Genomic DNA, 72089 nt, shown 5'->3' with positions numbered 1-72089 from the left:
ATTCCTAATTTGGACGAAGAAGTTACAGACAAAACAGACGGGACGAAAAACGACGATCTATAACGCAACTTTCGGCATTGCTAAAGAAATATAGAAAGTGACCATATTTCGGGCATAAAAGGTGTATTTCCGACACCAACTTTCGTCGTTGCTTTGGGGTATTTGACAATGCCGACTGAGACAAACCTATGGGGTCCCTTTTGACGTATTTTAACTTCCAAATCAAGGAAACGCGGTCCGGGATGGATTCTAATACCTAGATCTCATGAAAACTATATAAGAGGACTTCCAAAACATTTAGAGGACATCAAATCTCATATTATACTTTTGTTATTCATAAAATATTCTAGGGTTTACCCCTTTATGGGAAAACCGGGTAATTGTGTAATTATGAGTTGCTAAACCTTTAAGGATGAATTCAATGTTCTAGACGTGAAGCTTTATTATTATACAAGTTTGTTCGGAGTTTTTATCATCATCGTTTGTCTTTTATATATTTAGGATTTATGAATGATTCTTAGATTGATTTTGGAGACCTACTAGATTAGTATATTGATTGTTCTAAAGCTATTAGAAGTTGTAAGATAAGTAATCGTCGACTGACTCTCTACACAAGTAAACATCGCGAGACCTTGCAGAGGGATTCTGTGGAGCTATTACGAGTGAAGATAATATCAGCAAGTGAACCTTGATCTAAGAGTTCAACTACTGGAATCAACCTAAATTCACAACGCTTAAAGCATTCGATTGGATTACACCTTGAGTGATCTACTACTTGGTGGTTCGTTGAATAAAATCTGATACTCGAGAACTTTCGTATCCAGTGATAGAAAGAGTTTTGGGGATAACACTCATATAGTTGTTTTCCTACGGTTGGTGATGAACGGTTCTAACGAAAGATAGATAAGCATTCTAATCCAGTTATCGCTTAGTTACGGTAAAGGATTCCTTTATCATCCCTTTCTTTTATTATTTGTTTCTTTTTATTTATCTTATTACCAATCCCTCTTTATATTTTTTGCTTTGTTTTTCTAATTCAAATAACCTATCAATTACACGGCTCTCTGTGGGAACAATCTCTTACTATCGTTATATTACCAGTTAATTAGTGGGAAATATCTTAATTAATTTGTCGTGGTTACGACAAACATCAAATTTTGGCGTCGTTTCCGGCGAGCAGTTACTAATTGATTTTTTATTTGTTTAATTTGTTTTTATTTTTATTTTGTTTTGATTTTCTCTATCTTGTGAGTCGTCATGTTTTCTTACGGAAATAACGTGTACGGAGCACAAGATCAGACATATGATAGTGGTAATCAGTATGGTTTTCGATCTCATTCATATGACAACTACCAACCATCCTATGGGTATAATCAAAACCAATCTTTTGGCTATGATAAATATCCCACAGAACCTTATGAATATTCTCATACATGTCAACAACCTTATGACAGGCATGTAACTGGACAATCACGAGGGTAGAAGGATAGTTATGCTTATGATCAATTGTTTTCTAGTAATGTGCAGATCACAGAGAGTTTGGAACTAAAAGGTTATGATACTGAATCAAGACCTACTCCTCTTCATCGTGTTTTTCCTTCACTCTTTTCAAAAGAGGAGATTGTGCATAATGGTGGAAAACGTATTAATGTCAGAAAACCTTTGAGCAACACGAGCAACTAGAAGAAGTCGATGCATCGCAACAGACTCTGGATGAAATTAAGAAGGTCATAGATTTGGAACTTGAACGTCGCTTTGATTTTGACGATTTTGTGGTTGACGAAAACTCCGATGAAGATGAGCAACCTTTGGAAAATCCTTGCAATAGTGGTAATGTTATTTCAACTCCGAATCATAATAACGTACACTCGCCTATTCAAAAGGAGGAAGATGAATATGACATAACCGTTGTTATAAATGGTGTAACATACTCAAGCGAAGATTTTAGGAGTTGCACCGAAGAAATTTTTCTTGAAGAGGATTTTGATGACGAAAGTGTTGAAAAGATTGAGATTCAGAATGAAACCAAAATGATTAAAATCGTGGAAGACCCAATTGAGCTTGCCAAGGATTATAATGATGCTACGATTTCGGTTGAAGCAATCGAAGAATGGCTAAATAGTTTGATACAGGACCACGATATAAATGAGGTAAATAATTCATTGTAATTCTTTAAGAATGATGAGGATCCGGTAATAAAAGAGATTGTGGAAGGTTTGTCTATTCCTTTGCATATTTCTAAATCTTTTGATCCACATCACTTAGGATTGGAGTTGTGTGCTTCCAATGTTTTAACGGATTATGTTGTTTCTAAGTATCCACCGCTTGATGTGTTTGATTCTAGTATTGTGCAGGTTCACCAAGCCGAGGAACCCACAGAAGTTCCTGAATTCTATGTTCTTTATCCACTTCCGAGTGTAGAAATGACTAAGTGTGGGGGGAACTTCAATAAAGTGATAGCTTCAATATTTATATCTTTCACTAATGTTTTCATGAAGCTGTTATTAGAATTGCAAATTGTTGTCTGGACGGACTACCAGATTTTCAGATGTTGGTGTATGGCCGATAACAAGACGGTCAGGCTGAGGACGTTAAAATAAGCGTCGTATGGGAGGCAACCCATATGTTTTGTATTTTATATCCTTTTGTTTTTAGTTTTCTTCTTTTGCATATCATATTAGGATTTACCATCTTGATTTTATTTAGGACGAGTCAATTACATTGAGGACTATGTAGAGTTTAAGTGTGGGGGAGTGTTTGGATATTTTGCATACAGAGTTTCTCAAAAAAATTGCATAAAAAAACCTACAACTTGTAGAGATTTTAGAGTCACTAGCATACTTCTAGGTATGTTTACATAGAGAATTCTGACCAACATAACTGAACTTGGAAGTGTTAGGGAACTACATTTGGATTTCTTATTTGTTAAAGTGTTAAATAATGGATTTAATCATGTCGGTGATGCAAATGAGGAGCAGGTAAAAATGCGTTATTAGAGTTGCTGATCAATCATTAGTGGAGACTACCTATTTTCATATCAACTGAGGCACCAGACCAGATTTCTTTGTATATGACTAAAGAGCTTTCTTTTAAGTGTGTGTCACCGTACGTTAATTCCGGGTAGAATGGTGAGCTACCCAACCTCCCACCAATGGAAGCACTACTCTTTGATCTCTTTAGTGCTAATTTTGTCAATCACGAGGGTGACGTCTATAGATGAAAGCCACCTTCTTGTAGTTTGATTTGAAGTTAGCACCATACTCTCTCTCGCCAACAACAGGTCCATAGAAACACCATCATCATCAAACAAGGGAGCGACATCAAAATCTACAAGGAAAGTTGAAGACGTTTGAGGTTTATAAGCAACATTACAAGGAAGAGAAAATTTAATATCCGAGTAAAGCAACATACAATGAGCAGATTTTTAAATACATGTTGAAGACTTACAATATAAGGGACGGAATTCTATATCAAAATTGAAGATTTAAGTAAAAGAACGAAAAAAAATCAAAAGGTGAGAATTATTGAAGTTTATGATACCAGACAATACAAGTGGTGAAGAATCAAGCGGTAAAGTACTTCACCCGTGGCTATTTTCATTGTTATTTGTATTATTTTTCTTGTCTCAGTAAAAGAAAATATTAAAAAAAAATCAATTATTATATAAAGAGGGGTAGATTAGGTGTAGCTATTCAAAGAGGTGTTGGAGTCCATCTTGTTGCTAGGCTACCGACCAAAAGTTCTGCTTGATTTTTTAATTAGTTGACAAATATTAAAGGTATTAATCAAGGTTAAATGTTGTTTAAAAAAAACGAAAGAAAAAAAAAAGAAAAGAAAAATGAAAATGAGATAAGAAAAATTTGTTATTTTGATAATAAGATCATGGGGAAGGAAGAAAAATCTATAAGGAAGTTTCAAGCAACAAGGAATTTTGAAGAAAAAGAGTTACAAATTGTCAAAGTTTTATGAAGTTCAAGAGTTTATCATCAATAGTTGAAGACCGAATACGAAAACCAAGAAGATAAAGAAGACGAGCTAAAGACTGCGTTTCTATTGAATGTTGTGAGAGTGGTGTTATCATCATTTCAACCTATGTGAAGGTGGTAAGAACTCTCATCCTCTATTTTTAATAATAATGATTGATTTCCTTTCTTAGAGATCATCAGAAAAAAGTATTTATTTTCAACAATTTTGTGGAGTCTCCAGAAATTATTCGGAAGGTTTCCTTCCCACCATTCAGCGTGTGTAGGATTCTCTCTTTATTACTACCTACACACATGTGAGACCCATAAAAAAGTCATCTTCTTGAGTGCAATTATCATAAAATTCTTTTAAGTGAGGAATAAGTCGAGGCGAAATTCTTATTGATCGCTCTCAAACACGCGTTTTATCATTATGGTGTGGTTATTTCTCACTCAACATTTAAGAATGGGAATATGTTCTTTGGAATTTCTAACTTCTTATTACTAGCATGCAAAAACTCTATGTCCTCATATCTCTTTGGATGCTTGGGACGCTGGAACGCTTTGAAGTTGGAGTAGTTTTTGTGGGTATATCTCTTGTAAGCCCTCACGAGACTATAACTCGTCTACTAGGGACGCCTAGGGGTCTAAAGGCATGTTGTATTTGCTAAGTGCATCCATATCCTCGACGACATGGAGTTGTTGTACTTTTGGTAGTTTGCTCGAGGACTAGCAAAAGCTAAGTGTGGGGGAATTTGATAAGTACTTAATTTACATGTTTAGAATATCAATTCCATACTTGTTTTAGCTATAATTCTTGCATATTACAGTACTTGTTATTATGATTATTTTCTAGTTTACATGTCATATCAGGTGAATCATCCTAATAAGAGAGAAAAGAGTTGCAAAAGATCTATAAAGTGAAGTTCTCAAAGATCCAAGTGTCTAAATCCGAAAGAAGTGGAAGAAGTGCGACGAAAAAGAGCAAAGAAGGTCGAAAACATGAGAAGGACTAGAATACCAAGTTCAACTTATCCAAATTCAGGATTTCTTATCTCCGTGTTGAAGAAAATTCAATTATAATATAATAGCGAAAGAATGAGGTCATTCCGAGTTTGGACGAAGAAGTTACGGCCAAAACAGTCGGGATGAAAAACGGCGATCTATAACGCAACTTTCAGCATTGCTAAAGCAATATAGAAAGTGGCCATATTTCGGGAAGAAAAGGTGTATTTTCGACACCAACTTTCGGCATTGCTTTGGGGTATTTGAAAATGCCGACTGAGACAAACCTATGGGGTCCCTTTTGATGTATTTTAACTTCTAAATCAAGGAAACGCGGTCCGGGATGGATTCTAATACCTAGATTTCATGAAAACTATGTAAGAGGACTTCCACAACATTTAGAGGACATCAAATCTCATATTATACTTTTTTAATCATAAAATATTCTAGGGTTTACCCCTTTAGTGGGAAACCGGGTAATTGTGTAATTATGAGTTGCTAAACCTTTGATTGATTAAGGATGAATTCAATGTTCTAGACGTGAAGCTTTATTATTATACAAGTTTGTTCGGAGTTTTTATCATCATCGTTTGTCTTTTATATATTTAGGGTTTATGAATGATTCTTAGATTGATTTGGGAGCCCTCTAGATTAGTCTATTGATTGTTCTAAAGCTAGTAGAAGTTACGAGATAAGTAATCGTCGATTGACTCTCTACACAAGTAGACATCGCGAGACCTTGTAGAGGGATTCTGTGGAGCTATTGCGAGTGAAGATAATATCAGCAAGTGAACCTTGATCTAAGATTTCAACTACTGGGATCAACCTAAATTCACAAATCTTAAAACATTCGATTGGATTACACCTTGAGTGATCTACTACTTGGTGTTTCGTTGAATAGAATCTGGTAGTCGAGAACTTCCGTATCCAGTGATAGAAGGAGTTTTGGGGATAACGATGATCTACCTGTTTTCCTACGGTTGGTGATGAATGGTTCTAACGAAATACAGATAAGTATTCTAATCCAGTTATCGCTTGGTAACGGCGAAGGATTCCTTGATCATCCCTTTCTTTTCATATTTGTTTCTTTTTATTTATATTACAACCAATCCCCCATTTTCTTTTACTTTATTTTGCTAATTCAAATAACCTATCAATTACACAGCTCTCTGTAGGAACGATCTCTTAATACAACTATATTTCCAATTAATTAGTGGGATATATCTTAATTAATTTTTTGTGGTTACGACACGCATCACCCGAGGTTTTTATGCATTTGCAGTTTCCTCGTTAACAAAACTTCTGGTGTCTGTGTTATTTATTTTTCGCATTATATTTTGTTATTATATAATATAAATATCACAGGTTTTGCGATGACTCGATCAATTGGTAAATCCAACCTTTGATTGTTGATTGATCCTTGTACATTGGTCTTTGGTACCGTTCGGATTATTTCCCTTATATTCGATCAGGCTCGCAAAATCCTATTTGTTTGATTGCGGATTGAATTGAGAAATTGAAGAAACAAAATCTTTTATATACTTTTCTTAAAATTGATTCTGACTGTCTAGTTGATTGTATTGAAAGTATATTGGAGTTAGTTTATACATATTGCTAGCGCAATATTCGGTGAGGTTGCTAGACCCCCGCCTTTTCACTTAGATATGTTGTGTTGTATGTTACCAAAAGTATGTTTATTCTAATTTTTATTTGATATATAGATTTCATGCGTCTGAAAAATTGATGGGACCTTTCAACTCCACTATTGTAGATATCAATCTTGTTAAATGGGTGTTCTTCTTTAGGTGTAATATCTTTTAATAGGCTGGATTCAGTTAACTTATTATTTTTTCTGTAAGTGGTGGAACTGTCTGTAAGTGATGGAAAAAGAGTTTGAGCCATTGCTGATATTGGACAGATCTTGTTTGTGATGCGGCGGTGTTTAATCTATTTTGTACCAGAAAGATGTGACATTTAATCGGTTTCAATATTGTTGATTTCATCGGAGTGAGGATTTCATACTTGGGAGATTGAACAAAAAGAAGGTGGTGCGGCGGCGTAGGCTAGGGTTTCATTGTTTGGAACCGTGGTATCAAAGTTTTAGGACAACAACGGGTGCATTTGTATGTGTAATAACTTAAATCTCCAAAGAACCGTTAAATACCCGGAACCGGTGGGTAATTAGCTGTTTTAACGGTTCCGGTTTCGGGGCCAATAAATTTAGAACCGGACCCGGAACCGAGTAAAATAAACAGTTCCGGTTCCGGGTAGTATACTACCCGGATCCGATAGGACCCGTTGGCACCCCTAGTTCTATCTAGAAATAGAATATTTAACATTCTTTAGATTTTTAGCAAAAGAGAAACTCACGGAGCCCTGTTGAGAATTTCTCCAGGATTCCATAATAATTCTCTTGTAATCTGGATGGTATTTCCATCCTCCACAATATTTGAAGGGGTAGGCACACCATCCTTCTACTCAGGATTGGTTTTGAGAATGATATGGCCATGATGAGACACCCTTGCAATGAGGTGGTGGACTGTAGATTTTGGGAACAATTCAATCCATTTTTTATTGCTTAGGTCTCTATTTAATCTTTGTTTCACTTTATAGTTATTAGTTCTTTGATTGCTCCAAGTGAAAGGATAACCCTTGAATCCCAATTCTTGAAGATTCATGTCTGTAATTTTGTTTCTTAAAATGCATACTTGTCCATTTTTCTCTTCTCTATTGGGAACTACATTTGGATCCTCCATTACAAGCCAAGGTATGTTAATAGTGTCAGCTATGCTAACTAGGATTTCCCAAGAAAGCTGGCTTTCCACAGGATATGGACTACCATAGAAAGCAGATATCATGTATAAGTTGTTGGAACAACTTTCTGGGGCGATAACATTAATATGGTTATGAATAGAGCTTTCTATGTTACTAGACATGTTATGTTTCCATATCATGGCTATACCCCCTGCTTGACCTCTAGGTGGGACCAACCAATAATTGTGAATGTTCACATACTTTAGGATTTTATGCATATTTCTGTTTTGTTGTTTTGTTTCAATTAAGCACAAGATGTTCGGGTTTTCTTTGTTTAGGATGTCCAATTGGTAATTTTGTGTATTCTTTTTCCCTAAGCCTTGGAAGTTCCATGTTATTACCACAATGAATTCCTAAAAATAAGAAATTATATGGTACTTCTTTCCTATAGTTTCATGGATTAGCAGGCACTGCATAGAGGGAAAGTAATTCTTAACACAAAGTATGATGTAGTTTAGGAATACCTTTTGAGATTTTTCAGACTATCCTGCTACTTTCTATGTCATTCCATTCTTCATGCCTTCACTCATTCTTTGAGTTTCCAAACAGTTACATACCTTTGTTGAGCTGTTGGTTGCATTTTCCTTAGCCTTCTCAAAGACCCTTTTTTTCTTGGGTTATCCTGGATTTTGAACTCTTTCCTTCTGGTGATCATCTTTAAACTTTTTGAGAAGATTTGCTTGTATTCGGAGACGCGTACAAGAGACGGGCTATCTTGACCAGTTGGTTGTGGTATTATTAGTTCAAAACCTGGCGGAATGTTAGGTGGGGATTTTGTGTTGCTTCTTACCAACTTAGATCTAGTAGCATTTTTGATAGAATGGGATCTTGTGGACTTCCTACTTGGTAATTCATTTTTGTAATCTTCGATGCCTCCATCTCCAAGGGAAAAAACAGGATCAACGTCTCATTCCATCATATTTCCTTTGGATGGTTTGTTGGCAGATAGATATGAGAGGTCCGCAGGTTTCAGATTGTAGATAAATTCTTCCTCATATAGAGCATTATTGTGAACCTCTGCTTCTTCCTATCCCACTTTTACAATTTCCTTACCATAGAAACCTACTATCATTTGGCATTTGCAATGTCATTATGAAATGGGAGTACAAAGATTCAGTGTTGTCATCTTCACTTCTCTGTGTCGATTGATATTTGAAGTCAGATGGTCCTCCAGTGTTTATTTTTGATCGCTCCATCTCCAACAATACTTTCTGTTATCTAAGGGATTGCAAGCTCTTGCTAAGTGATCCGGGATTCTGCATACATGACAGAACTTCGTAGAGATATAATAAGCATATTCATTCCTTTTTTTATCACCCACCTTTTCCCACATTCATGTTGGCATTTTCTCTTTTAGACTGATCAGGACAATGACATCTACATTCTTTTTGTCATCGTTTTTGCCATAAGGTATTTTTGATTTTTTTAGGACCCCTGCAGGTCTGAAGATTTCATTCAAAGCTTCTCATGAAATCATTTTTGTTGGAACACTTTTTAGGTGGATCTTCATAAGAATAGAGTCAAACCATTTTGGTTTGAAGTCGACAAAACCATATTTTGGTACTTCTAAGAGCACCATGAAGTTTTCCATAGAAATCCATGGTCCCCTAGTAGCCAGATTATGCGATCTTATTCACATTTCACTTTGGTGATAAAGAAGTTGAAAACCTTATTAAAGGCGGAGATGTTTGTTGATGGTGGATTTTCAACAAAGGCTAAAATCGTAAAATCATGATCTTGCATGTTTCTGACACGACTTCAGAAATGTATATGAAACTCATATTTTAGGATTCGTGAAAGCTCGTTTCACAATCTCTGACTGAGCATACACCCTCTCCGAGCTTTGTATGAATATGTTATTCGTAAAGCCTCCCAGCCGAGCTTTTCGACACTTCATACATTTTCATCAACACCTCTACGTAGAATCGAAATGATTAGACGGCTCATTGACATATTGCATGCTATTATAGAGCGTCAACGTCTTCAGGATGCAACATTGTTCCCTGACTATATAGAGCGCATGTGTATAAAATCTTTTGATGATTGGACGACTCCAAGATAAATTGCGTGCTAGTATAAGACGCTAACATATCCAGGATGCCACACTGTTCCCTGACTATACAAAATCAATATTCACAACGAGTATGATGCTTATATCATCTCACACCTCGATTCTCGAATAAACTTGCTCCTAGACATATGCATGCTAGTATAGAGCAATTCATAGATTAAATTCTAGCGCAACATTCATCGATCAAATTGCTAGAACAATCTATTTTATCTCATTACTCTGTTTCATGGCTTATTCCCGGCTGAATTCCATGAATTAGTAATAAATAATGAAACTATCTCATTGCTCCGTTTCATAGCTTATTCCCGACTGAATTCCATGAATTAGTAATAGACAATCAATCTATTTTATTACTTCGTTTCAAGGATTATTCTCAGCTGAATTCCATGAATTAGTAATAAATATCCACTGTTCGGGTATCTGGGCCACCATCGAGTAAGCCCCAAAGAAAATGGTGCGAGTGTACTTAACAATACGTGAAAGATACTTTAACCCCCTTACTATATGGTTTAAATATATAGGAGCCCTACAAAATGGATCTTCTCTATCAACTCCATTCTTTCACATTTTGATATTTTGATAGACACATTTTTGTGTCTAAGTTGTCCTCAATTTTCTGTATTGTTGGTACTCGATTTTGTACTTATTATGGTGTTTTACGTGTGTAGGTATTTTTGGAAAATAAACATTTTTGGAAAAATCGGCTCGAAAAATTGTCTAAAGCACCCGGCGGAATTGTTATTGGCACCCATAATTTGGATAAGGGGAACCCCAAAGGCACCTCTTATTCACATCCCTACTCTAGATAGGGAGCAACCTTTCTTCCCCACTGTTTAAATGTTTTTGGCGGGAAAATGGTGTGTGAAGTTGGCAGAATTAAGGTTAGAGTTATTACGCAATTCACTGAGACTCAACGACTGCAATTGATTGGGAAGACTTGTCTTGGCTTCATAGGCGTGGTATGCTTATTAATTTTGATCATAATTGGCTGAACCATCAAGTTTGAGTGAAACAGGGGTTTACGGGTTTTGCTTGAGAAAACCCGAGAGTTGCTGGTTTTGATTTTGGAGATTTCTGGAGTGATTCAATCACTCCAATTGATTGGTCTGGGCCTGTTTCGCTTGTACATAGTTGGTATAGTCGTTTAATTCATCTAAGTTGGGCTGGATAATTGTTGGGAAGAAAACAGGGGAGTACGCATGTAGTTGAGATAATCACGGGATGACAACGAGTTTGGACGTGTATCGCACGTGTTTGGTTGTTGCAGAGACGTGAAGGAGTTAAAGGATATTATGCACATAATTAACAGTTGCAGATGCGTGTGAGAGACAAAAAGGAAAGAAAAATATTCCGAGTTAATGCCGAGCAATGGAGAAGATTTTGAAGTAATGGGGTGTTATTCTTGGACCTGTGGAGTATAAAAGAGTTGCCGGGGTGTCAAATAAGGAGAAGGGAGTGTTAGGAGTTAGAATGGAGCAGAAAATCGGGAGTTGCAGAGCTTGTCTCTGCTGCTGTTGTGAAGAGGAATAAGGTTGCAGACGACCCAGACAGACAATCACAAAAGAAAAGAACGCATAACAGCAAATATAAGCAGTCGCAGAAACCGTTACCTTTACTTGCAAACTCAATATCTTTGTAACAATTTCTGTAACAATTATTTCAATTCGCAATAGTCTGTTAGTGTTTCTTGTAACATTGGGTTCTGTAAATATTATATTTGTTACAAACACACTTCTTTATACCTGCTCCTCTTGAAAACACCTTTTTGAGCAATGAAAACCCATTTTGAGCGTGTTTCCAACATGAGAAGCTAAACCCAATCTCCAGGGCGATGGAGGAAGTTATTTCGTCAACAAAAAAGTGGTATATTCTAATCATTTAATTTGTGTAATACTTTTTTTATGATTAATTGCCTAGATTGAGAATAGAGTTGATGATTTTTGTTAAACAATTGTGTTTTCTATTAATGGAACATGCTTAGCATAGGGTTTTGATGTCTCATGCTTTGGATTAGTTGTTTCTAAAAAATCTACTTTTGCAATAACTTAAAATCAAATTGAACGTGTTAAATTGTATGATTATAATTAGTATCACTTTGAATTTGATGAATAGTGGAATCCTAGCCTCAGTCTCTCCATAATTTCACAACACATCAACTTTTATTTTATTTTTGTTTTAAAATTAAGTCTGAAAATCTGCTTTCACAAGTCTTGTCGAACCACATTACTTATCACTTCTACAACCATTGTAAAAATATCATCAATTTTTAGCGCTGCCGACGCGGACTTGTCTTCAGGCTAGAGTTTTTAGATTTATTTTTTTAGGTTTTTGTTTTCATTTTATTTGTTCTTCTTTACGTTTTTGGGTTTTTGTCTCTGCATTAGATATTTTGGAATTTGGAGCAAAATAAAAATTTGTCAAAGCTTTTGGTGAATACTTAAAGATTTGGAGTCAAAGACAAAGCGAAAAGAGCGAAAGAAAAGAAAAAAAAAGTTTATTTTATTTTTGTAGATTGTATCAGGATATCTTATATTCTTGTAATTATATTTTTCTTTTGCACTTTATTTTTGGACTTTGGACTTTAAACTTTGGGATATTTTTTTTTAAACCCTACGGAAGGGTACTTTTAAATATAAAATGTTTGCAGAGAAGGACGGCGATTATGATATCGCATCGGCCCCTCGGGTTCGTACACTAACATTGAAGTCGGTGGACCGATTCGACTTCAACGGTTCATCCCCCATCTGGAATGGGAGGTAAGAATTCTAAACACCCGTGAATCCCCTGTCAACGGGTTTACTGGATGATTATGTATGCATATATGTTGAGGACCTGAAATCGGATTTAATTTTCTAGTGAAGGGCAAGGCCTGGCCAAATCAAGATAAGGACTCGGATTTCAACACAGTTTCCTTCTTGCCCACCTTAGGAAAACGTAACCTATGCGAACCTAGCCTTACGATTTGGACTAAAACGATACCGATAGGGTAAAGAGCTTTATAGGAAAGTCGTTCGAAAAATATTGGTTGCTATATTGAGCATACTTCGAAGTTCATGATGGTTTCTGTAAATTGAATACGCCGCCTTGTAATGCCGGTGAGGCCTTGGGTATCAAATCTCCATTGAGCTTCCCTCGTCTATATTCAACTTACTTTAACTCGGATTGATTCCAGAGAGGTTTTCTCAGATTGTAACGAATTCCTTTTCTAAATAATAGAAGATGGTCTAGAAACAATCTAAGGGAGCCATCATGCTTTTTGTTTGCTAGATAAAATAGGCTTGTTGTGGCCGAGTCAGCCTTCTTTGTGCTTGTTTAGAATTCCCTTGCAGTTAGGATGTCGAACTGGTATAACCAATACAATGATTATTCGAATGAGCAACATGAACATTATTCTTTTTATGACCATAATGTGAATAGTAGTTGGGAATGCCAAACTTTTGAAGGTTATGGGTCATACCATGGTGAGCCAAATTACTATCCACATGCCCACCGGTCATACGAGTGAGATTCTTATAATTCCTCTCCTCTAGATGAAGCATGTAAGATACTTGAGCCAACGCGTAAGTTACTTGAGTCGACACATACGTTAACAGACACAAATGACTTAGTTATTGACGAAAGAACGGTAAAAATGAGTGAAACTTCTTTAGAAGATAACCACAGAAAGTTAGATGAGTCAACATGTAAGTTAACTGAGTCAACACGTGAGTATACTGAGTCAACACGTAGGCTTGAATTAGAGATGGAAGAAAGAGCTGCTCGAATTACTCTTGATTGCCAATACATTATTTCCCATATCACCCGTGGAAATAAGGATAATTTATATAATAATCAAGATGAAGAGGTTAGAGATGGTAACACTACATGTTTAGATGAGGTTCAATCAATTTTATGTTATTATAATGATGATTAAGATGAGGACAGTATTGATGAAGAACATGAAATATATAGGCATAGTGATCAGAAATTTGTTACTCCGATTGAGCTTTATAATGATAGTGTTGTTTCTAGTACAAATCCAAATAATTTTAATGATTATTCACCCCTTCAAAAGGATGTGGATTTGACTAGAGATACCACCGTTTTAGACGATGTAGTTCATGATCCTTTAGCCTGCAGTGTGTTAGATAATCCATTACTTGATGTGCCTATCAGTGAATCGGAGGAAGTAACTATGATTAACACCTTACTTAATGAGCCTTTACTAGAAACTTTCGTTGATAATCCCTTATATGATTGTGATGATGGTTTAGAGGAAAGAGTTTACCCTCAGAATACTGTTTTAGAGTCTAACGATTTAGAAACACTAGTCTTAGAAGACCATAAACTCGTAGAGATGACTAAGGATGCATTACCTGATAATAACTTAGAAGAATCAATTGACCATTTTCAGGAATCTGATGATCTAAAAATTAGGAAGATTGTGACTAGTCTATCTAGAGACACTGAAATCTCTAAGTTTGGGGGTGATTATCACTTTCCATGTGTCTTACCTTTAATTCTCAGAAAGTTCCCTCGTGTAGGACTTGAAATTTGTGCCTCAACCATCTTACAAGATTATCTTCATACACTTTTTTCTGAACCTAGTTGTGTCAATAAGAGAGCTCAGTTGTTAGAAACCCATCATCTGGTTGATGTGGTTAACCCAGGCTATGATACCAAGATTGACTTTGTTTTCCCACCAAAAACTTTTCTTCCAATTGTGGGAACTTATGTTTTTCAGATGTGTCGATTATCAAGTTTTGAGACTAAACCTAATTACTTTAGGAGAATATTGTCGACATATTTTCTTAAGGAAGACCACCTATTTCATTGTGGTCAGTTGTGTGAGTCAAATCTAATTGACTTAGAGGATCCCCAATTATTCAGGTTATTGTTACGCACTTCTAAGTTCTTAGTTGAGTATTCCAAGACTCTTCAAATGTCCTTGAGGAAGTCCAGCCTATGAAAACATTTTATTTAGACCCTTTTATAGAGCCTGAACCTGAGCTAAAGCTAGATGTAGGTTTCTTAGACAGGAAACTAGACAAGGATGTGCCTTATTTGTTAATTTTCTTGGCATGTTGCAGATTCCAGCCTATGACAGTTATTCCGGCTATTACTTTATGATTATATGAGGTGACTAATTTCTTCCGACGTCTGGCTGAAAAATTTAAACTTAGCACTTCTTGGGAGGTAACCCCTGCTCATGCAACACGGTAATATTCTTCTTTTTTCCTTTCCTAAAAGTGGTAACAGTTTCTCCTTGTTCATGATTTTAATTTCATCTTTAGAACATTGAGGACAATGTTAGATTTAATTTTGGGGGTATGGAAGAAACTTACAGTTGCATAATAAACTCCAGAGCCTAAAAATTTATGTCTATTAAGGATGGCACTAACCAATCTAAGTGGATGGAAGCATCTTGGTTGTAGGAGTTGAGGAACCAATCTGAGTTGGATGGAAACATCTAAATAGAGTCTATTCATAAAAGCACGGAGCTCAGGTGTTAGAAAGAAAGAAAAAACATGGTAGTTTCGCCATATCTCGTTGAATCCTTTTCACTTCTATTTTTATTTTCTTTTCTTTTAAATATGTTTCTAAGTGATTTGGTGGGGCACACGATTCAAGTTGTTACCATTGCTAGGGTGAAATCGAGTGACTGAGATAAAAAAAAATGTAAGAAAAAAACAGAGAGAGAGAGACCAGACCATCAGACAAACCAGAATAAATTCAACGACCACTGGTGCCCTTGTATATGCTAGTTGTGTTGACCTAGAGTTAGGATTATCACTCGCTAGTCCCCTTGTTTATGCCAGCTGTGTTGATATTAGTCATACTGTGATTATTTATTTTCTGGGGTTGTACTAATGAGGTTCAAACTCTCGGACTTGTGAAGATTAAATTTAAAGATTTAATAAAATTATATACAAAATTATTAACAATGGGTGCGAGAGGTAACCAAGACACTAGATTCCACTATTATGCAAAATTGAATGATAAATATTTCAAAACTCTATTCAATTCTTAAGTCCTCTTTTATCTTTAATTCACTATCAATCATACAGATTCTCAAACATTATTTGTAAACCTTAAGCATAGATTATCAAGAGATTAAACCAAGCATAACCTATCAAACTGAATAACAAATAATTAAGACAATCATTCAAACAATTTAAAGCTCTGCAAAAGCAGCGATTAGGTGAATTATATAATTAAATGAAATAGTTACCCATTTATGTTGCGTGAATAGCTTCCTCCATTGCGTTGGTTACGAGGGAATTAGCTCATCATAGTATAAATGCTCTCAAAATAATTTATTATGGCTCAAAAATGGTTTACAAATGATGAGAAGAGGAGAAAATGGTGTAAACAGCTAATGTGCGACCCACAGGAAGCGTCACACAAGAACGATACATATGAATGCTGTAGTCTTTGGGAAACTACGACCCACACTTCATTGTCGCTGTCACTGTTGAAGAACGACAGTATGTTACAGTCTATTGTTCTTCGTGTTCATTTTCATGCAGCATCAGAAACAGAGTTTTGTTAAACTCTGATTTCGTCTTCTCTAGCTCTCCCTAGCTCCAAAAACTCTCGACACCCTCTCTAGTAGACCCAAAGAGCCTATTTATACCCAACAACAGCTCCAAATATCGCCAATAGCATTCTTCATTATGCGGGAAGTGAATAACAATATTTTCCGAATATTTTCTTACCAAACTTGGAATTTCTTGCGTAAACTTCCTCCCTCCACGCTCCAAATCGATTCTTCACGACCCAAAGTGATGCTCGAGCCATTCCACATCATCAGAACACGTCCATAACTCTCCATGACGCGTGATTATCATCCTCCAGTGCATGCTTGCCCTGTTTTGAACTCGAGAATCAAAACACGTATTCCAGCCAAATTTGATCGAAACCACCACCCAAACTTTGTTCCTTATGCCAAATCATATCTTTCTGCCAATTTTCAGCGATTGAATCGCACTCTAACCCATTCATTTTGACAATCAAAATTCTGCCAGTTGAAAACTTCATTTCTCGCCAAAAACACAAATTCAAATTGTTGAAGAAGGTGCCCCTTATCCAGATTGCTGGGGTGCGAATATCAATTGGGGTGGAAATAGTAATTTTTCTGGGTTCCTCCGGGACATTTCTGGGACGCTTCCGGTGCATTTCTGGGGTGCCTACGGTACATTTCTCCGGGGTGTAAAACACTGTTTTTTGAGCCCATTTCGCCGCAAGGGCTTATTTCTCTAAAATTTCCTACAAGAACACAAAATAACACAATAAGTACTTAATCAAGTCTAACAATACAGAACATTGAGAACAAAATAGACACATAAATGCGTCTATCAAATACCCCCAAACTTATTATTTGCTAGTCCCGAGAAAATAAAAATTACAAAATAAAATCCTAACTCACTTTCACAGGCATCGTCGATTGCATTTAACATATGCAATAAGCCTTTAAACCCCTAGGTGTCCCTAGTGGCCGAGTTATAGTCTCGGGAGGGCTTACTAGAGATATACCCACAAAACCTTAATACTCCAGACCCTAGCTATCTACAACGAACCTTGGAAGGCACTAAAGAATCTCCTTGGTTGGCATACTTATTGACTACAAGAGGAAGTATCCTGATGCGAAATTCCAATTGATGTACACGAGTTTGCACTCAAGCATACTAAAATTCATATATAAGTGACAGAGCTCTACTCAGATAGTTTCACGATGGACATCATACTCGGAGTCAGACTAATCATATGGATAGATTAAGAGATGGATATAGAAAAAATATAGATGGTTTTGATGTTACCTAGGTGAACGATGTTTCTCATATCTGTCTGAAGGCCACTGCCAAAATAAACCTATCCTAAATGACTGAGATAGTCTGACTAATATCAAATCACTGGCATATACAAGGGAACCAGTGTTCGATAATCCTAACTCTAGGTCAACACAACTGGCATATACAAGGGTTCCAGTGGTCGACTTTATTGAATTTTATTCTGTTTGGTCAAATGGTCTGGTCTAAAACTTTTTTTTTTTTTTTTTTTTTCATTTTTTCATTTTTTTTTCAATACTCAGTCACTCTATTTTACCCTAGCAGTGGTAACAACTTGAATCGTGAGCCCCACATAATCACCTAGAGAAACATCGTTTAAAAATAAAAATAGAAACAGAAATGAAAAGGACTCAACGAGATATGGCGAAACTATCATGTTATTTCTAACACCTGAGCTCTGTGCTTTTATGAATAGACTCTTTAGATGTTTCCATCTAGTCAGATTGATCCCTCAACTCCTAAAACCAAAATGCTTCCATACACTTAGATTGGTTAGTGCCATCCTAAATAAGCATAAATTTCTAGGCTCTGGAGTTTAATAATTGCAACTAAAAAGTTTCTCCCATACCCCCAAACTTAAATCTAACATTGTCCTCAATGTTCTAAAGATGAAACTAAAAGCATGAACAAGGAGAAACTGTTACCATTTGAAGCGAAAGAGTTAAGGAAAGATATTACCGTGTTGCATGAGCATGTGATACCTCCCAAGAAGTGCTAAGTTTAAAGTCTTCAGCCAGACTTAGGAAAGGATTAGTCAACTCGAACCATAAAGTAACATTCGAAATAACTGTGGGTCTTCAAAACTAAATAGAGCTGACCAAAAGAAACTGCAATGAACCAAGAAAGTGAACAAGACTAGCATGCCCTTACTTAGTTTCCTGATTAAGAAATTTATATCTAATTGTGGTTCAGGTTCAGGTTCTATGAAAGGTTCTAAATAGAAAATTTTCATTGGCTGCGTTTCTTCGTAGGTGGGATCCGAATCATTAGGTCCTAGAGTCTGGAAAAACTCAAATATGATCTTAGAAGCGCACAATAATAACCTAAATAACTGAGGATCCTTTAAGTCAATAATATTCGACTTACATAATTGACCACAATGAGAGTAGTGGTCATTCTTAAGCAAATGTGTCGATTCTAATTTCCTAAAGCATTTAGGTTTAGTCTCACAACTTAATATTTGACACATTTGGAATATAAACGTTCCCACAGTTGGAAGAAAACTATTTGGTGGGAAAACAAATTCAATCTGGGGATCATAGCCTGGGCAAACCACATCAACCAGAGGATGGGTTTCTAACAACTGAGCTTCTTTCTGGACATCATTAGGTTCAGGAAAACGTGTATGAATATAATCTTGTAAGATGGTTGAGGCACAAATGTCAAGTCCTACAGGAGGGTACTTTCTAAGAGTTAAAGCACACGGAGAATGATAATCACCCCCAAACTTAGAGTTTTCTGTGTCTCTAGAAAGACTAGTCACAACTTCCCTAATTTCTAGGTCATCAGATTCCTGGAAATGGTCAATAGATTCTTCTAAGTTGGGTTCATCCTCAGTCATTTCTACGAGTTTATCATCTTCTAAGACTAGTATTTTTAAATCGCTATATTCTAAAACAATATTCTCAGGGTAAACTCTTTCCTCTAAACCATCATCACAATCATATAAAGGATTATCATAGAAAGGCTCATAAACTAAGGTTTTAATCATAGTTACCTCCTCCGCTTCACTGATAGGCACATAAAATAATGGATTATCCAACATACTGCAGGCTAAAGGATCATGAACTACATCGTCTAAAACGGTGGTATCTCTAGTCAAATCCACATCCTTTTGAATAGGTGAATAATTATTAAAATTATTTGGATTTGTATTAGAAACAACACTATCATTATAAAGCTCAATCGGAGTAACAAATTCCTGATCACTATGCCTACATATTTCATGTTCTTCATCAATAATATCCTCATCATAATCATCACTATAATAACATGAAAATGATTGAACCTTATCAAAACAAGTAGTGTTACCAATTCTAACCTCGTCCTCTAAATTAGGAAAATATTCACTATTGATATCAAGGGTAGAATTAGAAACCCTATTTTGGAAATTTAGATTATTTCGAGCAGCATTAGCCAACTGTTCATTTTCTGCCTCTAGACGTGCCTGAATTTCACTGAGCATAACACTTATACGTTCACCACTCTCGTTTATCATCTCAGAATATCGTGTACACTCTTCTTTTGAATTATTCATTGCAACTAAATGTTTATACGTCCTTTCAGTCCGTTGTTGGGTCTCCTCTAGAGATGGAACAGGTTCAGAAATATCATAATCAGGACTAGTTTCCAAAAACGAGTAACCAGTACTACAGTGTTCCTGATTTTCTTGCTCGTAAGACCAATTCGCGTGTGGATAGTAATTGGGCTCACCATGGTATGAACCATAACCTTGAAAAGGTTGGCGTTCCCAACTACTATTCCCACCATGGTCATAAAAAGGATGATGTCCATATTCAAATTTAGGTCGATACTCATTGTATTGGCTTCTATCATACCAGTTCGACATTCTTAATTGCAAGGGAATTCTACACAACCACAAACAAGGCCGACTCGACTCTACCAAAACAAACCTAAATATTTCTAGCAAACAAAAAGCATGATGGCTTCACTTAGATTGTTTTCTAGACCAGCTTCTATTCCTTCGAAAAGGAATTCGTTACAATTTGAGCACACCCCTCTGGAATCAATCCGAGCTAATGTAAGTTGAATCGAGGCGAGGGAATCTTAGTAGAGCTTTGATACCCAAGGCCTCACCGCATTAGAAGGCGGCGCAGTCATGCATTAAACTCACATAAACCATCATGAACTTTGAAGTGTGCTTAAAGAGCAACCAATATTTTTCGAACGAGTTTCCTATTAAGCTTAAGCTCGTTACCCTATCGGTCTCGTTCTATTCCAAATTTTAAAGCTTGGGTTCGCGTTAGGTTTCGTTTTCCTAAGGCGGGCAAGAAGGGAGCGGTGATGAAATCCGAACCCTTATCTTGTATTGGCCAGGCCTTGCTCTTTACTAGGAATTTAAAAACAGTCCAAAATCGTCCTCAATCAATGAATCACCTTAAGGAATACAGTAAACCCGCTGACAGGAGATTCGCGAGTGTTTCGATGGACTTACCTCCCGTACCAGACGGGGGATGAACCGTTGAAGTCGACTCGGGCCACGACTCATATGTCATGTACGAATTCGAGGGGCCGAGACGATATTGTAATCGTCGTCCTTCCCTGCAAACAGTTTATATTTAATTTTTTTTATTAATAATAAGACCCTTCCGTAGGGTTAAAAAAAATGTCCAAAAGTCAAGAATATAGTCCAAATAAAAAGTCCAAAAATTACAAAAATTATGAAAAATAAAGCCTATTTACAAATTATAAAAATAAATAAATAAAAGCTATATACAAAAAAATAATAATAATAAAAATTAAATTCTAAAAAAAATATTATGTCTTTTTTTTCTTCTCTTTTAGCTTTTAGCTTTTAGCTTTAAGCTTTTTGTTCCCAAGTCCTTAGTATTCCACTTCGAACCTGTAAATCAAAGACACAAAAAGAAACGTAAAAAGGAACAAATAATAGTAAAAAAAAATAAAAAAAAATAAAAAAAATAAACCGAAAAACAAATCTATAAACAAGTCCGCGTCAGCGGCGCCAAAATGATTATTTATTTTCTGGGGTTGTAGTAATGAGGTTCAAACTCTCGGACTTGTGAAGATTAAATTTAAAGATTTAATAAAATTATATACAAAATTATTAACAATGGGTGCGAGAGGTAACCAAGACACTAGATTCCACTATTATGCAAAATTGAATGATAAATATTTCAAAACTCTATTCAATTCTTAAGTCCTCTTTTATCTTTAATTCACTATCAATCATACAGATTCTCAAACATTATTTGTAAACCTTAAGCATAGATTATCAAGAGATTAAACCAAGCATAACCTATCAAACTGAATAACAAATAATTAAGACAATCATTCAAACAATTTAAAACTCTGCAAAAGCAGCGATTAGGTGAATTATATAATTAAATGAAATAGTTACCCATTTATGTTGTGTGAATAGCTTCCTCCATTGCCTTGGTTACGAGGGAATTAGCTCATCATAGTATAAATGCTCTCAAAATAATTTATTATGGCTCAAAAATGGTTTACAAATGATGAGAAGAGGAGAAAATGGTGTAAACAGCTAATGTGCGACCCACAGGAAGCGTCACACAAGAACGATACATATGAAATGCTGTAGTCTTTGGGAAACTACGACCCACACTTCATTGTCGCTGTCACTGTTGAAGAACGACAGTATGTTACAGTCTATTGTTATTCGTGTTCATTTTCATGCAGCAGCAGAAACAGAGTTTTGTTAAACTCTGATTTCGTCTTCTCTAGCTCTCCCTAGCTCCAAAAACTCTCGACACCCTCTCTAGTAGACCCAAAGAGCCTATTTATACCCAACAACAGCTCCAAATCTCGCCAATAGCATTCTTCATTATGCGGGAAGTGAATAACAATATTTTCCGAATATTTTCTTACCAAACTTGGAATTTCTTGCGTAAACTTCCTCCCTCCACGCTCCAAATCGATTCTTCACGACCCAAAGTGATGCTCGAGCCATTCCACATCATCAGAACACGTCCATAACTCTCCATGACGCGTGATTATCATCCTCCAGTGCATGCTTGCCCTGTTTTGAACTCGAGAATCAAAACACGTATTCCAGCCAAATTTGATCGAAACCACCACCCAAACTTTGTTCCTTATGCCAAATCACATCTTTCTGCCAATTTTCAGCGATTGAATCGCACTCTAACCCATTCATTTTGACAATCAAAATTCTGCCAGTTGAAAACTTCATTTCCCGCCAAAAACACAAATTCAAATTGTTGAAGAAGGTGCCCCTTATCCAGAGTGATGGGGTGCGAATATCAATTGGGATGGAAATAGTAATTTTTATGGGTTCCTCCGGGACATTTCTGGGACGCTTCCGGTGCATTTCTGGGGTGCCTACGGTACATTTCTCCGGGGTGTAAAACACTGCTTTTTGAGCCCATTTCGCCGCAAGGGCTTATTTCTCTAAAATTTCCTACAAGAACACAAAATAACACAATAAGTACTTAATCGAGTCTAATAATACAGAACATTGAGAACAAAATAGACACATAAATGCGTCTATCATACTGGTATCTCAGTCCATTAGGATAGGTTCATCTTTGACAGTGGCCTTCAGACAGATATGGGAAACACCGTTCACCTTAGTCAGCATCAAAACCATCTACGTTTTTCTCCACATCCATCTTCTTAATCTTTCCATGTGATTGGTTGACTCTGGTTATGATGTCCAGAAACTATCTGAGTCGAGCTCTGTCATTTATATATGAATTTTAGTATGTTTGAGTGCAGACTCGTGTACAATAATTGGAGTTTCGCATCATGGTACTTCCTCCTGTAGTCAAACCAATCAAGGAGATTCTTTAGTGTCTTCCAAGGTTCTGTGTAGATAGCTAGGGTCTGAAGTAAGGTTTTGTGGGTACAACTCTGGTAAATCCTCCTGAGACTATATCTCAGTCACTAGGGCCACCTAGTGAGTTAAGATTTTATTTTCTAGATCATATTTGCTCGAGGACTAGCAAATAATAAGTTTGGGGGTATTTGATAAACACATTTTTGTGTCTAAGTTGTCCTCAATTTCTGTATTGTTGGTACTCGATTTTATACTTATTATGGTGTTTTATGTCTGAAGGTATTTTTGGAAAATAAACATTTTTGGAAAAATCGGCTCGAAAAGTTGTCTAAAGAACCCGGAAGAATTTTTATTTCCACCCACAGTTTGGATAAGAGGAACCTCAAAGGCACCCCTCAAGGAACCTACTATTCACACACCTACTCTGGATAGGGGCAACCTTTTTCCCCCACGGTTTAAATGTTTTTTGCGGGAAAATGGTGTGTGAAGTTGGCAGAATTGGGATTGGAGTTTTTACGCAATTCACTGAGACTCAACGACTGCAATTGATTGGGAAGACTTGACTCGGCTTCACAGACGTGGTATGCTTATTAATTTTGATAAGAATTGGCTGAACCATCAAGTTTGACTGAAGCAGGGGGTTACTTGCAGACGACTTAGCCGGACAGTCGCAAAAGAAAAGAACACAGAACAACAAATATAAGTAGTCGCAGAAACCGTTACCTTTACTTGCAAACTCAATATCTTTGTAACAATTTCTGTAACAATTATTTCAATTCGCAACAGTCTGTTAGTGTTTCTTGTAACAGTGTGTTCTGTAACGATTATATCTGTTACAAACACACTTCTTTATACCTTATCCTCTTGCAAACACCTTTTTTGAGCAATGAAAACCCATTTTGAGCGTGTTTCCAACATAGGAAGCTAAACCCAATCTCCAGGGCGATGGAGGAAACTATTTCGTCAACGAAAAGGGGTATTTTCTAATTATTTAATTTGTGAAATACTTTTTTTATGATTAATTTCCTAGATTGAGAATAGAGTTGATGATTTTTGTTAAACCATTGTGTTTTCTATTTATGGAACATGCTTAGCCTAGGATTTTGATGTCTCATGCTTTGGATTAACAGTTGTTGTTTCTAAAAAATCTACTTTTGTAATAACTTAAAATCAAATTGAATGTGTTAAATTGCATGATTATAATTAGTATCACTTTGGAATTGATGAATAGTGGAATCTTAGCCCCGGTCTCTCCATAATTTCACAACACATCAACTTTTATTTTCTTTATTTTCTTTTGCTTTAAAAATTAAGTCTAAAAATCTACTTTCATAAGTCTTAACGAACCATATTACTTATCACTTCTACAACTACTGTAAAAATACCATCATATTTCTAGGCCCAAAACTTTAGAATTCAGGGCTTGGTTATAAAATTTTTGGTGTGGGAAAATTATTATACCAAGAATTCCATTTACTATATATACCTAATGAAATGGGCTATAGGTTTTCACTTCCAGATTCATTTATATTTCATTTTCTTTCTCCATCTAAAACCAGAACGAAAATCAGAGCTGCTCTCATTAGATTCATTTTCTAGGGTTTTATTAATTCTTTATACTATGAAGAGGAAGATTCTTTGATCTCTACTTATGTATCTACTGACGATGTTTTTGGATCTTTATTCGTTTCTGAGTAAGTCGAAATTGAGATGCATAGACGATGAAAATTGTCATCAACAAGTAGATCTAAAGATTCAACAACAAAAAGTTGAGAAAAATAAATTTCTCCCTTCTAATCATATTTAAACCAATTGCATGTGATTCTGAAATAAAACTCAGAATAAACTGATTCTTACGTCTCTTGAAAATCTAATTAACTTTGATTTTCAACTGAAATTTCTTGATTAATTCATGATCATAGTATAAATTCGTCATCATCTTATCCTAATCTTCATGTTGAGTTAAAAAACTTGAAAAATACTTGTCGTCAAATTTTCTAGGGATTACTGCTTAAAATTCATTTGTCTCTTAATTTGTAATCCCGATCGACAATTAAACTTGTGATTCGTGATTAGAGCATCTTAATCCTTATTACCCTCTGAATCGATTTGAATATTTACTTATATTTGATTTCGATCTGATATGAACTCATACATGTTCATGATCAATTGGTTTAGAATTTATTCTCGCTGTTTGAAATAAAACAACAAATGCAATTTGATTATAAGATATAACCTATATTTATCTAATTTAAAACTTCAATTTATATCCTCAACAGATAATCCATTATAATGGTAATTATGTTGTTGGTTAGAACATCCATTATGATCCTTTTTTTCTGAGAGATAAAGAAAGGAGAAACCCTAAGTTGAAGAAGAAATTGAGAAACAATGGTGAAGGAAGTAGCAAAGCATTGAGTAGAGAGTGTACTGATGGAGATGGTATCTGCCTTACTGCAACCGTTTTTATGCCAAGAAACCCGAACTTTCTGCTCATATAATCTAAGCTATTGGTTACGAAGTTGGCCACAAAGTCTTATAAAGATTCTTCTTCTTCTCCTTTATCAATTATATTTTGATCAAGTGGTGTGATGATTAGATGCACACAAAACACTTGCAAGTATACAAGGTCAAGTTTTGTAATAAAAGGGTGAGTAGGGGTTTGTCCACAGGGAGAGGAGCATATAAGAAGTTTTCCTAGGCTAACAATAGTGACAATGCACTATGGCAGTGAGCTAAGGGCAAATCAGCAAAGAACCAAGCTAAGTAAAGAAAAACAGACAATAACCAAGGCTTGGAAGGTAAAGCAGCAAAGAAACAGCCAAGAAAAGCAGCAAATAACCAAGGCTTGGCAGCCAAGGGCAGGGTGAGGATTATGCACTGACTTCAGTGCACAAAAGCTACAAGGTGCAAGAAAATAAAAAGCAAGAAAAGTAACTGAATTGCAAACACACGGGACTGAAATTATAATTGACTGAAAGAGAAGTGGTGGGTAAGCCAAAGCATATGATCCACCTTGTGTCCTAATCAAGTGACATGGTCTAGGTTATGTTCATTCCTAAGCATACAACTAGAAATGGAAGAACACCAACTTGCTCACTAGTCTACCCCTAGCATTGGCTGTCTTTTGACAGTACAGCCAATCACAGGCTCTATGAGCATTGGCCTCTCTCATTTACACAATCAAAACATAGCAACAGGAAGTAACTATCCTAGCTCATTACACTTGACAGTGCACAAGGCTTCACTGAGCCTTGGCCTGAGTTGATTAGCTCATGCTAACCATGTATGGCAACATACACATACAGATAATTCATACATAACTAGCAACATATCAGATAACTAAAACATAAGCAATTCAACTCAACTGAAACACTGAAATTGAAGTTCATAAAATTTGTAGCAAATTCTCTACTGGCTAGTCCAGAGAGATATACAGTGTCCTCACACACTCACACAACACCATTTATACCCAATATACATTTAGGGTTTTCCCCCAATTTTCCCCCAAAATCAGTAGAACTAGGGTTTGGTGAAATTGATTTACCTACTGTTGATGAGATACTCGCTCCATCTCGTCGACCCACTCTTCTCCTGCTTCTTCTCGTTCCTCTCATGCTCCAATTGTTGCTTTAATCATCACTTATATCCCCAATTTCTCACCTAGGGTTTCAGTGAGCAGAGATGAGAAATTGGAGAAATTAGTGATGCTAAAGAGATGGTACGTGATGGTGATGATGGGCTTAGGTAGAGTAGATTGGGGAGAAAATAGTGGAGTGATTTGGGGGAGGTGGTGGTGATGGAGACGGACATGGTGGTGTGTAGGTTCTGAGGGGGGGAGGAGGAGATGGAGAGAAGAAGAAGGTGCGTTTGGAGGTCTAGGGTGTTCGCACTTGGGTGTAGGCGGTGTATCGAGTTTGATGATCTGCGACGCTGAGCCGTGGGATAGGGAGATGAAAGATCAATCGGACGGTGAGATGAAGTGAAGCTTGTAGCGACCGCTGGATTATATAATACAACAAAATCAACGACGCCAGATGGAGTTAGGTGTTGTAGTGTTAGGCGGAGATATCAAACTTCGATGCACAGCAAGGGAGCGACCGTCGGATGCTTCTGAGAACTGATCTGACGGCTGAAGACGCAAGCGGGTATGGATTTAGGCTTGGGTTAAATGAGTTTGGGCTTGGAAAACCTTGAGCCCACTTCTTCTTTAAGAACAACTTTCTTCTTCTTGAGCCCATTTCCAGCTTTTTGGACGTGCGCTCCATTCTTTGCGGCTTCCTTGCGTAATTTCTCCCGGCTTTTCACTACTTTTCTGCTCTTTTGCTCCGCAACTCATCCAACTTTATTTATTACCTAAAAATGCAAAATTAAGTAAGAAAAATATTTATTCTTGAAAACAATGAAAATACAGAATATGGGATAAAATGTAGAATTAATGCAAAAAGATGAGTTAAATGCCAACAAAAAGGGATAAATATATACAATATTTGGCACTCATCAAATACCCCCAAACCTGAATTTTACTTGTCCTCAAGTAAAACAAAACTAAGGAAATCCTAACTATACCACTGTCGCTGGTCTCTCGAATGCATTTAGCGTATGCACTAAGCCTTTTAAACCACTAAGTGTCCCTAGTGGACGAGTTGAAGTCTCGTGAAGGTTTGCTTAGAACGTACCTACAAAGTTCTAGGTCAAAATATAAGCTCAGATTCCATCAAATGTGACATGTGCAAAACAGTTAAGCTCACAGCAAAATGGAGATGTCAATCTAGCTATCGAAGGCACAATCCTAGCACTGATAACAAAAAAAGACATGTGATAAGAGTGTAAAGTGTATCTACACATGTGTAAAGAAAGATCTGAAGTCATGACTACTAATCACCAAGAGATAGTTTCTCAGGCTAAGAACTGAGGTCGAAATCTAGCTAGCTGTCCGGACTTTACGAGAATTGTGAATGAGTTGGAGGTATTTCACAATTACTCGCGTTGTACATCAATGGCATACACCCTCCTTGCTTATTACAAAAAACAACAAAGATCTTTACATGACTCTTATTTACATTGACTATTCTCTTTTTTTTTGGAACAAGAGATGATGGAATTGATAAATACTTGATTTTTTTTTTTTTGTATTTTTTTTTTTTTTTTCTGAATTTACATCGTTTTTTTTTTTTTTTTTTTTTTTTTGAACAAGGAAACACTTTTGATACATATACAAAAGGAAACAAAAGATTACATGACACTTTGCAAGAGGTAGCCCTTTTTGATGCACCCAGTTAAATTCGATGGTTGTCTTTCTTAATGTAACCTCCACCTTCTATCCCAACCAACCAAAGAACAAGCTAGTCAAGTTTCGTTCAGTATTCTAAAGTGATTGGCAATCGTAACTTCCTATCAAACACCTTGAAGATCGAGGCCATACATGTATTGGTAGATCGTGCGCGTGCAAATTTCTTATCACTATGTGAATTGTGCTAGAATCAGGGTGCCTAAATATCTAGACTAAGACTCCTAATAAAAATACATATTTGCACAAGAGTCAACATTTCAAGGTAAATGAGCTCCATTTTTATGATTTTTCATTTTTTTTTAATTTTTTTTTTTTTTTTTGAATTTTTTTTTTTTGGAATTTTTCAATTTTTTCAAAAAAAGAAGGAGTTCGTTTTCAATTATGGCAAATTATCATGGTATCTACTCTATACCCCCAAACCTAAACTAAACATTGTCCTCAATGTTTCAAAATATGGAAAGAATTATAAAACAATATATGAAGAGGAACATGCTGAGTAGAGTAAAAGGAGAGAGAATACCCGATTGTACGGGCAGCTCGATTAAAACTCCGTTATTCAAGGCAAAAATCCATCATATTAGCAGTCACAATGGATGAGCACAAAATATACACAAAAGGAAATTTAACTAACACATTATCTACAAGAAAATTTGGTTTTTAATGGGATTGGACTTTTTGGAAAAAATTTGGTTTTGTTGGGAAGACATTTGGTTTTGATGGGAAAACGAAAAATTTTGGTTTTTAGGGAAAGATTTGGAAAACTTTTTGGTTATTTAGGGAAAGAGTGGACCAGTTTAGTCCACATAGACTGGGTCCTCCAGGTTGGTTGTTTCAATGTCGTGGTGGAAATGGCTCAAGGAATGGCTTTAATCTCTGCCCGTTGACTTTGAAAACGTTCTTGTTGGAGACATCCTCCAGCTCTACAGCTCCATGAGGAAAAACTGTGCGTACTAGGTACGGACCCTTCCATCTGGAACGCAGTTTTCCTGGAAAAAGATGTAATCGGGAGTCATACAGCAAGACTTTCTGACCAGGAGTGAAGGATTTGCGCAGAATACGCTTGTCATGAAACATCTTCATCTTTGCTTGTACAGCTTGGCACTGTCATAAGCCTCATTTCTCAATTCTTCCAACTCGTTGAGTTGAAGTTTCCGTTGAATTCCAGCTTCGTCCAGAGAAGTTCAGCTCTTTGATTGCCCAGTAGGCACGATGTTCTAATTCCACAGGTAGATGGCACGGCTTTCCATACACTAGACGATAGGGGGACATGCCAATTGGTGTCTTATAAGCTGTTCTATAGGCCCACAAAGCATCATTCAATCTCAATGACCAATCTTTCCTGGACGGGTTGACCGTCTTCTCCAGAATGTGCTTAATTTCCCTATTAGACACTTCCACTTGTCCACTAGTCTGAGGGTGGTACGGAGTAGCAACCTTGTGAGTTATGCCATACTTGCGTACTAAAGACTCAAAGTACTTGTTACGAAAATGTGAACCGCCGTCACTGATGATAGCTCTAGGGGTACCAAAACGTGCAAATATGTTCTCCTTTAGAAATGAAAGTACCACCTTGTGGTCATTTGTTCTGGTTGCTATGGCTTCTACCCACTTAGAAACGTAATCAACTGCGACTAGGATGTACAACTTGCTGTCAGACATGGGAAATGGACCCATGAAGTCTATCCCCCAAACATCAAAAATCTCCACAATCAAAATGGGGTTCAATGGCATCATGTTTCTCCTCGAAATGCTTCCTAGCTTTTGACAGCGTTCACAAGCAACACAATAATCATGGCAATCCTTGAACAATGATGGCCAATAGAATCCACACTGCAAGATCTTTGCAGCGGTTTTCTTGGCACTGAAATGGCCTCCACATGCTTGGTCATGACAGAAAGATATCACATCTTTCTGTTCAGTGTTGGGGACACATCTCCTAATGATTTGGTCTGGACAGTACTTAAACAAATATGGGTCATCCCAAAGGAAATGTTTGACTTCAGCCAGGAATTTAGAGCGGTCTTGTCTCGACCAACGTGAGGGCATCCTACCTGTAGCGAGGTAGTTAACAATATCAGCAAACCAAGGAAGGTCTGAGATAGACATCAGCTGTTCATCTGGGAATGATTCTCTAATCAGCTCACATTCATCAATAGACTCTAAAGTTAATCTAGACAAATGATCAGCAACCACATTCTCACAACCTTTCTTATCACGGATTTCGAGATCGAATTCCTGTAATAAGAGTATCCATCGAATAAGGCGAGCTTTAGCATCCTTCTTGGAAAGAAGATACTTCAAAGCCGCATGGTCTGTGTATATGATGATCTTAGACCCTATCAGATAAGATCTAAACTTGTCTAATGCGAAAACGACGGCAAGCAATTCCTTCTCGGTAGTTGAATAATTGAGTTGGGCATCATTAAGGGTTTTGCTAGCATAGTATATCACATATGGTAGTCTATCAACTCGCTGTCCTAAAACAGCACCAACAGCATAATCAGAGGCATCACACATAAGTTCGAACGGAAGCTTCCAATCGGGTGGTCGGACTATAGGAGCGGTGGTGAGAAGGGTTTTTAATTCCTCCCATGCCTTCAACAGCATCGAAATTGAAGGCAACATCTTTGGAGAGAAGACTGCACAGAGGTCTGGAGATTTTGCTGAAATCTTTGATGAATCGCCGGTAAAAACCAGCATGACCTAGAAATGATCTGATCTCCTTCACAGAGCAAGGTTGTGGTAGATGTTGAATGAGGTCAACTTTAGCTTTATCCACTTCAATTCCTTTCTCTGAGATGATGTGTCCTAGAACTATTCCTGAATTCACCATAAAATGGCATTTTTCCCAATTTAGAACAAGGTTCTTTTCTTTACATCTGGATATCACGAGGGCAAGATGCTTCAAACATTCGTCAAACGAGGAACCAAAAACAGAGAAATCATCCATAAAGATCTCGAGAAAACTATCTATCATGTCAGAAAAAATGCTCATCATGCAACGCTGAAAAGTAGCAGGTGCATTACACAACCCGAAGGGCATACGTCTATAAGCAAACGTCCCAAATGGACACGTGAATGTAGTTTTTTCCTGATCTTCCGGAGCAATGTGAATTTGGTTATAACCGGAAAAGCCATCTAGAAAACAGTAGTGACTGTGTCCAGACACACGTTCTAGCATTTGGTCAATGAAAGGGAGCGGGAAGTGATCCTTCCTTGTTACTGTGTTCAACTTCCTGTAGTCGATGCATACTCGCCATCCTGTGGTTGTACGAGTAGGGACTAATTCATTCTTGTCGTTCTGAACAACAGTAATGCCTGACTTCTTAGGCACAACTTGAATGGGACTAACCCATTTGCTATCGGGAATTGGGTATATGATACCCGCATCAAGTAGTTTCAGGATCTCTCCTTTGACTACATCTCTCATGTTAGGATTAAGTCTCCTTTGCATTTCCCTCGATGGTTTGGCATTCTCTTCAAGGTTAATGTGGTGCATGCAAATGGTGGGACTAATTCCTTTGAGATCTGAGATGGTCCATCCTAAGGCCTCTTTGTGTTCCTTAAGTACTTCTAAAAGCTTACTTTCCTGTTCCGTGTCTAAACATGATGAAATAATGACAGGTAAAGTATCAGAAGAACCTAGGAATGCGTACTTCAACGTACTAGGCAATGTTTTCAATTCAAGCTTGGGTGGCTCAACAATGGATGGAATAAGCTTGGAATCAGAGAGTAGGGGTGGTTCCACTTCATATTTCCTTTCAGTGACGTCCATTTGAGGTACAGATTCGAGCAGAGATAGGACGTCACTACAGTATGCATCATCATAGGAATCAGGGTTAAAGTTCTCCATACATGCTTGAAAGGGGTCGACGGATAGAATGTTAGTCAACGAATCTTGCATTAATCCTTCAATCATATTAACTTCATGCACATCATCATCATCAAGATTCACAGGTTGTTGACTAATATCGAACACATTCAATTCTACCGTCATGTTACCAAAAGACAGTTTTAACACTCCATTCCGACATTGATGATCGCGTTGGACGTAGCCAAGAAAGGACGTCCTAAGATGACAGGAATGTGACAGTCTGGGTTTTGTACAGGTTGAGTGTCTAAGACAATGAAGTCTACGGGAAAATAGAATTTGTCAACCTTGATCAAAACATCTTCGACCACTCCACGAGGAATCTTGACAGATCGGTCTGCCAGTTGTAGAGTGATAGATGTTGGTTTCAACTCCCCAAGACCTAACTGCTCATAAACAGAATATGGCAGTAGGTTAACACTTGCACCTAGGTCTAATAACGCTTTATTGACCGTGTGTTCTCCTATAGTGCAAGAAATTGTTGGACATCCTGGATCCCTAAACTTGGGTGGAGTTTTGTTCAGAATGATGGAACTCACCTGCTCAGCTAAGAAAGCACGTTTTTGCACATTGAGCTTGCGCTTTTGAGTACACAAGTCTTTGAGGAATTTGGCATAAGCAGGGATTTGCTTGATTGCTTCAAGAAAAGGAATGTTGATGTTGACTCTCTTGAACAGATCTAACATCTCATTGTAATGGGTACTTTTCTGTTGATAGATCAATCTTTGAGGAAATGGGGCAACAGGAAGATGAGTTGGCAAAGGGACATTCACAGCAGTAGAATTGTCAGATTTTCCAACTTGCTCAGATTCTTTGGTTTTCTGGGGTTGTGGAGACACGTGGAATTTGTATCAGATTCATTAGGTTCGCCCACGTTGTTCTCGATGACTTTACCACTTCGGAGGGTGGTAATGGCATGGATTTGATCAGGTGAGGTTTCAGTGCAGGATGTTGTGCCTGTTTGAAATATCCTCTTTGGATTTTGTTGGGGTTGGCTCGGAAGTTTACCCTTTTCTCTCTCACATATTTGATCCATCTTTTGATCTAGATTTTCTGACTTTGCATCAAACTCTGGAACATTTCCTCTAGGGTGGATAATCTCTTGTCGGTATTGTGTTGAGGATATGATTGTTGTTGAGAGTTTGATTGTTGTTGAGGGTTTCTCGGGTGTTGATAACCTTGATTGTTCTGATATCCCTGATTGTTTTGATAGCTCTGATTGGGTTGAGATGGTCCTCCTTGAGTGGGTCCTTTTGACCATGAAAAGTTAGGGTGGTTTCTCCATCCTGGATTGTAGGTCTGTGAATAAGGGTTATGCTCTGGTTTTTGAAACATGGCATGTGCCTGTTCAAGCCTAGACTCCTGGACTGCAAGCAAATCTGGACAATTTTGGAATTGATGGTTGGGGTCGTTACAAGCAGCACAAACAGACGAAGCGACATGTTCTCGGAGAGTAGTGGTGGAAGGTTTTGAATTTTTATGTAGTTCTAACTCTTCTAATCTCCTAACTATTGATGCCATGTTTGCTCTACCCTCAAAATCCGCTTCAATCCTAAAAGCCTTTGCTTCGGATGTAGTCTTTCTGGTTTCACGGATGGATTCCCACTGTTGCGTCTTTTCAGCTACTTCAATCAAGAAGTCCCAAGACGCGTCAGCAGTTTTATCTACGAATAGACCATTACACATCGACTCAACCGTTGTTCGGGTGGACACATCTAGACCTTCATACAAAATTTGCACAAGTCTCCATTTTTCAAAACCATGATGGGGACATTGGAGCAATAATTCATTGAATCTCTCCAGGTATCTAGCTAAGGTCTCACCTTCTAATTGCACAAAGCTATTCAGACTTTGACGAATTGTCGCAGTCTTGTGGTTCGGGAAAAACTTTTTGAAAAACTCCTTTATGAGGTCATCCCATGTCATGATGGATTGAGGCTGTAAAGCATAGAGCCAGGCCTTTGCCTTATCTTTCAGGGAGAAAGGAAAAAGCCTTAACTTCAGGGTTTCGTCGGTCATTTGAGTGAAACGCAGAGTTCCACAAATTTCCTCGAATTCTCTCACGTGGTGGTACGGGTTTTCATTCTCAACACCTCTAAAAATAGGAAGCATCTGTATTGTGCTTGATTTCAGCTCATAATGGCCATTAGCCTCGGCACAATACAAGAAGGTTGACTGGCTCTAGTTGGGTACATATAATCCTTGAGGGTACGGGGTTCTCCCATTGTTTCTGGTTGATCTGGACTGTCTCCCTCAGAACTTAGAATTTCGATAGGTTCGTCTGGGTTAATTCTAACAAGTCTGTTTGTCTGGTCTCTGTAGGTCACAATCATGTCCTAGTAGGTACCTTAACTAACATGTTGGTCAGACAGAGCAATCGGAAACAATTTGGCCCACAAGGGTTATGAAGATTTGGTTTTGAATGGGTTTTGGTTTAAAGAAGGGGTTTTGTTTTTGGTTTAAAAATTTGGGCTTTGGAAAAAAAATTTTGAACTAAACCTAGCATAAATTATCACAACTCATAAAAGAAAATAAAAAACAATAATAATAATTAAAACAAACCCATAAAAGAAAAAAGAAAAATAAAAGAAAAAAAAAAAAAACAAAAAAAATAATTACAGTCCCAAATAAAAAAAAGAAAAAGAAAATAAAAATTATTACAATCCCAAATAAATAATTAAATTAATTATTACAAGCCCAATTTGAATTTAAATGAGGCCCAAGTGGGTTAACTCATGGGTTAGGCTTACTTGTTTTTGGAGGGAAGCCCAAAAATAGGCTTTTAGTCCCCTTTTAGTTGCACAGCCCAGTTGGGCTTTAGGATCGTCCTAAGCTCACGTCCAAGCCCAGCAGCAACAGGTGGAGCAGAGCCCAGCAGAAGCAGCAACGAAGCCCAGCTCACAGAAGACCACGAGCCCAGCAACAAAAGGAGGCAGAGCCCAGCAGCACTTGGTGAAGCCCAATTCAGAAAAGTACAAGCCCACTAGAAGAGGGCAGAGCCCAGCAGCTTCACTTCAGTTGGCAGCCCAGCAGCTTCACTTGGCAGCAGCAGTTGCTTTGGTTCACCAGCAGCAGCAACACAACAGCAGCAGCAGACTTTGGCTTGGCAGCAACAGCACAGCACAGCTTGGCAGAGAAGGCACCAGCACCACAGCAGCAACACAGCAAACAACAGCAGCAGCACACAGCAGCAGGCTTTGCAGCAGGCTTGGCAGCAACAACAAATAATGCACAGCTCCAGCAGCAGTTAGCAAGTGAACAAGATAGCAATGAACACACACAACTATGCAAGCACAACAAGGCCACAACAGCTATGAAAACTTCAAAAATATGGCAGCCAGCTCCCCGGCAGCGGCGCCAAAAACTTGGTGTGATGATTAGATGCACACAAACACTTGCAAGTATACAAGGTCAAGTTTGTAATAAAAGGGTGAGTAGGGGTTTGTCCACAGGGAGAGGAGCATATAAGAAGTTTTCCTAGGCTAACAATGTGACAATGCACTATGGCAGTGAGCTAAGGGAAATCAGCAAAGAACCAAGCTAAGTAAAGAAAAACAGACAATAACCAAGGCTTGGAAGGTAAAGCAGCAAAGAAACAGCCAAGAAAAGCAGCAAATAACCAAGGCTTGGCAGCCAAGGGCAGGGTGAGGATTGCACTGACTTCAGTGCACAAAAGCTACAAGGTGCAAGAAAATAAAAAGCAAGAAAAGTAACTGAATTGCAAACACACAGGACTGAAATTATAATTGACTGAAAGAGAAGTGGTGGGTAAGCCAAAGCATATGATCCACCTTGTGTCCTAATCAAGTGACATGGTCTAGGTTATGTTCATTCCTAAGCATACAACTAGAAATGGAAGAACACCAACTTGCTCACTAGTCTACCCCTAGCATTGGCTGTCTTTTGACAGTACAGCCAATCACAGGCTCTATGAGCATTGGCCTCTCTCATTTACACAATCAAAACATAGCAACAGGAAGTAACTATCCTAGCTCAATTACACTTGACAGTGCACAAGGCTTCACTGAGCCTTGGCCTGAAGTTGATTAGCTCATGCTAACCATGTAGTGGCAACATACATACACTAACATAGATAATTCATACATAACTAGCAACATATCAGATAACTCAACACATAAGCAACTTGCAACTCTCAACTGAAACACTGAAATTTGAAGTTCATAACAATTTGTAGCAAATTCTCTACTGGCTAGTCCAGAGAGGTATACCGTGTCCTCTACACACTTCACACAACACCCATTTATACCCAATATACATTTTTTGGTTTTCCCCAATTTTTCCCCAAAATCAGTAGAACTAGGGTTTGGTGAAATTGATTTACCTACTGTTGATGAGATACTCGCTCCATCTCGTCGACCCACTCTTCTCCTGCTTCTTCTCGTTCCTCCCATGCTCCAATTGATGCTTTAATCATCACTTATATCCCCAATTTCTCACCTAGGGTTTCAGTCAGCAGAGATGAGAAATTGAGGATATTAGTTGATGTAAAACGTGATAGTGATGATGGGTATAGGTAGAGTGATTTGGGGAGAAGATAGTGGAGTGATTTGGGGGAAGGTAGTGGTGATGGAGACGGACATGGTGGTGATACGGGTTCTGAAGGAAGAAGAGATGGAGAAGAAAGAAGAAAGGTGCGTTTGGCAGGGTATAGGGTGTTCGATATTTGGGTGTTAGGCGGGCGTATCGAGTTTGATGATCTGCGACGCTGAACCGTGGGATGGGAAGATGGCAGAACAATCTGACAGCGAGATGGAGTGAAGCTTGTAGCGACCGCTGGATTATATAATACAACAAAATCAACGACGCCAGATGGAGTTAGGTGTTGTAGTGTTAGGCGGAGATATCAAACTTCGATGTACAGCAAGGGAGCGACCGTCGGATGCTTCTGAGAACTGATCTGACGGATGAAGACGCAAGCGGGTATGGATTTGGGTTTGGGAAATGAGTTTGGGCTTGGAAAACCTTGAGCCCACTTCTTCTTTAAGAACAACTTTCTTCTTCTTGAGCCCATTTCCAGCTTTTTGGACGTGCGCTCCATTCTTTGCGGCTTCCTTACGTGATTTCTCCCGGCTTTTCACTGCTTTTCTGCTCTTTTCGCTCCGCGACTCATCCAATCTTTATTTACTACCTAAAAAATGCAAAATTAAGTAAGAAAAATATTTATTCTTGAAAACAATGAAAATACAGAATATGGGATAAAATGTAGAATTAATGCATAAAAGATGAGTTAAATTGCCAACAAAAAGGGATAAATATATACATTATTTGGCACTCATCATCAAGCTAAACAACTCCAATTTATGACCTAAATAGTCTCTTATTGATGTTTAATTTGGCTGTATCCCAGTTCTGTTGTTTATAAACTTTAAGAGTTGTTAACAGGGTCTCACAATATTGTTGTTTAATGTGGTTGGATGCATCTTTTGTATATTAAGTGACCTATTTTAGGGTCTATCGAATTTTTTTTTTAAACTTCGAGAGCTGTAATAAGATCTAGCAATACTGTTGTTTCTATCCCTTTGCAACTTCCCAGTTAAGGTCATAATAGAGCACTATATGGTTGTGTAACTTTGGCTTACACATGTGAATTAGATGTGTAACTAATGATTTCTCAAAGTTCATGTACCCGAAATTCATTTATTTAAACTGGGGTTTGACTGTATTATATATAGATTGTATAAACTATATGGTTTGAGTTTATTGTTCTTAAGTTTATATACATATTTCAATGTGATTGAATTTCTCACTATGATGATCTCTATTTAGGGGTCCATTTAATATAGGTCTATTTATATTTTAAGCTTGAGTTTGATAACAGTAAATAGATCCTCTTATTTCAGTGTTGTTATAATGCTCTCACTCTATTGCATCTCAGTATTTGTATTGTCATCAGTGTTCTTACCTCATTTCAAGTTGTTATTATGCAGCTAGTGGTTTGGGTCATGGTGTAGACCATGCTTTCGTTTGCTTTCAAAGCGTTCAATGGGTATGCTGAAGGGAACAAATCAGACCAACTATTCGTCATAAAGTGTAACTTTGATGGTTAGTTTAATATGAGAATGAATACAAAATACCCTGATATGACATGTGTAACTGTTGATTACACATGCATATTTGCATGTGTAACTTCGAATTACACATTTCATATGCATGTGTAACTCCAAATTACACATGCGTTTTTATGTGTACTAGCTGATTATACATGCTTGTTTTATGAGTGTTTAGTTAGTGAATTTTCTTCTAGATTGGTAGATGTAATAGCAGCCTAATGATGGATGTTTTACTTTGGTATTACTATATTGCATTCCTTGAGCTAACGCACATTCGTGGATCTGACTTTGTAACCGGTTAACCCCATGTCTAAAACTTTCTTATTAGTTGCATATATAAGATTGAACAGGAAGTTATCTGAATACGAAATAGAATTAATTTAATATTTTTTATCATTGTATCTCTTAGAACTAATTTGCGCTCTAATTATCACAACGGTGATGGTTGCTGAGCTAGTGCGCATAGCGAAAAGTGAAAGCATGGATCCATAAAGGCTAAGGTAAGTTCCTCCCCTAGTGTTCAATCTTAGGTATTCAAGTTTCTTTTTGATTAAAATGCACAGTGTCTACTTTTCAGGTGTAATTCTATACTTTTCATTGCTAACTTTGGTAGGACAAACCTTTTAATCAGGATAAATGTCTATTTGTAAAAGGGATTAGGAAAAGAAATGCTATTGTTGTAAGTTATCTGACCTTTTTTGGATGCTAATTAGATGTGCAACTTTTAGGTACACAAGTTAAATGGATGTGTATCTACTGGTTACACATGGTTATTAGATGTGTAACTTATAGATAACATGCCAATTGAATTAAATAGGATACAAAAATTATTTTCTTGTACAATGATTAGAGAATTTCTCGGGACATGTTGATTTATTTTTGAAGTTCCAGATGAGGGCTTACTGTCTTGGAGGAAACTGAAGATGCACTTTTTTTGTTTTGAGTTATAAGATTTTCAATTATTTAGTATTGTATGAGCAACTATGCAATTCTATTTAGTTTAGCATGTTAAAAATGCTCAATTATTAAAAGTTTGCTACTGTCTGAGGCTCTTGGCTTTAGAAATGTGTTTTTTTTTTGTTTTATAATGTTGCTGGGCTTACATCTGTTTCTCAGCCAATTTGCTGAAACATAGCGAATCTGATGAGACAGGGGCTGGCGATATTAGCTCCTGCAAATGTGTAAAGTATCTTCCAAGCACCGGTATGTTGAGCTGAGAGCCATTGTTTCATGGTTTTTGCTATCTTATCTTACTGACGCCGCATGGTCTGCTCTAAAAAATTTGTTGCTGGGAATGTTGTGCTGCAATTATCTACCTTGGGTAATACTTATATTTTGATATAATTCACTTTCCTATTTTGTTTCCTATGTTCCAGCAATTTCTCTTAATATAGCCCCCCAATCTGACGATAGCGAGACACATTTTCTAGATGTTGCATATAATGTTAAGAGATTCAAACATGATCCACGTGTCTTTCATATTGTTATCGTATAGTTCTAAATTTCATAAGTAATGAAATAGTAGAAGATTTATGCACCGTTCTAGATTTCACAGTATTGATTTAGTTTTTGTGATACACGCATGTGTAACTTCTCCTTACACAACTCAGTTTCATGTGTAACTTCTCCTTACACATTTTATATGCATGTGTAATCCTTACACCAGACAGATGGATGTGTAATTAGAAGTTACACAAGTTAGATGCTTATGTAGCTCCTTCTTGCACATGCTAAAATAAAAATAACTTCTTCTCCTTACACTAGGATTCATAGATAAGTTATCATATGCCTTCTATGTGATTATTGTTCTATAATTTTCCTTGCAATTATTCTATAATTTTGTTTCTTTATCTTTTTTCCATCCAACCTAATTCCATGGATATTTATTCTTGTTTGTAGATGTGAAAATATATTGGAATCGAGAAAACAAGCCACATCTTAAGAATTAACCATTCTGGTCTCAACACTCTCTTCGCTTCCCTCCCTAAGACTAACCCTTCTCATTCACTTTGTGACTGAAGTAAGCCTGGACCGGCCATTTTTGGTTTATGCCAGGATTATACAGATTGATCTCTCGAATCAAAACTACTCCCATGCAATGCATTGTTTAGGGTTTAGATTCGTTTCTCATCCACACACCCAGATTACCAAAACCAGCAGAAACAGTTTCACCCACAAACAATAAGACGCTCTCTTTGATATCAGTACATCCCTGTGAAGAGTTTGGAAAGTGTAAAATACGCCAGAAGACGCGTGAAGAAAAGATTTGGAGAGAATTATTCCCGAGACTTGTGGTGGAGGAAAGAGATAATATTGAAAAGATTAATCGAGATATTTTTGCTCGTAGATGTATATATAGCCTTTGGTGAGGTCAAGGAAACATGGTCGAGTAACTAGGGGTGGTTAGGAGGTTGCAGAACAGAGAAAGAAGGTTACATGAAGTATTCTGCTGGTGCAAAATTGAAGAACGAGAAAACATTGAACCTCCTGTGTCAGTCGCAAAATCAATGATACGGGCAATGGTTGTTCTCTCAACATCCATTGCAACAGTCCATCTGCAACGCTTTTAACGTTGCAATTGATCTGCTTTTGTTCCTTTTCTCATATTATCATCTTTAAAACCATTTGATCCATGTTTTCGATCTTTTGAGAGTGTTTGAGTATGTGGAGCTAAACCCCAACACTGGGACAATGGAGTAAGCCATTCTTTACGCATGTGGTACTTCTATTAATTCTTTTATATCTTTTGCACATTATGATTGTATTGTGATTTTTCTTGATTATTTGGTATTTTGTCTGATGGTGTTAGCTTAGTCTAAGAACTTTTGATCATCATTATGATTTACATCTAATACTTTATAAAATCTACTTTTGGCAAATAAAGAGTCAATATTTGTTACCTTATAATCTATAATTGTCCAGAATTAATAGTTGAACCAGTGAATATGAGAATTGGTGGAATCCTGAGTCTCAGTCCTCGTAATCCCATTCCATCTTTTGTATATATTTATTAGATTAAGTCTAAAATCGAGTCGTTACGAGTCTGAGAATCTATTATTAATACTGTCTACTACACATCAATATTTGGCGCCGCCGACGTGGACTTATATTTAGGTTTTAGGTTTAAATTTATTTATTTGTTTGTTTTTTAGAATTTTGTTTTTTCTTACCCCTTCGGTATTTATGATTCTTTTCAGATTTGGAGTGAAGCTACGAGGAAAGAAAAAAGCGCTATAAAAGAAATGCATCACCAAAGAAGGAAAGAAAAGAGGAATCCAAAAGGAGTGAAGAAAAAATTATTTTTAATTATTAGCTTTTATTTTTGGAAAATTTTATTAGGGTTTGTTGTATTGTTGTAATTTATTTATTTTTGGGACTAGGCATTATTATTTTTAAACCCTAAGGAAGGGTTGAATTAAATATAAACTGCTGCAGGGAAGGACGACAGTTACGATACTGTCTCGGCCCCTCGGGTTCATACACAGATACATGAGTCGTGGCCTGAGTTGACTTCAACTGTGAAAACTAGTCCTTTTTATGATCCTTCTGTTCCTATTCATCCTTTAGAAGAGTCCCTCAAGAAATTAGAGAGTCGACACATAAATAGCTGAGATGAATAACTTAGTTATTGACGAAATAAAACTTTCTATAGAGGAATCCCTCAAGCTGATGACTGAGACGAACAAAAGAATTGTCTGAAATAATCTTAATTTCCAATATATTGTTTTCAACAATAGTACCCTTAAAAATGAAGATAGTTATTTACATAATCAAGATGACAAGGTTAGAATTGGTAACACTACTTGTTTCTATGAGGTTCAACCATTTTCATGTTATTATAACGAGGATAGTGTTGATGAAGAATCTGACGTTAGTGATTACTAATTTGTTACTTGTTACTCCAAATGAACTTTATGATGATAGTGTTATTTCTGGTTCAAATCCCTATAATTTTAATGATTATTCACCTATTCAGAATGGCGAGGATTTGACTACAAATACAACGTCTTTAGATGATGTAGTATTTTATTTTGATTTTGAAGACAATAATGGTTTAGAGGAACGATTTTCTTCCGAGAATATTATTTCAGAGTCCAGTGATTTAGAAACATTAGTCTTATACAAAGAGGATAGACTAGTAGAGAGTTCAAATATGAGTGAGGACACATCTTACGATTATAACTTAGAAGAACCAATTTACCATTTTCATGAATCTGATGACCTAGAAATTAGGGAAGTTGGGACTAGTCTTTCTAGAGACATCGAAAACTCTAAGATCATTCTCCATGTGCTTTACCGTTGACTCTTATAAATATCCCTCACCCGGGACTTGACATATGTTCCTCAACCATTTTAGCACATTATCTTCATGCACGTTTTCCTGTACCTAATGATCTCCGTAAGGAAGTTCAGTTATTAAAAACCCATCCTCTGGTTGATGTGGTTGACATAGGCTATGATACCCATATTGACTTTATTTTCTCACCAAACGTTTCTCGTCCAATCTGGGAACGTATAAACTTCGAATGTGCCAGTTATTAAGTTATGAGACTAGACCTAATTATTTTAGGAAAATAGAAACGACACATTTGCTTAAGATTGTCCACCACTTTCATTGTCGTCAACTGTGTGAGTCAATTATGATTGACTGTGAGGATCCTCAATTATTCAGGTTATTCTTATGTGCTTATAAGTTCTTATTTGTGTTTTTACAGACTCTACAACCCGATAATTTGGATCTTACTTATGAGGAGGTGCAGCACATGAAAATATTTTATTTAGACCCTTTTATAGAACCTGAACATGAACCACAACTATATGTAGTTGTATTAAACATAAAACTAGGCAAGTGTGTGCTATGTTTATTCACTTTCTTGGTTTGTTGCAATTTCCCTTTGTCCGTGATAACACTTTTTGATGAAAACGGCCCACAATTGTTTCGGCTATTGCTATATGATTCGAGGTGATTAATTATTTCTTATGTATGGATGAATAAGTTAAACTTAGCACTTCTTGGGAGGTAAACCATGCTCATGCAACACGGTAATATCTTTCCTTAACTCTTTTGCTTCAGATGGTAATAGTTTCTCCTTGTTCATGTTTTTAATTTTATCTTTAAAACATTGAGGACAATGTTGAATTTAAGTTTGGGGGTCTGGGAGAAAATTTTTAGTTGCATTACTTTAAATTCCAAAACCTAAAAATCTATTCCTATTAAGGATGGAACTAACTAATCTAAGTGGATGGAAGCATCTTGGTTGTAGGAGTTGAGGAACCAATCCGAGTGGATGAAAGCATCTACATAGAGTTTATTCATAAAAGCACAGAGCTAAGGTGTTAGAAATAACATGTTAGTTTCGCCATATATCGTTGAGTCCTTTTCACCTTCTGTTTTTATTTTATTTTAAAAATAGATTTCTCTAGATGATTTGGTGGGGCACACGCATCGAGTTGTTACGAATGAAGTAGAGTAATTGAGTTACTTAGCAAGCAAAAAAAAAGGTTGAAAAGGAACTTGAAAAAAATAAAAAAAATTAAGACCAGACCATCAGACCAACCAAAATAAATTGTTTAATAAAATTGATCGCTGGTTCCCTTGTATATGCCAGTTGAGTTTATCTAGAATTAGGATATGGACCACCGTTTCCCTTGTATATGCCAATTGTGTTGATATTAGTCATACCAGTATCCCAGTCCATTAGGATAGGTTTATCTTGACAACGACCTTCAGACAGATAGGGAAAACACCGTTCAATTTAGTCAACATCTAAAACCATCTACATTTTTTCTTCTATATCCATCTTGTTATTCTATCCATGTGATTTGTTGACTCCGGATATTGATGTCTATCGCTTCTATCAACTTGTACTTCTGCCAAGTATTCAACAATGGTTGTGCTTTATTCGTCCCGATTATGCACTTAGCTTATTTGGATGCCAACACCCAAATATCATGCCAATTGAGTCTTGACTTGCTTATTTGAACTTCATGCTTCATTTGCATCCATTTTGGCGAGCAATAATCACCATCGGCGCATTTTGCAATGCGACTGTTGCATATACATTGTCCAAGCTTTGGCCAATGCTTGGAACGATGCCAAAGTCATTCCATGACTTTGTATTTCATCTTTTACTCTTTCCTTGAGATGGGATAACTCTGACTAAGTATATGCAACACTATCGCGTCGTATTGCATTTGCTCAGTAGCCTTTCGTTGTATCAGCCATGTTGGCACTACACCGTCGGACTGTGCAGCTCCATCTTCCAGGCAACAATTTCAGTATAGCATAACTGTTGCGCTTAACTGTTGGTACCTGTCATACAGTATTATCGACGATTTAGTAACGCTAGACACATGTTTAGTTTATGATGTGTGGCAAGGTGATAGTTCATTTTAGAAAACCTTAGGATAGCTTTGTAATTTCAGCAGTAAAAACCTTGATTCTTCGTTTTTCCTCTTTCACATTTACACCCGCCATGCTACCATTATCTATTTCTTTGTATTCTCTGTTTTTCTCAAAATCCTACAAAGACCCATATGACCACCACCACATGTTAGAGTAGCCTCATTCTCTCTCTCGTGCAATTTAGTCGATTGGAATTAGATCAGATTGGATTGAATTGGATAAAGCATTTAACTAAGATTCGTTTTACTTTTGAGCTGGATTTGATATTACTTTAAGTAATACGAATAAATAATTAGAATACTTTGGAAGAAGATTTGGTATGATTTTAAGAGAGGAAATGAATATCGTGTTAACTTCTTTATAGGTTGGAATGGAGGTGGCGGCAGCGAAGGTACTGGTGATAGTGTTGATGGAGGTTCTGATGCGTTTCTGGTGATAGTGGTGTTGTGGCGATATTGATGGAGGTGGTGGTGTAGATTTGGTGTTGTTGTGACAGTAACGGAGGTGCTGCTGCTGTGGTTATAATTATGGCAGTATTAGTGTTGCTTATGGTGGCGAAGGAGGTGATTATGACGAAGGAGATGGTGGTTGTACTGTGGGCGTAGGTGGTTATGCTAGTTGTGGTAATGGTGGTGAGTAAGAATCAAAAATACTTGAATTACTTCAGGTCTATGGTTCAATGGTAGTGATACAGGTTACGGTGGAGATGGTGGTGACGATGTTGCTGGTTATTCCGGTAGTGGCAGTGGTGAAGGTATCCTCACTAGATATTTAGTGGTAAGAAATCTCACTAGGTATTCTCCACCGTAACTATCAAAAATTGGTGACAACGACGGTTGTATTGAAGGTGGCATAGTTGGTGGAGCGCGTTGGAACTGGTTCGTGATGAAGGAAGAATGTAATACAAAGTAATCACTTCGTGACGAAGGAACTGATGGGTAACTAAGAGAGAGACGAGGATAAGGAGGAACGTTTTTTTAAGTAAAGGGTATTTTAGTCTTTTCAGCTCCTAAGGACTACACCAAAATAGATCTTTTTATCAAATTATAAATTTGTGTTAGGTTTGATTTGTGTTAGGTTTCGTTTGACAAAAAAGTGTCCATAAAAGGACTCCCCCTCTTCGGCCCTCCGATCGGCCATCCCTTATGGGTTTGTGATAGAAAGAGAAACCAAGCTTGGATTCCTACGATGGTTTCAATCAAGGTGAAAATCAACAGTTATTTCCGGGAAAACAAACGTTAAAACGGTCACACATATGTAGCGTGTCTGTGATGGTCACCGACATCATTTCTATATATTGCCGATAAATAGGAAATAACGGGGTTATTTAGATCCGTTATAATCGTTTTCACACAAGTTATAACTGTTTTTATAAAGGGAAAATTGGGCGAAGGCCCTACCCATAAATTATCTATAATATCATGCCCCTAGTTAAAACACATTTATACTCATGCCCCATATTAAATATAATTTTATTTTAATATAAGATGAAATAACCAGATAAACCTTAGGTACGTAACTGCCTAAATCTACATTTCTATTGAAGAACAGACCATTTTCACTTTTTGGAGAGAAAAAGTAAATTTGGGAGGAGAAAACTAGGAAAAAAACGGTTACTCATACTAATCCCAAATAATTCAAAAAATCAGAGAGAAACAAACCGAGACCAGAAAAAACAATCGATTACTCGTACTAATCCCAAATAGAAACCTGGATGGAAACAATTTGATCGTACTCAAATCAAATCAACATCGAAAAAAAGTTGAAAACGTGCAAAGAAAACAAATCAAATCAGACAAAAACCTGGAAAATCAAACATTAAAACTTTGTTCGATTTGATATTGTTACAAGCTTTCTTGTAATTTTAATTCGAATTTAATTTTTTCTAGGGATATATATCCTATTTTCGTTTTCTCCTTCATTTAGGAAATTAATTTGAAGATGTTATTTGAGAATTTTAAGTTAGCTTGTATTTCTGGATCTGGTTTTCACTCTTCTTGTGGTGGTGGTGGTGGTGACAGGAGTATTGATGGTGGCAGTGATAGTGATGGTCGTGGCCGTGGATCTAATGAAGTTGAGATTGTAGCGAAATCAATTGTTGGCGGAGTTGAAAAACTTACGATCCAAGCACATTGTTTCTTTTAATTACAGTTTTCATGAAACAAACACATTCTTATTCAGTTCTAGCTCTCTTTTTAATTCTAACAGAACAACGACAGTCATGTATGATAAAAAAAATTTACTTTGTGTCACAAATCTAATTAATTATTACTCAACAATTTCGTGTAGAAAAATGAGCAAAAAAAAAACTCTTAATGTATGTCGAACGAAAAATAAGATCAAACACATATTTAAACCCTATTTATTAGATTTATAGGGCGCATTTCCTCTTCTTAATATCATACTAGGAAATCTTGAGATTCATGTGCATAATAGTTAACCTTGCAAAAGGTTAATTCTTCAAGTCACTTATTAGAAGTTACGGCAACCGGGAGAATAACAAAAAACAATCATCTTAATGAGATAAAAAGAACAATACACTTAGCAATGCATAACTAGTTCAGATGCACATGACTAGTATAATTAGAAACCACATATGTATTTGACTAGAAGATACACATGCATCTGACTTGTGTAGCTAAGAATATTTGCATGTGTAACCAGGAATTACACATACATATTTGCACGTAAAGCTGAAACATACAGTGGATTATTAATTTGTACGGATAAAGAAAAAAAAGAAAAAAAACTAAACCAAAAAATTGATTAAAAATCAAAAGACCAGTAAGAATTACACATACAATGGCCTATTCTGACTAGTGTAACTAGAAGTTACACATCCATATATAAAAGTTACACATTCTTCTGACTAGTGTAACTAGAAGTTACACGCATGCTTATGAGTAGTGTAACTAGAAGCTACACATGTGTCTGACAACTGTAATTAGAAGGTACACATGCGATTTGGCATGTGTATTCAGAATCTACTGCACTTTCCTATAGCTTGTGTACCTAAAAAGTACATGAAAACTAACCTGCAAAAATAATTCATATCTAAAACATTCTTGTATCACGTTCACAAGATTCTTTTAGCATTATCTATGCTTATGAGTTAATCTAAAGCTATCAATGAATCATGTGAGTTCAAGGATGCGTACATTAAAAAGATTTGGCTTCACTAAAAATATATACACATTTTAATCAAAACAACCACACAAAAAAAAGCAATTCTTCAAAAATATTAAATAATATGTGCATGTTGGGTACCAGTACTTTCTAAAGAAACAATTATTGTATAGACATCAAAAATTTTGCATGCATCTGGGTAAGGTAACTAGAAATTATACATGCATATAACTAGTGTAACGTAGAGTTACACATGCATCTGACTTGTGTAACTGAGAGTTACACATGCATATAACTAGTGTGACGTAGAGGTGAGATGCTTTCGATGACTGACAAACCAAAATGTATCAGTATCGACTGAAGACGCTCCTAAGAACTTTTAGGTACAATGGTAAACTATTTAATGTCAAAGCACCTTCCAACCAACGTTAGCTAGTAAGAACCACATTTTAGGAAGAAAGTAAAAGAAAGATAATAATTTCGTAAATAAGCAAGAATGTTAGTTATAAGTGAGTGAAGTTACAACAAGAAACTACGTTTATCCAGCAATAAGTAAGTGAACTAAGAAGATAATATTTTGGATATGTGAAAGTGATTCATTATATTTGCATACATTATATGGGAAAATGCTATTATGTGGAAATTCACTATTAAAAGTAAAAGGTCATGCAAGATTTTGACATACAAATTCCCCAAGTAAAACACAACACCATTATGAGTTGTAAAAACACCGTTGTCTCTCCCTTATATGTTGGACAACAAAAAAAACAAAAACATAGAAACTCATATTTCAAAAAGAACAAAAAGCTATCCAACTTCTGTCCATATTAGATTTTATATACAACTTTTGTAAATACATATCAGGTATACAAGTAAAAATCAAATAAAAATTAATATAAACGTATCAAACCTAATACAAAAGAGAATATGCTGACATCTTATTGTCAGATACAAAATCCAGCTATTAAAGGATTCAGCAAGAGAGCTAGCGAAAACGGATTCCACCACAAAAAAATCAACAGTTACTCATGATATTTAACATGTGTATCCAAAAGTTACACATACTATTTTGCTTTTATAATCATCTGTTAAGCATGTTATTTCGCTTATTAATCAGCAGTTACACATGTTAATAAATAACTCAGAAGTTAACATGTTATTTCACATGTCTATCCAAGAGTTACATGTTATTTAACATGTGTATCCAAGAGTTACACATGTTATTCAACTTCTATAGTCAGCGGTCATACATGATATTTAGCACGATTATACATGCTTTTGTAGTCACAGTTACACATGGTATTTAGCTTCTGTAATCAACAATTAGTTAATATGGAATAAGGTTTCTTAACTTTTTTTTCTTCTAAAAGCCACAAACAATTTTTTTTTCAAATACTACTACACTCATAATTAGATTGCATTAAAGACATGAGATACCAAAACATTACCTGACCTGTGATTGGTAATTTCATATGCAAACGATTTTAGAATTAGGACTTGCAAGAATCATGCACCATAAATGTCCAATGCTCATAAATTTAGACTCTACAACGCATCAAACTACACATATATCTTTCCGGAAACCCTGAATAACAAATCAATTGTGAGTTTTCTCTAAAAATAACAAATTATTTCTCATCATCCATTCTAAACTTTAAAGACATAAGTCATTTTCAGTTCAATTTTAAAAAGTAACACAACACAAATACCTTGATTCGAGTCTGAGAGTTTGTTCTTCTGCAGTAATTACTATGCTAAGAAACAACAAAAACACATATCAATAAATTCACACTAAAAGATCAGATCATAAGTTGGGGGAATAAAGTTATAAGCATACAATTATATGGGTAATAAAAGATTAACACATGCAGATTCAATATGCTCTTATATTTTCGATCAGAGCAAACAAATTGAGAGCGGATCGAATTTCACTCAAGAACCCTAGAAAAAATTGGGTAAAATTTTCTATTGTTTCCCCTCAAAAGCATAATTAAGATGAGATTAAAGTAGATATATGCTCTGATTATGAATCACAAAAGAGAATCGAGATGAAACTGAACCTATTAGGCCATCAACATCGAGAATTTTTTTCTTCTGAAATTTAATCTTCATTAATCGATTGAACTAAAGACCAAATCGAAAACACAAACAAACAATAAATATGAACATACCTATATCTTCTTCTTCTTCTTCTTCTTCTCAGATCTGTATAAAAATTGAACCAATTGATTCCGGCTACATCGATTGATTAGATCGGTTGATTTTAGAAGAAACTCAAGAAAGTAATTGATTTCAAAAGAGACTACAAGTGAAGAAAAACCTAAAAAATAAATCGCCAGAGCTCTAGAAAGAAAGACAAACACATATCAAAATGATTTTTCATGTTTCTGTTTCTATAAAGTACAGAATATACATTAAAAGGTAATCTTGGCATTAAAATTTTTAGATTTTTTTATGACGTCATCATCAGAAAGAATTTCAAATATAATCCCAAAAATTAAAAGTTTCATGCCTCGAAATATCAAAATGTGAAATAATGGAGTTGACAGCGAAAGATTCATTTTGTGGTGTTTCTATATGTTGAACCCACATAGTAGGGGGTCATAGTAGTTTTCACTGTTCTAAAATTGAATTTACGTTTTTTCCTTCTAAATAACATTTTAACGCAATTTCTTTAGACTATTTTTCGCGTTTTCACCTCAGTTATAACCATTTTGTAAGAAAAAGGAACATAAAATTTTTTTTCTTATAATTCTTTATAATTTAAATTAAATACTAAAAAATTACAATTACTTTTTTTTGAATGACATTACATGTTGTATTGACCTTTTGAAAAAAAAAAGAAAAAAAAAGATTATTATATTTTAAAAATAAAATAACAATGTATAGAAAACGTTATATAAACGTTATTAGATCAGTTATAATTGTTTTCACGCACGTTGTAATCGTTAGGTAGGAATTGTAAACTAAAATTCTTTTTTATTTTCTATTTAACCGTTATAACGCCCGTTATTTAGAATAACATATAAAAAACCTATTATTTTTCTTTCTAAATAATGTCATTTTTGCCAGAAACATGCTCACACCCGTCAAAACGCGTTATAACGGTCACGCCCAGTAATTCTGAGTCCGTGACCCGTTTTTCAAACCTTGGTTTCAAATCTCGACTGCAATCATACGCTCGTTATTTTCATGATTTATAAGGGCCGCTACTAGCATTACCAAGGACGGATACAATTTAGTCGATCCAACGGCCAGGATCGCTTAAGATCTTGAGATGGTATCCGTTCTTAGTAATGCTGGTATCAGCCCTTATAAATCACGGTTATTTTAAAGGGAAATTTAGGAGGAGACCCAAAAAAAAAATATTCTCATTGTCAGGCCCACAATTAATCTTAGGGCTGTTCATGGTCGGTTTTGGTTCGGTTTCTAGCCAAACCAAAACCGAAACCAATACTATTGGTTTCTAAAAATCTAAACCAAACCAATCCATTAACCATTGGTTCGGTTTCCAAATGGTTCCAGTTGACGGACTTGAACTGCATACGAATGTTTTCAGCCCTTCAGAGCAGAACAAGATAGTTAATTTTGTGCATCAACTTGAGAAACAGGAACAGGCAATAAAACGTAAGCTACATGTGAATTTGTGTTTTCCTGTTGAGCACAAAATTTTGAATCAATTTTACTGCAATTCTTTACTTTGAAAAAGTCTGTGCAAACTATTTCCTCATTTGGGGTTTCCACGAAATTTACTTGATCCAATTCTTTAGGCCACCGAATGATATTGTATTGAAGTCATATGGGTCCACCCTTTCGTATGTTCAGGAACAATCTAATACTTGTGTATGTATCTTTTTGTAGAGTGCCCAATTGCTGCTCAGTCAAAAAAACATAAGCTACATGTGATTTTATTTTTCCTGTTGAGCTCAAAATTTTGAATCGATTTTACTGCAATTCTTTACTTTGAAGTGAAAATCAGTGCAAAGTATTTCCTCATTTGGGATTTCAACGAAATTTACTTGATCAATTGTTTAGGCCACTGAATGATAATGTATTGAAGTCATATAGGTCCACCGTTTCATACGATCAGGAACGATCTAATAGTTGTGTATGTATCATTTTGCAGAGCGCCCAGTTGCTGATCCTTGCAACCATGGGAAGGGAAAGGGACGGGTATCCATACAATTTGGTTGCTGTTATGACAATGCGCCGGTAAACTTTATATCTCAAGGCTGAAATGTTACTAGCTGGTCATCTTTATTGTTGAATACTAATGGCCATGGTCCATGCAAATTAGATTCATGTCATCATGGCATAATAGTCTTTTTTTTGTGCCTAGAATGTTGATGCCGAAAGTAACATAAAGATAGCAAAATACCAAGAATGTATGTAGTAGACTGCATATTGAACTTGGGTTTGAACATACTGTTTTGTATGAACTTCTGCTTTTGTATTCGAAGTTTTAAGTATACGTGTGTAGTAATGACGTCGGGAAGTGCTGTGTACTCATTCCTTTATAAAATGCTTATTTACAAATGCATTTGTACTCTAATTGTATAGCATCTTAACTATTATAAATTCGAAGCCGTATATTTATTCTGTTCAAGCTTCTTCTATCATGGTGGTTAGGTTAGTTGCTTGCTAAGAGTTTGTTATATGCGTTTTTTTCCGATTAAGCTAAAACCTTTATTTCATTTGTGATTGTGTTGTTTTACTTCTGGACTGGGCTAGGATTTTTGATTAATTTTCCTTTGTCTTTAAACATTAGCTAGCACCATGGTAGTGATGTGTTTGACATATTTAAAAACTGGTGCTGGCTAATGGTCCGTCTTAAACTTAGTTAGACATGAATTTATTTTAGTTACTACGATCTACATTCCAAGTTTCTTGGGTCGTCAAATATGTATGCATATGGGGTTTGAGTGGTTGTTTTGATGTTTAAAACCTTGTGATTCAGTTAAGATGGTTCTGTTGGAATGAGGAACTGACCATTCCACTCTTGTTGTTGTAATTACATGAATGCATTTTCATCATTCCTTACATTTTATATTGTTTCTACATGGCATTATATAACTCTTCGATCTTTTAAAGCTAAAATCTAAACTTGCGTAAATGTGCTGGTAACTTTCTAATTTTCTTTTGCTATGGGATTTAGTTAAGCTTGTGCTTGTTGATATGCTCCCCTGTTCTTTACATTTTAATATTTATATTATGTTTGAACCCTTGATAAATATTGTTATACCTAATTTTTAGCTTTCGATTGACAGGAAGAAAAACCCCCTCGAATTCGTCGTGATATACCTGCCAACCCAATACCTTCAATTCTACAGGATATGATAAGAAAACTAGTGGAATTGCATGTTGTTCCACCATCTTGTGTACCCGACAGCTGCGTCATTCAAATATTTCATGTAGGAGACATTATGTTACCTCATATTGACAATGATGATTTTGCTCGTCCAATCTCTATAGTTTCCCTTCTTAGTGAGTGCGACATAGGTTTTGGGTCAAATATAATTAAACAGGGTTCAGACTTGAGCGGCCCGATTGCAGTTCCTCTTCCAGTGGGGTAAGTTTTATCAAAATTCCTCCCATCGTATATGTTTTTATTGTTTTTCTTATTTATATTTAATGGATTATTTTGGCTACTTCTGTTTCAGGTCTGTTTTGGTTTTGAAAGGGAATGCTGCTGATGTTGCTAAGCACTGTGTTCCAGCTGTTCAAAGTGAAATGTAAAATTTATAATTTTAGCTACCTAAATAATCATTTTAGCTGCCTATATTTCATTGTTTGCATGTTTTGGTTTTTAGGATTTTAATTATATTTCGGAAAATAAAAGAATGGAATCGTCCACATGGTTTCGTTGTTGAGCCAAATTTAAGGAGACTTGCACCGCTGTCCTATGAATCTGATGATTCCTATGTGTTACCATTTGACGTGAAAACTCCTTTTCCTACACCGCCTGCAACTGGGTATAAAAGGTAACGCTAATCTGTACTTTGTATTTCATCTTTCGCAAAATATTTATGATGACATTGTACATGGTATATGCTCTCCACTTGCCAAAAATTGGACATAACTAGTGTGCATATTGTAGGAATTAGTTATGCATATCTTGATTCCTGTCGTTGATTGTTTTCTCCTGTCTGGTATATGATGTGAGAGTAATCTCCTTGTCAATCGGATTGTATCTTGAAGAGACTGATCTTTCTTATATATGTCAGATCTGATTTATTATGTTCTGGCAGTTCTGGGTGTTAAAAATGTTAGAAATAGGTTCTGGAGGAAGTTTAAATAACCAAATAGTTAGGTTCAGTGAGTGGGCTCTTGCCCACCTATCTGTGCTGGTTAAATCCATTAGTTAGTTGAATTAATATGACATGCATTTCCTCAATCATGTACCTGTGACATGTCTTGAATATTGAAAATATCAGCTTATGACTTAGTCTGCTTATTCTAATTTTCAGGCACGCCTCGTGGCGCCTTGGGCAGCGCTTTTTTGAGCTTCCGTCCAGACCCAGCTAGCTCTAATCCATCCTAAATACAGAAAACATACACGAGTGCCTTCTAGAACTTTAGGGTGTATTCGTTAAAAAGGAAGAGGCCACAGTCAAATACTCAGTTGTATTTTGCTCTTTCTTCTTTTGTCTTCTTTAAATAGAACTCATGGTCTCATACTATATAGCATTGTGTTTTAGGGTATTTTTCAGTTCTAGGGGAAAATGGAGGACACTAGTATTTTAGGGTCAAAAACCTGAAGTAAGATCAAATTTGATTAACTTTGTTGAGTTAAATTCTTCTGATTGGAATCCAAAACTAAAGCTGTAAGCTGTAACCTTTGTTGAGTTAGAGTATTATACACTATTCATAAAAAGGATGAGATGTCTGTAGCTGTAAGTTGTAACCTTTTTTTGGAGCATTGTTTTTGGAGTTGTTATTTTTTTTCCTGGCGTCATTAGGGGCGACCCTTAAAGAATTAGGGGCGATTAATAAGACAAAACAGGGTCACCTAAATCTAAAATGAAGCTATCCCTTATCTCCGATTTTTTGAAATAACAAATATACCTCAACAATCGTTAGTTAAATATATAATCGGTAGGGTAAGAACATAATCGGTTGGCTGCTTGTACATATGTAACTTGAAAATATTGTTATTTTGAAATAACCTATAATCGGTGGACTGGTAGTTTACTTTTCTCTCGATTATGAAGTTGTCCCAAAATTGGATTTTGAAAAAATCTCAAGTTTTTGGAATTGTGAAAACTACGGCCACCCCCATTTTTCAGATTTTGGACACTATGAAACCCACCGACAAAAAAGTACAGGCACGCACCCATTTCTTAGGTCAAAATTTTCCCAGATCCAGAATTTTTAGAATTTTGTTTTTCATTTTTTAACAGTCTCCTCTTATTCAGTTATTTGTATCTCTTTCGTTTTGATTTTCATTACAAAACCTCTCTCCGATTTGATGGGTATTCACCACGGATCCAGACCTCTCCCTGAAGCCAAGAAGAAGAAGGAAGAACAGAGTGAATTGTTGCGGCCTGACATTCCATTGAAATTGGTTGGTAGTTGCTGTTAGTTGAGTAAATGGAAGAGTTACAGATACAAAAGCTTTAGTGGGGGTTAGACTGAGGTTCTGGTGTCGATACTTCTTCTTGCTGGGATCAATTTGTCGCCAACCTAGCAGTGATTTTAAAAGGTGTTTACCAAGGGGATCTGTTGCAGTGATTTTAGTGGGTTCTGTTGGTTCGATTTGGAGGAGATTTAGCTTGTTCTTGAACTGAACTTCAACTGGAAACAAGTTGTTGATGTGAGTCATGTGACTGATTATATATACGCATTGAATGGGTTTTGTGTTGTTGAATTAATGATTGTGGTGTTTGTTTTCCAAAGGGGTTAGGAGTATACCGAAATGGAACTGTAATGCTGATTCAAGAGAATGAATCTGGGTGAGTTTGGAAGCTATAGAAGGTTGAAGCTACAGCATGATGAGTATATCATACAACATGTTCGGGTAAATGCCTGAACCAACATCGTTTAAAAGTATAGTGAAGAAGAAATCAACAGAGAATTTCAACGGGATGTCGTACATTTGCACATTATTAAGTACATCATTATGGACATATTATGGTTTACTTAAACATGATGGCATGCTTACTATCACTATTAATGTTGCTGGTGCTATTCTTCAAGCCATATATGTTATTCTTTTCATCATCTATGCACCTAAAGACTCTAAAGTAAGTATATACCCCTAACCTAGGTTCTTCTGAATATCTACTGTCCACCGGAGTCCGAAATTCATAAATGCGATGTTTTGCAGGTTAAACATTTGAAGTTAGCAGGGATTTTAAACTTGGGGTTCTACACGACGGTAGTGCTAATTACATTTCTTGCTACCCATGTAAGCGTCCGAATTACGGTTATTGGATTCCTTTGTGCAGGATTAACTTTAGTAATGTATGCTTCTCCACTAGAATCCATGGTAAGTAAATATATATTTCCATATCCCAGTCCACATGTTGCATTTGGGCCTGAGCCATACCATACCTTGGCGAGGCTTGTAGGGATTTCTTTCTTCACTTTCACTTTTCGAATTTTGTTTCAGATTTGGGAGTTGTTGGTTACAGTGAGTTAATAGTGACTGTGGTGTTCGAAGTTTCATGGATTTGCAACATCTCAGCTCTAACTTCGCCGTCTAACCACCAACACCACATGTCAATTATGATATTACCATGTGTCATTTGAAGGAAAATGATGATTACTCAAATCTTTTCTTTTCGTCAACAGGCTTTTCTTAATGCGGTCTCCTGGAGTATAGAGTTCAGTCGTAGTCCAATCATACTTGACTAGCCTTAACAACTTTGACCTGATACAGTTTGATTCAGTTTTGAAAATGATTTCACAACATGTTATGTATCTACAAAAGTTGTTGCATAACTTGATATGCAGTCCCGAAAATGGTCGCATAATATGTTATGCGGCTACTTTTTTCTTAGTATTGAAACCAACAAAAAATAAGGTTACATAACTTGTTATGCACCTACAATAATATCTACATAACATTTTATGCAATCGTGAAAATGGATGCATAACCTGTTATGCATCCGAAAATATGACTGCATAATGCAGTGTGCATCGAGAAAATTGTTGCAAAATCTTTTATGCATCGAGAAAATAGATGCATAACTTGATATCCCTAAATATGGATGCATACTGTATTATGCAATAGTTTTTTTTTGTGTGCACTATAATCAACCAAAACAATGGTTACACAACTTGTTATAGATGCATAGCTTTGTTATGCGGTCGAGAAAATGGTTGCATAATTCGTTATGGGTCTGCAGAATGTCTTATGCATCTTTGGTGGCTGCATAATGGTTATGTATCAAGTGTTCGAAACTTTTTCCAAAATGATGATCACCTCTATTTTTTTCGTGAAAAACAAAAATTTGATATTCTTGTTTGTATTCGTTGCGTAGCTCTCTTAAAAATATTTCCAGCGATATAAAATTTGTAAAATTTCAAGGCGCAAATTCTTAGATATGTTATATCCAAGTTGTGTTTCCAATTATACCCCTGATGCATAACCCGTCATGCGGATGCATAATTCGTCATGCAGACATTTTTAATAATTTCATATAATTATGGATGTCACCGAAATAATTATGGGTGTCACGATACCTAAAATTAATTGTGGGTCTGACAGTGAAAATATTATTTTTTTGGGCTTACGCCTAATTTTCCCTTTCGAATTTTAGTAATATAATCGGTAGCTTATGAAGTGCACCAAGCCTACTGAATTTAAACCCCAAGTTAATTAGTAGACAATTAGGTTACCATACCTACCCATTATCGTTATCGGTAGTTAAGGGATTTAATTGAAGTTCCGATTATTAGTTGCCCCAAAACGAAATTTTGCTCATAATCCTTCGTTTATTGAGTTTTGAATTTACCATATAATAATCGATAGAGAAATAATTTAGAAATTTTCCGATTCTGAATTTTTTTTTGGCAAAATTCCCAGAATCGGTAGATACATAATATAAATATCTTCAGATTCTGACGAAATTTGCAAAATCCCCAGAATCGGGAGATATGTATATAAACTTATCTTGCGATTGCGCTTCCGAATTCAACAGTTTCATATCTGTGCATGTGATTCGCTTGCGAGTCATCGTTAAATGCATAAAGATAACAATAAAACCATTCATAATCCATAAAACTAACCATCCACAAACCATAAATATAATGTAAAAGGACATAATCCGACATAAACTTTGAAATCCATAAAGTTAACAAAACATCGAGAGTTTATTAGTTCTTCTTTGCTTTAACTTTGCGACCTTTACGAACTGCACGACTTGGAACACCATCATCACTAGTTTCTTCATCTGGGACTTCACCTTGAGTGCTCGATAAGGCTTGAGATCTTTTATTCACCGAATCACCTTTGATGTTGTTTTTTTGCCTTTTTCCCCAAACTGGGCTACATATTCTTCATTGTCAACGTTATCAATTAACTCCTTGTGCTCTTTTAGCTTCTCAATTGGCACAGGCTCTCCGGAATTTATGCATCCAATGCACCATTTGGACAATTGCTTCAACCTGGTCCGGTGTTTCTATACATAACATAACATCAAACGGTTATTACTAAGATATTGAGCCGTATTAATAAACGAAAAAAAAAACAACAATACTCACATATCTATCATAACCCAGTGGTTTTTCTTTGAAGATAGACTTATAAGGGGTTGCATTAAGATCACAGATTACACGAAGATGAGAAAATTTATTGTACCAATCCACATAGTTTGGAGAAGTTTCAAAACATTGGTTGACTGGTCTCCCACACTTGATCAAGAAATTCATCTTTCTATCCCAATGTAATTTAACGGGTGGTTTACCCGAGTAAACCACCGTGATTGAATCTTTATTAGACTTGCAATGTTCCAAATCCAATGTGAAATTTCCATGCATTGCATCCTTTGGTTGACCTTGTAAATAACCGTGTTGTCGAATCACCCTTGAGGCATTGTACATCACATATCCCGTGGGGTGTCACAACGGTCCAAAATAAAGGGCCAAATCGGACCGAACCGTTATATTCCACTAGATCGGTCTTCCTTGAATGGATCAAAGCATATGTCTCGGGCTATAAGTGATTCCAAAATCTCCCTCAAACGAATTAACTGCTTCTCCTTTATCTTAGAACGGTTGTCATCGAAGATGTACTTTTTTCCTCTAGGGTCACCTTTCAATGGCCAATTCCAAGATAGGGAAGTGGTCATAGATCCATGTCTATATAGTCATTTTTGTAAGTATTAGGATATTGATTTTTCAATTAGAGAAAAATAAAAACATAACTAAGTATGTAGAGTTAATAAAAATATACGTTCCCGCCAATTTGGTTAGTTCCAAGTCTCGACGCCTTTCTCAACTTTTCCATCAACCACGCATGGCATGTCGTGCCCCAAGAGTACTCTTTTACTTTATTGAGAGGATGCAGAAGTTGTAAAAGGTTGGCGTCGACCCGATTGCCACTGGTATTGGGGAAAATGACACATCCAAATACATATAGGAGATATGCGGTGGCCGCGTGGTTCACTTGGTCATCAGTTAAAGTTCATTCCTCTTCTTTTTTATTGGTGCCCATGAACATTTCCATCAGATCACTCATGTTGAATTGTCTAGTTCTATAAGTCATGCATCTTTCGAACTCAATTTTTGATGTTGCTGCATCCCAACCAAAACAATTATTAGTTATCTCATAAACTTTTTCTCAAATTAACTGCTTTGTGTACTGAGCCCTGACAGATGTGTCATGCTCAGCGAGTCTAAGAATCTGCACAACATCATCTGGGGTAATCGTCATCTCCCCTAACGGCATATGGAAGGTGTCGATGTCAGAATGAAGTCTCTCCACAAACGCCGATATAACCACCCGGTCATGTTCCAACATTGAGTTCTCGGCGGCAGCAGACAACCCCGAATCTGCAATAAGTTTCTTGAACGTTTCACATTCATCGTCTAAAGATCAATCCAGCATTTTAGTTGATGCGCCAGTGGGTTTGATTAGACGAACCACATCAAAATGATACTATTAAGCACACAAAAAATTAAAAAATATTTTTAGCAACCTCCATAACGCCACCAGCTAAAGTGCCATCGTCCAAGTACCACGCATTTAAATCCAAGATGTAACGGGAGGAAGCTATGAGCACAATAGGATGTAGTACAAGATAAAATATTAGGGGGCCAAGGGGATCTCCTTTATTGGAGCATTGCTCGGTCGAACTCGCAAGCGTTGCTATCTCAAGCTTGTTTGTCAATGTTAGTGATCAAAACTATAAGTCCTGATTTCTAATCTACTTATAGTGATGTCTCGGACGAGGTTTAGTGTAGTTGAGCTTTAGACTTCACGGTTCATCGTTGAAGACGAAGAAATACTAAGGAGATCTTGTGGAACTTCATCAACAAAAAATTATGTGTATATTAAAACTCATCTATCACTTGGAAAGTCTATTTCTATTCTATCTCTTATCTTTGATACATAAGTCGTTTTAAAATAGTTTTCATTCATACACATTTGAGACTTCGAGCTGAGTTTATCTCGCTTATCTATTTCTCGAAATATGTGTTGGTAAGCTTTCGCTTCAATCAAGTTCATCTTGATCATGAGAAATTTTTTGAGTAACATCTTACATGGTTTGTGTAATACAATCATTTGATGTAGACTTGGAATGTTTCGATATGATTATTTCAATATCTTGAAAACCGCTTTGATGAAAAAGTAGTTTGTGAATAACAACTATTATAACATCCTCTAAGAAAGTTTCAATGATTGAAATGACATCTGAGAATGTGTAACCATGCTTGGAGATAAACATAGTGTGTTCGCACATTTGTGTATAAGTCCAAAACCGGGAACCTAAAGTCTGCATACATGTATGTGTGCTAATAGTTGATGGAGACTGGGTAAGTATGTGTACCCGTATGCGTACTGGCGGAGAATTCACGTCCGTGAATTTCTATTGAGTTTGGAAATCAAAACCAACTCAATCTGGTTGCCTAAGTATGCGTACCCGTACGCATACTGGCGAAGAAGTTCACGTCCATGAATTTCTGCTGAGTTTGGAAACCAAAACAAACTCAATACGATTACTAAAGTATGCGTGCCCGTATGCATACTTTGGAAGGTTATTTCTCAAAAATCGTTGTTTCATGAACTCAAACATTTATATAACAAGGAATGCAATCTTTGCAAGCCATGACTTATAATGTTCATGAATCAAATCGATTTTGCTTCAATTGTGCCTTGTATATTCCTATAAGATCTATGATAGGTGTCTAAAACACCTAATTTTATATCTAGTATATATGTTTTCTTTGCTATTTTTGTTGTAAATTATGTATCTTATCTTTTGTTTTCGAGTATTTAGGTACTCTTGAGTCATACGGAGGAAAAGAAGAAGAAATCACCAAATTGGAGCGTAAGGGCAGAATCGTCAATTCACGGGCGAGTGGTAGTTGGAGCTACGCGGCGAAAAAGCGGAAAGATGAACTGTCAGTTTCCGGCGACCGACAATTCAGTTGAAAAAGGAATTAGCTTGTCAGTTCTGCGAAACTGACAAGTCATATATGGTTTAGGATGGCCCTTATCTAATGAGTGGGTTGGTCCTTATCCCCGGGGTTTCCCCCTAGCATGCAGTGGGTACCAATATTAGATCCCCTTCTTACACAAGACCTAAAATTTGGAGAAGATGTTTCTTTCTCATCATCATTTTCACCTGAAATCAGAGAAAACGTGACGCCAGAACCAGAGCCGGAGATGGAGAAACTGAAGCAGAAATCGAGAGAAGGAACAGAAGATAAAAGGTGAAGATTATTGTTTCAGTACTGGTGAAGATGAGCAGAGAGTTAAATCAGAGAGAAGAAGCAGATCGAAGAATTGAATCTCAGAAGAGGGAATTGATGGAAGATTTGTTGTGGATTCGATAGAAACGCTGGGTTAGATGTATGTTTAGGACAGGGTTTTAATGTTGGTTGTTCTGGATCTGAATTGATCAGAATAAATTGATGTTGCTGAGTACAGAGAATATTAAGAAGATGATGGTCATGGAAATTAGGGTTTTGTTGTGGATGGTCATGGGTAAGAGAAATGGGTTTTGAGTTTATATGAAATTGACAGTAGGGTTTGTTTGTATTTTCCAGGGATGGAGTTTGAAGTTGATTTTGAAGATTTGTGGAAACCTGGTGGAGTTGGATTCTGCTGTTAGAGGATGGAGGAATTGGGAGTAAAATTGCAGTTGTTTTGCAGGCAGAGAATAAGCTGGTATTGTTAAAATGGGTTCAGGGAGTGAATCTGCTCAGCCCTTGGTGAGATTGCTTTTGAGTACAAGCTGAAGCAAAACATGGACTGGGTTGGTCACCAGTTGAGATTGCCTTGCTGGGAAGGCTGGATTTGAATAGATAGTGGTGGTTGAACTGGTTACTTGGTGAAGCAACATAGGGGACTGAGTTGCAGTTGTTGGTGGAGTCTTGAATTGTGTTTGTGGTGTGTGTTTGAAAGCAGGTGTTGCTGCTAATGAATGGATGAACTGAGATTGAGCACTGGTTATGAGTTGAAATTGAGTATGAATATGGCAGATGTTTCAAGACTGTAGAGTGACTGAAATTAACTGAGAAGTATTGAGGTTACAGTTTGTGCATTGATAGCCTGAATGCTATAGATGAATGTTTAGGTTTCAGGTATACATTGCAGGTGCAAGCTAGCTGGAAACATTACACAGAGAGATATGTTGGTGGGAATGAGATGGAATTGCTGTTGTATAGTGCACCTGAATTGAAGCTGTTGTTACATCCAATTGAAGCTGCAGAAATTGGTGTCACAATGAACATGAAAATAGAAGCCATGGTTTTGGTGGTATGACTGAGTTAGTAATGAATGACAGGTGTTGTTATAAAGCTGCGGGAACTGAATTGCAGGCAGCAGTTGCATGACATGGAAATATGGGGTTAGGTGAATTGGAACTGAAATTGTAGATGAATTTGGCAGGTGGTATGAACAGCCAACATGGATGGAACAAAAGCACAATCATTGTGCAACAGACAAGATGGCTGGACAAGTTAGCCTGACAAGATAGTCGGCCATCATGGATGCACCTCTGACAGTTCTGGCCTGTCAGGATAGCCTGTCAAGATGGCCTGGTAAAGTCAGCCCACTCAGCTGAGATGAGTCTGACTAGTGACCTGACTCAGTTCTGACTTCTGACCTTGACTAAGTTGACTGGCCGAGTTGACTCAGTTGACCGGCCGATTTGACCCGTTTGACCGGTGACCGGGCGGACTTTGCCGGTCACCTGATGACTTTTCCGGCGACTTTCCGAGCCCGAATTGACAATGTTTCTACACGAGTTTTTATAACTTTTGGACCACGCGGATTTTCATCTAATGGACTTTGAAGATTGGGCCGAATTTTGGAAGGAAAAGGGATATAAAAGAAGACTCCTACAACCATTGGTAAATCACGTTTATTATTATTCTTTCTTGGAGCTTTGGAGAAACTATTTCTAGGGTTTGCTTTATTTTCTTCTTCTTAATTGTTTTATTGATTATGATGAACTCCTTAGTTATGAATAACTAAATACACAATTGGTTATAAGATAAAAGTTGATTTCTCAATGCATGTTATTTGATTCTATGAATTAGTTTTGTCTCGATTTTATTGTTTATGATTCATGGTTTATAATTATTTATGATTTGATTTTTTTATTGGTTGAGTCCGGAATCAATCTGATTTGCTTTCAACTCTATAGCTATATTAGGGTTTTCAATACGAAAAAGTTATTTGTCCCTGATTTTTGGTAGCATAATTGTGAGTGGTGCTTGTAGTGATACATCCTACTACCCATATATGAATCATAACCTTGGTTAAAACGAATTAGTGCTTTTTACGCGTTTGTTTGCCTTGATGAGTCTTATTCCATAAATCTTAAAGCTTTTAGGGAGTTAAACTCAATTGTGCTTTTACACTTTGGGTTGCTTTTTGAAAAGAATTTACATAATCATCTTTTTAATGTAGTTGTAATGAAATTAGGGAATTAGCGGGATATGCTTGCGATCAAGGTATTCTAGGACTTTTAGTAAAATAAGAGATTAAATTATCAATTCTATTCAATGATGAAAAATGCATGCTTGTGAATGATACTATCCCATGACCAATATCTTCTCCTTATTGATTATTCCAATTATTTGCTTTGCTTTACTATTTTATTTGATTTGTTAACAAAAATCCCCCCTTGGTTACCTAAGAAACTAGAAATTGCATAACAACAATCGTCCCTCTGTGGATACAAACTCTTTCCTACCACTTTCTACATTCTTGTAGTTGAGTAAGGAAGTGAATTAATTTTGACGGCTTGACAACCGATAAAATTTTGGCGCCACTGCCGGGGAGGCATCGGCTAGTTATCAAGTTTTTAGTTTCTTTTTATTATTTTTGCTTCCATATTTGCCTTTTGTTTCTTGTCTTTTCTCTTACTTGTTTGTGAGAATTGTTTTCAGGTACCTAATCCCTGGCTTCTAAAGATTATAACTATCCAAGGTGCGGAATAGCCATTCGAAGAGGCACAATACTCCAACCAAGTCAAGGTACAACGGAAGAACAAGAGTTAGAAGTGGAAGAAGAGTTACAACACGAAGTTGTAGAACAAGAGGAACCGGTTGAACAAGAACCACCTTTTGAAGGAGAAGCGATGTGTGATGCAAATCGTACACTCAAGGACTTGGCTTCTCACAAGTTGGATACGCAACATGGGTGTATTCAATCAAATTCTACTTTTGAGATAAAGCCGGGGTTGCTTAGAGAATTACCCAAGTTTCATGGTATGGTGAATGAAGATCCAAACAAGCATCTTATGGACTTCCACACCCTTGTTACGGCCATGCTTCCAGCGGATATTGAAGCGGATGGTGCGATGTTGAAAGTTTTCCGATTCTCATTGATGGATAATGCTAAGGATTGGTTGTGTTATTTACCTCCCGGAAGTATCACAACATGGAATGGGTTGAAGAAAATCTTTTTAGAGAGGTATTTTCCTGCATCAAAGGCTACTCAAATTGCAAGAAGATTTGCGGGATGAAGCAAAATGTGGGAGAATCTTTATATGAATGTTGGGAACGATACAAGAGATTGGTAGCAAGCTGCCCTCACCATCAATTTAGCGATGCAATGATTATCCAATACTTCTATGAAGAACTCAATTCAAGTGATAGGAATCTTCTTGACGCCGCGGGTGGTGGTGCATTAGTGAACAAGACGGTTGCACAAGCTAGAGAGTTGATTGAAAACATGGCAGCAAACTCCCAACAATTCTTGAGTCGTAGTTCGGATGTGCTTCTCAGAAGAGTGAATGAAGTGAGCGAAGTGGAGGATCTTCGTCAACAAATGGGTAACCTGACAGCAATGATGCAACAAGTTGCAGCCGCGGTGCTACCAAAGTATTCTCAAGGGTATGAAGACACACATGAGCAAGCTAACGTGATCTTCTCAAATCAGCAAAGAAGGTATGATCCTTACTCCAACACTTACAATCCAGGGTGGAGAGATCATCCCAACTTTAGCTATGCGAACAAGCAAGGAGCGGTCCAACAATCCAATTTCAACCATCCAAGTGGATTCCAACCACAACAACAACAATTCCAGACGTGTCAACAATTTCAGCAACCACAACAACCTCAAAATCAGGGGTCAAGTATGGAAGAGTTGCTGAAATCTTTTATGCAAAAGACGGAAAGCACGGTTAAGGAGATGCAAACTCAAGTTGGTTCTGTGGCTCTTGAGTTGAACCAATTGAAGGCACAAAATAGTGGGAAACTCCCTTCTCAACCTATCAACCCAAAAGGGGATGTGAATACTATTACATTGAGAAGTGGTACACAACTTGTGCAACCCGAAATTACTGATTCGGGCAAGGTGGAAACACCAAAGGAACCTGTTTTGGAGGAGAAAAACGAGGATTCTCCCTAAACTTCTGAGGTACATATTTATAACTCTAAAACTCCGATTTCTACTTATGTTCCTCCTTTACCTTTCCCTCGCAGATTTGCAAAGTCCAAGATGAAGGAACTAGAAAAGGAAATTTTAGACGTTCTAAGGAAGATTCATGTGAACATACCGCTTGTGGATGCTATAGAGCAAATGCCAAAGTATGCAAAGGTGCTAAAGGACTTGTGTACCATCAAGAAAAGGCTCAAAGACAATGAAGTGCTTAGTGTGGGGGAGAATGCTTCGGCAATCTTACAACACAAACTCCCATTGAAATGCAAGGATCCGGGTAGCTTTGACATTCCCGTCAAAATTGGTAACATTACATTTAACAAAGCTATGTTGGATTTAGGTGCATCCGTTAATGTTATGCCTGCGTCCATGTATAATTTCCTTGATCTTGGCCCTCTTAAAAAGTCTGGAATTGTGTTGCAATTAGCCGATCGCTCTAATGTTTACCCTATGGGTATTGTTAAGGATGTTCTTGTGCAGGTTAATCAACTTGTATTTCTAGCTGACTTTTGTGTGCTAGAGATGAACGAAGGTTCACCGGACTCATCTCTTCTATTGCTTCTTGGGCATCCCTTCATGAAAACGGCGAAAACCAATATTGATGTGGACAAGGGAACGCTAACTATGGAGTTTGATGGAGAAAAATACGTTTCAACATTTTCGAGACGATGAGATATCCTAGTGATGTCCACTCTTGTTTCTCCATTGATGTGATGGACACTTTAGCACAACAAGTGTTTGAATTGAATGGTGACGATGCTTTGGAAACTATTTTGACTACATCCATGGATAATGGTGTAGAGATTGATAATGAGGTTAAGGAAGCCCTTGGTGATCTTAATTCACTACAAGGATGCCCGGACACTCATAATATCTCTTTTATTTTTTTACCATGCAGTGATGAAAAACTTTTACCATCCATTGTTAAATCTCCGAAATTAGAATTGAAACCTCTTCCTAGTCACTTAAAGTACTTGTACTTGGGTGACAATGAAGAGTTACCTGTGATTGTTTCTAACGAGCTTAGTGAATTACAGGAGCAAAAACTTCCACGGGTGCTAAGGAAGTACAAGACGGCTATTGGATGGACAATTGCGGATATTAAGGGTATAAGCCCTGCCGTTTGTATGCATAAGATTCGTTTGGAGGACGATGCAAAGCCTACAAGGGACGCACAACGTCGTTTGAACCCTCCCATGATGGAAGTTGTGAAAAAGAAGATACTCAAGTTTTTGGACGTGGGTAAGCCCGGTACAAGTGGTACCAAAGAAATCGGGTGTTACGGTGGTGGAGAATGATAAGAACGAACTTGTCCCAACTCGTGTGCAAACCGGTTGGAGGGTTTGTATTGATTATAGAAAGTTGAATGCCACCACTAGGAAGGATCACTTTCCATTACCTTTTATTGATCAAATGCTTGAACGTTTAGCTGGACATTCTTACTATTGCTTCCTTGATGGATATTCAGGTTACAATCAATTTGTGATAACACCGGAGGACCAAGAGAAAACCACTTTCACTTGTCCTTTTGGTACTTTTGCTTATATAAGGATGTCTTTTGGCTTGTGCAATGCTCCAGCTACCTTTCAAAGGTGTATGGTAAGTATCTTTTCCGAATATGTTGAAAACATAATCGAAGTGTTCATGGATGATTTTAGTGCCTTTGGTGATTTATTTGACCTTTGCGTGAATAATTTGTCTTTAATCCTTGAACGATGTGTTGAAACAAATCTTGTGTTGAATTGGGAGAAGTGTCATTTTATGGTAACACATGGCATTGTTTTAGGCCATATAATATCTTCTAAAGGCTTGGAAGTTGATAAATCTAAGATTGACCTTATCCGTGCTCTAACCTCTCCCACTACGGTGAGGGAGATACGTTCTTTTCTTGGACACACAGGTTTTTATCGTAGGTTCATCAAGGATTTTTCCAAGATAGCATCACCACTTTGCAATCTATTGCAAAAAGATGTGGTTTTTAACTTTGATGAAAAGTGTGTGGAGGCATTCAATCGCTTGAAAGAGCTTTTGATTTCATCCCCTATCATTAAACCACCGGATTGGAGCAAGCCTTTTGAGCTCATGTGTGATGCAAGTGACTATGCGGTTGGTGCGGTGCTTGGGCAGCGTGTGGGGAAGCTTCCTCATGCTATTTATTATGCTTCTAGAACGTTAAATGAGGCTCAACAAAACTACACAACCACTGAAAAAGAGTTATTGGCTATTGTTTTTGCTTTAGAGAAGTTTCGCTCTTATCTAATTGGTACAAAAGTTGTTGTCTTTTCTGATCATGCAACACTTAGGTACTTGCTAACGAAGAAAGAAGCGAAACCGAGGCTCATAAGGTGGATTTTACTCTTGCAAGAGTTTGATCTTGAAATCAAAGACAAGAAAGGAATTGAGAACACCGTTGCGGATCACTTGAGCCGACTTGCTGTGGACAAGGAAGTTATCCCATTGCGTGAAAGCTTTCCGGATAAGCAACTATTCTCAATTGCCTTAGGAGAACCATGGTACGCCGATATTGTTAATTACTTGGTAACTAAAGAAATCCCAAAGGACTTGTCTCGTGCTGAGAGAGACAAACTTAAGAGGTTAGGAAACCAATATATATATATGGGATGATCCATATTTATGGAAACAAGGTAGTGACCAAGTATTACGAAGGTGCATTCCCGAATCCGAATTTAATTCTATCTTATCTTTTTTTCACTCTTATGCTTGTGGAGTACATTTTGGGAGTAAGAGAACCGCGCAAAAGGTACTTGAAAGTGGTTTCTTTTGGCCAACCTTGTTTAAAGATGCATATACATTTTGTACAACATGTGATAGGTGCCAAAGAACCGGCAATCTAGGTGCTCGAAATCAAATGCCGCAAACTTATATTCAATTTATTAAAGTTTTTGATGTATGGGGTATTGATTTTATGGGTCCTTTTGTCAACTATCATGGGAATTTTTATATCTTACTTGTTGTTGATTATGTCTCGAAATGGGTAGAAGCTAAGGCCATCCCAACTAATGATTCTAAAGTGGTTTCAGATTTTGTGCAAGCTAATATTTTTGCAAGGTTTGGAATTCCAAGAGCCATAATTAGCGATGGGTGTTCTCACTTCAAAAACAGGTTTTTACAAAGCTTGTTGAAGAAGTACAATGTGTCGCACAAGATTGCAGCACCTTATCATCCACAAACAAATGGACAAGCCTAGGTTTCCAACCGAGAGGTGAAATCCATACTAGAGAAAACGGTGAATCCAACAAGGAAGGATTGGAGCATGCGACTTAATGATGCTTTGTAGGTTTATAGAACCGCATACAAGACACCTATTGGGATGTCTCCCTTTAGGCTTGTGTATGGTAAACCTTGTCACTTACCCGTGGAGATTGAACATAAGGCGTTTTGGTCTATTAAGCAATGCAATATGGAGATGGATGGGGCTGGAAAGCAACGGAAGTTACAACTCCAAGAGCTAGAGGAGCTTCGCAACGATGCATTTGAAAGCTCACGCATTTACAAGGAGAAAACTAAAGCATTTCATGATAAATTCTCGCTTGAAATTATTTCCGGGTAAACTAAGGTCACGTTGGATTGGACCTTTTATTGTTACTAATGTGTTTTCTCATGGTGCAGCTGAGATTCGTAGTATTGCTACGGGAAAGGAGTTTAAAGTGAATAGGCACCGGTTGAAACCATACTATGAGAACTTCTCTTCCGAAGCGGTGGAAGGATTTAATTTTGTGGATGCACTCCCTCTGGAGGAGTCATAGAAAGCAAGGAGCAAGTCGGGATGACGACTTTAAACCAAGCGCTAAATGGGAGGAAACCCATAGGCTTTGTATCTTAATACCTTTTCTTTGCTGTTTTTACTGTTTTCATATCATATTTTTATCCCCATGTTTAATTTCGTAAAGTCCGAATCTATTTTAGAAGAAAATGTTGTCGAATCTCTTTTCGGCATAAAAATTCAGACTGCACGTAGTTCGTTTCAGAGACCATAACTGTCAGACCGTTTATCGAAACACTGTTTCCTTTTGAAAGTTTGTAGAAAACACGTAGATGAACAACTTTTATGAAATGGAGTTTTTCCAAATTCCTTACCAATTTGTACAGTTTTCGCATTTAATCTGCTGCTATGTCAGAATTCAGAATTTTCGGTTTTGCACATTGAGGACAATGTGAAGTTTAAGTGTGGGGGAGTATTTTGCATATAGAATTTTAGATTTTTTCCCAGATTTTTTTCAAAATTTTGTTTTTCTTGCATAAAACCTTCAACTTTTAAAGATTGTAGAGTCACTAGCATACTTCTAGGTATGTTTACATAGAGATTCTGACCGACATAACTGAACTTGGAAGTGTTAGGGAACCACATTCGGATTTCTTACGAATTGGAGTGTTAAATTATGGATTTAATCATGCCGGTGATGCAAATTAGGTGCAGGGAGAAATGCATTATTAGAATTAATGATCAATCATTAGTGGAGACTACCCGTTTTATATCATGTGAGGCACCGACCAATTTTTTTTTTCTTTTGAGTGTGTGTCACCGTACGTTTATTCCGGGTAGAATGGTGAGCTACCCAACTTCCCGCCAATTTTCAGCACTATTTTGATCTCTTGAGTGCTAACTTTGTCAATCATGAGGGTGACGTCTATAGACGAAAACCACTTTCTTGTAGTTTGATTTGCAGTTAGCATCGCTCTCGCCAACAACATGTCCATAGAAACACAACCATCATCAACAAAGGTGCGACATAAAAATCTACAAGGAAAGTTGAATACGTTTGAGGTTTGCAAGCAACATACAATGGGCAGATTTTTATTTACAAGAGCGAAGAAAATCAGAAGATGAGAACTATGTTGAAGTTTATGATACAGAGACAATACAAGTTGTGAAGAAGCAAGCGATAAAGTATTTATTCCATGGCTATAAGAATTTCATTGTTTATTTTTAGTTTGTATTTTATTTTCTCTTGTCTCAAAAAAAAACAAGAGAAAATTTGTATTTTGTTTATGTTATTTGAATCTTAAAAGAAAAAAAAATGAAAAAAAATAAATTAAAAAAAGAAAAGAAAAAAATATCATTTGTATTTTATTTAGTTTATTTTTGGCTTCGTATTTATTTAATAAATCCAATGGAAGAAGAAATACCCATAATGAAGTTCCAAGCAACAAGGAATTGAGGCAAAGAGTTACAAATTGTCGAAGTTCTACGAAGTTCAAGAGTTTATCATCAATAGTTGAAGACCGAAGACGAAGACCAAGATGGAGAAGACGAGCTAAAGAATATGTTTCTATTGGATGCTGTGAGAGTGGTGCTTTCATCATTGCAATCAGATGTGAAGGTGGTAAGTACTCTCATCCTCTATTTTTAATAATAATGGTTGATTTCCTTTCTTAGAGATCATCAGAAATATGCTTGTTTTCCACGATTTTGTGGAGTCTCCAGAAATTGTTCGGAAGGTTTCCTTCCCACCATTCAAGTGTGTGGGATTCTCTCTTCATTCCCACCTACACACATGTGAGACCCATAAAAAAACCGTCTTTTTGAGTGCAATTATCATAAAAACCTATTATGTGAGGCAGAAGTCGAGGCGAAATGCTTATTGATCGCTCTCAAACGTGCATTCTCTCATTATGGTGTGGTTATTTCTCACTCAAGATTTAAGAATGAATATGTTCTTTGGTTTTTCTAACTTCTTATTACTAGCATGCATAAATTATATGTCCTCATATCTCTTTGGATGCTTGGGAAGCTGGAACGCTTTAAAGTTGGAGTAGGTTTTGTGGGTATACCTCTCGTAAGCCCTCACGAGAGATTTAAGAATGAATATGTTCTTTGGTTTTTCTAACTTCTTATTACTAGCATGCATAAATTATATGTCCTCATATCACTTTGGATGCTTGGGAAGCTGGAACGCTAAAAGTGACCGTAGGCTCGACGAGACGGAGTTGTATGTATGCTTTATAATTATTTTATTTGATTTGCTCGAGGACTAGCAAAGTCTAAGTGTGGGGGAATTTGATGGGTGTCTAAAACACCTAATTTTATATCTAGTATTTAT

The 72089-nt window shown here is 36.7% G+C and overlaps 2 protein-coding genes and 1 pseudogene across 3 annotated transcripts; 2 read left to right on the top strand and 1 right to left on the bottom strand.

Moving 5' to 3' along the window:
• Positions 1-29683: 29683 nt before the first annotated feature.
• LOC113324728 lies at positions 29684-44909 on the bottom strand (annotated as a pseudogene).
• Positions 44910-51478: 6569 nt separating this feature from the next.
• LOC113324727 lies at positions 51479-54860 on the top strand. Its single transcript, XM_026573017.1, has 6 exons — positions 51479-51590; positions 52090-52175; positions 53231-53532; positions 53624-53695; positions 53774-53944; positions 54431-54860. Exons 1-6 carry the CDS (start codon positions 51479-51481, stop codon positions 54486-54488), a joined length of 801 nt encoding a protein of 266 aa, XP_026428802.1. The 3' UTR covers positions 54489-54860.
• A 682-nt stretch (positions 54861-55542) lies between these two features.
• Positions 55543-56916, top strand: LOC113320949 (bidirectional sugar transporter SWEET16-like). Of its 2 annotated transcripts, XM_026568852.1 has the most exons (3): positions 55543-56206; positions 56290-56451; positions 56575-56916. In XM_026568852.1, exons 1-3 carry the CDS (start codon positions 55985-55987, stop codon positions 56602-56604), a joined length of 414 nt encoding a protein of 137 aa, XP_026424637.1. In that variant the 5' UTR covers positions 55543-55984; the 3' UTR covers positions 56605-56916. The 2 variants fall into 2 exon arrangements, with proteins under 2 accessions (XP_026424637.1, XP_026424636.1); XM_026568851.1 differs by having other exon boundaries at positions 56290-56916.
• Positions 56917-72089: the final 15173 nt, after the last annotated feature.

This window comes from Papaver somniferum, chromosome 11, assembly GCF_003573695.1.
Source record: "Papaver somniferum cultivar HN1 chromosome 11, ASM357369v1, whole genome shotgun sequence".
NCBI classification, from domain to species: domain Eukaryota; kingdom Viridiplantae; phylum Streptophyta; class Magnoliopsida; order Ranunculales; family Papaveraceae; genus Papaver; species Papaver somniferum.
The sequence above is the reverse complement of the archived record's forward strand: the minus strand, read 5'-3'. Positions and strand labels throughout refer to the sequence as shown.

Excerpts from the sequence above, each read along its gene's own strand:
- LOC113324727 (XM_026573017.1), top strand. The coding sequence starts at position 51,479 with ATGGTTCCAGTTGACGGACTTGAACTGCATACGAATGTTTTCAGCCCT. Across the intron at positions 52,176-53,230 it reads GCTGTTATGACAATGCGCCG|GAAGAAAAACCCCCTCGAAT; the intron begins GTAAACTTTATA and ends TTCGATTGACAG. Across the intron at positions 53,696-53,773 it reads CCAGCTGTTCAAAGTGAAAT|GATTTTAATTATATTTCGGA; the intron begins GTAAAATTTATA and ends TTTGGTTTTTAG.
- LOC113320949 (XM_026568851.1), top strand. The coding sequence starts at position 55,985 with ATGCCTGAACCAACATCGTTTAAAAGTATAGTGAAGAAGAAATCAACA. Across the intron at positions 56,207-56,289 it reads ATGCACCTAAAGACTCTAAA|GTTAAACATTTGAAGTTAGC; the intron begins GTAAGTATATAC and ends GATGTTTTGCAG.